Consider the following 72,089-nt stretch of genomic DNA (forward strand, 5'->3'; position numbering starts at 1 on the left):
TGAGTATGTGACAGCATAACATTATGATACATGCCCATACGCATCATCTGCATGTTTGTTATGAGATGTGGTTGATCATTGCATATGTCATTGAGCATGTTGTTATGAGAGTCCCTGATAGGCGGAGGTTTTCTCACATGAGCGCACGGTATACGCAGGATTAATGCATGACTAGATTGTATGACTCATGCATCATGCATTATGATTACTGTCGCCCTAGCAACGTCAGAGCTGTAGCCTCCACAGGCATCTCGTGGATGGCCAGACGGGATACCGAAAATTTATTTTAGCATCAGGCTGCCATAGATGGCCCTGGGTGAAAATTCTTAAACCCTCTTGGTACTAGAGGATGCCCCAACATCGAGACCGAGTGGATACATGAGCGCCCGAGTGCCGAATACTAGGAGGCCGCGTCTCCCACTGTGTCAAGGTCGGTTAGGAGGGGGTGTGGCCTTACCCGCCCGAGGGTAGGGAGCATAGCTAGGCTGAGTTTGACTAGCTCATAAATGAGTCCACTATCGATATGCCTGATAGATATTGACAGACTATTGGCCAGGTGGATAGTGAGATTTCTTATGCTCACTTGGACTGTGTTGCTGGGAGAGGGGTAGTGTCATTTGAAGTGTACTAAACTCCGGTGATGATCCCAGAGGTGAACAGTACTAATATGTGGACTTATTGAGTAGGAATTGTATACTCATTCATTCACTATCCACTCGGGCTGATAGTGCGCAACTATTTCTTACGTGTACCTTCACAATGGCCAGGATTTCGTTTGGGGCCCGCGACTAACCTGAGATTAGGAGTTTACCATATTAAGTCTGACTATCCAAATTTAGGTATGGGACTGGTTTGGATAGAAGTCCCTTATGATGGACCCCATAGCCTACGATACTACGTACTATCATCCCGACTTCACACTCTAACATGGTCATTCTATTCACACTGCATATTGTATTACATCCATGGCATATGGCATTTTAAGTTACCTATGTTTCTGTATTTATATAGTTTAGAAGCGCCATCTGATAATTGGCTTTTTATGACTCCTCATTTGTATAGTTGATCTGTATCATGTATTCTGATATTGTTCCTCATTTGTATAGTTGATCTGTATTACGTATTCTGATATTGTTTGACTTATGGACTTGTCAGTATTTTCATATGATTCATGATCTTGTACCTATTTCGACATTATATGATTATGGCATTGCGTTGAATGCTTAACACTTACCTTATGCACACACTTACACTACCCTCTAAGCTTTATATAAGCTTATGCACGATAGATGCGTGCAAGTGATGTTAGGTTGCAGCAGCGTGGAGCTTGGAGTATGTAGCTGACTTCTGTAATTTTTACATATATATTTCTCTTTCAACATTGTATTCAAATGTTTATATTAGTGGATATGTGATGATGTTGCCTTTGTGATTTGGGTATACTTGTGGTTATGCCTATTAAGAGTTAAATGTACATTAGAAAAAAAAATCCTCCTTGTAGGATCCCAGGATCGGAATCTGGCGTATATATGCTAGGAGCCGAGAATGGGATACTACAGAGGCTGTGGGCACCTGATTTGGCGATTGAAATTCCTATGAATCCGATTTCTGGATTTGGGGCGTGACAATATAGGTGGTATGGATTTCACCCAAAAAGGTATATCTATAAATAGAGTTTTTATCCATTCAGCCTCTTCACCAGTTGTTGCCAAAGCAACTAGTTCAAATTCCATCGTGGAATGAGCTATACAAGTTTTTTTTTTTAGATTTCCATGAAACAGCTCTACCTACCATGGTAAAGACATAATCACTGGTAAATTTACAATCTTATGGCCCTGAATTCCAATTAGCATTACTGCATCGTTCCACTATGGGGGGAAATTGTTGGTGGTGAAGCCCAAGATCCCAAGTCTTTTTAAGATACCTCAAAACTCTATATATTGCATTCCAATGTATCTCACTCTGGTTGCTAGAATATCTACTTAGTTTGTTGACTACGAAGGCAATGTCGGGCCTATTTCAAATTATATAGCATAGGCCAGACTACTGATTACACTAGCATAATCAATCCGAGATATTCCTTTACCAGTATTGCATTCTAGTTTAACGCTAGGGTCAAAAGGAGTAGATACAAGTTTACAATTGAAGTAGTTATATTTTATTAAAATCTTCTTTACATAATGAGATTAAATTAGAGTTATACTATTTTCACTCGTAATTATTTTAATCCCTAAAATGACATCTGTCACTCCAAGGTCTTTCATGCCAAAGTGAGAAGACATAAAAGATTTTGTTTTGTTAATCACTTTAATATATGTACCAAATATAAAAAGATCGTCTACATACAGGCATACCATAATTTCATATTTATCGGGCATCTTACAATACAGACATCTCTCACATTCATTGAACGTAAACCTATTAGACATATCACCTGATCAAATTTTTTGTGCCATTGTCTAGGAGCATGTTTCAGTCCATATAAGAACTTAAAACTTTGCACACTTTATATTCATGTATTGATTCAATAAACCCTTTAGGTTGCTCCATATATATTTTCTCTTCAATTCACCATTTAAGAATTCAGTTTTAGTATCCATTTGGTGAATTAAAAGATTATTCACCGATGCAATGACAATTAAAATTTAAATAGATGTCATCTTTGAAATAGGGGAATAGGTATCAAAGCGGTCTACACATTCCTTTTGTTTAAACCCCTTGGTTACTAATCTAGCCTTATATTTTTCAATTGAACCATCAACCCTTCTTTTCTTTTTTAATATTCATTTACAGCCTAAGATTTTTGTCCCAGGAGGTAAGTCGACTAATTTCCAAGTGTTATTACTAATAGAATTTATTTAATCTTTAATTGATTCCTTCCAAAATGTAGCATCATGAGAGGGTATCGCCTCTCCGAATGTTACTGGATCACCTTCTAGTTGATTTTAGAGCACTTTGAAATTAGGACCAAAGTCCTTAGCAATCCTTGGCCATTTACTTCTCATTATCTCAGGTTCAAACTCAAGATATTCTAAGTCTTTAGGGTGATAGATAAAAGGTTCATCTATGTTTACATAAGAGGGACCCCCATTGGTTTGACCCCCACTGTTCTTTAGTTTATATGGAAAAACACTTTCATGAAATTCTTTATCTCTAGATTCAATAATGATATTTTCACCAATATCTAAGAATCTATAAGCTTTACTATGAGATGCATGCCCAAAATATATATACTTGGAATTTCTACGTCATAATTTAAGTCTTTTAGGATCAGTAAGCCTAACATACGCAGGACAACCCCAAACTCTAAGATAGTTTAGATTTGGTTTTTAGCTATTCCATAACTAATATGGTATTATTTTAAATTTAGTTATAGGCACTCTATTTAGAATATAACAAGCTGAACATAAGGCTTCTTCCCAAAGACTTGACAAAAAACCTGAACTCAACAGTATAATGTTCACCATATTAATAAGAGTCTTATTTTTACATTCTGATACCCCATTCTGTTGCAAAGAGTAAGGAGTAGTAATCTCATGAATCATGCCACTAGATTCATAGAAATGATCAAAATCTCTTGCGGTGTATTCGTCACCCATATCACTCTTAAGAGTTTTGATTTTTCTGTTCAATTGATTCTCTACTTCATTTTTTTAAACAATAAATTTGAAAAATGCTTCATCCTTCGATCTTAATAGATATACATAAGTGCATTTGGAATGATAATCTATAAAGGTAACAACTTATTTCTTACCTCCTCTAGTAAGATTATCTTTAAGATTACAAATATCATAGTGAATCAAACCTAACAAATTTAAATTTCTTGAAACACAATGGAATGATTTCATAGTTACCTTCGATTGAGAACATGATTCACAATTTTCAAATTCACTATTTTCTAAGTGAGGTATTATATTATTAGCAGACATATTTCTAATAGACTCAACATTCACATGACCTAGTCTATCATGCCGTAATGAAATAGTGTACAACATGTAAGCAGAAGAAATATAAACTTTATTCGATTCAATATTCAATTTAAACATACCATGACCATGACCAGCTAAGGAGTTTACTTCTTGTGGCAACTCCTAATTTTCTTGTCAACCTGATAAGCACCACATGCTTTATTTTCTTTCTTTCTTAGTTTAGGTAAGCCCCACAAGTGATCTCTTTTGCTCAATTTGTAAAGATCTTTATAATTTACATGTCTAAGAATTGGTGCCATAATTCAGTCTCATCTGTTTAAACCATGTAACATGAAAGGTTTGCTAAGCAAGTGTCATCAATAATATAATAATTTTCAGAAGCTCTGCAATCATTTAATATTATATTTCCTTCTTTATTTATTCTCTTACATCTACGATCAGAAAATTTTACACTATGATTATTATCACAGATTTAAGATATACTAAGAAGGTTATGTTTCAATCCTTCAATATATAAAACATTTTCAAATATAGGTAAGTTTGGAAGATGTACATTACCTTTACCAATGATTTTGCAGTTACTACCATCTCCGAATGTAACTGAGCCCCCATCAATTTGGTTAATATTTGAGAGAATGGCTTTGCACTTGTCATATGTCTAGAACATTCACTGTCCAGCTATCATCTTGAATGACTACTTACTTTGAAAGTCGTGTGGATAACAATACACTTTACCTTTGGAACCCACTTCATGATGGTTTTCAATTTTGGAGGGTCTCTTTCCTTTTGTTGTCTTTGGGAGTTAGAATTTCTCATATTCATGTTTACTCATTTCTTGCTTGAGTTGGATTTCAACAAATCTTTGTGCAAGCCTACAATTTAATCAACAAGAGGAGGATTATTATTTTCTCTTCTTGGATATTTATGGTTGTTTGCAAATGTTTTCTCTTAAAAAAAATTCTTGGAAGGGTTTTTTATTTTTGAAGATATTCTTCTTGTAATCAAACTCATTCCTTTTTTGAGTTCCTACTTTAGAGTTCGAGGATTCTCCTTTCACGAAAGTAGGGGTAGAAGTCTTTGGCTTTATATTGTTATATCTGTTATAGTCAAGGCTAGGCTTATCACCATATCGGCAAGATGAAGTTAGTAATTTTTTAAGTTTTTGGTCTCCTTGGGTGTACTTTCAAGTATCCTTTGAACTTTGAAGTGAAAAAACTTTTATTTTCAATTTCTCATAATTAAATTTAATGTTTTGTAATTATATTTTTCAAACTTAAATCTATTTTTGATTTTTCAAAACATTCAGAAAAATGAGATTTTTCCAAGACAGCTTTTTCAAGTTCTAATTTCTATTCATCACATTTTTTCTTTTGTGTTTTCAATTTTGCTGCAATTTTACAACTTTCTCAGAAAAGAGCATCGTAAGCTTCTTGAAGGTCTTCTTCATTTTTAGAGTCACTTTTAGGAGTTTCATATTCAGATGTTTCACTATTTTTTAAAGTAGTGACTCTGGCTATTGTCATAAAGGCATTATTTTCTTTTACATCTTCTTAACATGATTCATTAGTTTCTGAATCAGTTTCAGATTCTGATGATTCATCCCAAGTAGCAATCATGTCTTTTCTTTTCAATTTCTCATTTTAAAGATATTTTGAAGCAAGATGCCCAAACTCAGAGCAGTTTTAGCATTGGGTGTCTTTGGATTTTGATTTCCAATATCTTGAATTTCCATTTCTCTTGTTAAAAGATTTTAAAAATCAATTTTTTTTATTTTTGAAAATTTTATAAAATTTCTTTGCCAACAATACCATATCATCATCATTTTCCTCATTATCTGAATTTTCAGTCATTACTTTTAATTTAGACTTAGAGGATTTGAGGATGATGGACTTGTGTTTTAGAGCTTTGAAATTCAACTCATATGTTTGAAGAGATCCAACCAATTCCTCAACCTTCATTTTTCGCTATCCCTCAATTCTTGTATAACAATAACCTTGGAATTAAACCTTTCAAGAAGTGATCTTAGTATTCTTGCACAAACCTTACTTTCAGATATACTTTCACCAAGGCCCCACATAGAATTAATGATGTCATTTAATTTTGTATAGAAATCAATAATTGTCTTATTTTTTTCCATATGAATTTCTTCAAATTTGACTGTGAGGATTTGGATCTTAAACTTTTTCACATTATTAGTTCCCTCATGAGTCATTTCAAGTATATCCCAAGCTTGTTTTATTGTATCACACGAAATGATTCTTTTGAACTCATCCGGTGATAAGGCGCAAGTTATAACATTCAAGGCTTTTGCATTGGCACTACTTTCACCTTTCTAATTACTTGCCTATAAATTATAGGCTATTCCTTTTATGGACGTGGTTCTATCCTCGTCTACTTCCATTGTAGGAGGGGACCATTGAGTCATAGTGGCTTGCCACATACTTTCATCTATGGATTTGAGGAAGATCCTTATCCGGGCTTTCCAATAAGAATGGTTTGAGCCATCAAAGGGAGGTGGCCTAGATATGGATAAGCTTTCAAAATTTGACATCTTATAGCTCTGAATCTAGCTCTAAGATGCGAATCCAAACAAGAGCAACCTGACTCTGATACCACTTGTAAGATGAGTTATAGATGTCCTGGAGGGAGGATGAATATGACTAAACCAATTTATGATAATCAATCGCAAAAAATAAATTCACATCGGCAATAGATATTGAAATCTTGTTATCAATTGAGTCATAATACAACCTTCACCTAAAATCTTAAGTAAGACAACCTTATTTCATGACATCCTTGATATTAATATTTCAAGATGATAAAAGCGGAGAATAAGATTATTATCAATTACCACAATACATAAAGTTATAGTCGTTCGGTGTTTAACACATACATACTCCACTCCCAAAATTACTACTCCACATAATTTTGGATTTCCACTATTTTCAAGGTTTTCACATGATTACCTCAACAAACTCTTATAGTTCTTGTGATTTTAATAGGCTTACCATAATAAAATCTCAAGTGATATTCACGGGCTTATTACTTCACAACTCAATGAGATATTCGGCCAATTTCGATAAACCCAAACTGAAAGTAATATACTAAAAGTAAACATTTATCTTCTTATAGACGAATGTCGAAGCGAAGATATCGATGAAGCCTTTGAAGTTGATGCTTCAGTAGATGCAATGATTCTTTTTCTTAGATGATGATGAACCAATGTATGCTCAACCAAGAAGGATATAGGGATATAAAATTTCTCGAAGAATAAAACCTTGAAAGCTGCAGATTCAATCCTCTAATCTCAAGTTGAGTATAAAGTACTCTTTAATTAAATTTAAATATACTTGAGAAGAAAATCGAATAAGCTATAAAAGAAATATAAGAATAAATAAGCAAATAGCTGGAAAAAGACTAGAATTTCTCTCTTTTATTTCTGAAATATTTCTCTCTGATTTTCATGCTTTAAAACAATGAGAAATTGTTTCTATTTATAGCCAAATATTTGGATCTTCGGTCAGCTTAAGAATCCATTCGGCTGGCCAACGTTTCTCGATGTTGTTCTAATGGTTATTAGATTTCGCAAGATTTGATTTTATCCAAGCTTAGGCTAGTCGGAGATAGGGTTCGGCTGACCTAAGAATCCGAAAATTGAAAATATTGCATTTTTGTAAACTTAACCTGGATCACTCTCGGGCTGACTCGAGCTGGGTCCAGCTAGGCAAAAGTAGGGTCGGGCTGGCCGAAGTTCCAGGAGAAATAAGGACTTTTATTGCTAGAAGCTTGACCTAGGCTGATCTCAGGCTTACCTAAGATGGTTCGGATGGTTGAAGGTATGGTTGGGTTGGCCAAAAACCCTTGATTTTTCTAGTAAAATTAGTTGGAAAACTATAATGATGCACATTATCCTAGGTCTTTTCTAAGGTCATTTTAACCTGAAGGTTGGCATACAAATGATCATTCTCTTGAAAACGTTCTGATCCTTCTACTCTTGAGATGTTGAGTCATGCTCTAGTCTTGAAATGTCGAAGAGAGCTGAAGTATGTGTTAAGGGACCGCAGAAGCACACATAGATGAATCAAGCAAAGTATTTCAATCGCACAATCAAGCCTAATCATAGAGACTCCGAATTTAACGTGAAAAAAATCTTTTAGGAAAAAACCACGGCACAAAGTGACATATATCACTGTGAAAGCATAAATTACAGGAGATAGAGAATACCCGATTCGAACAAGCCTCAAATCTTCCCTTACAGGCCCTTGAAAATTCTGAAAAGGCTGAGCTAAGACTCCTAGAGGGGGGATGGGGGGGTGAATAGGACTATGCCAAATTAAAATTTAAATGCCGAAAAATAACTAAAGATAGCACTTAACAATCCCATAAAGCAGAAATGAATAGCAACCTCAAATGTACAAGTATTGAAAGGTTGGTACAGATGTTGTTCTAAGGACAACCTTACACCAAAAACCAATGGCTTATGGTAAGACAACCTGATTTCTAGAACGGTCTGTGTATCAAAATCCAAAACCAATACTAAGCTATTACAGTATTCCCACGCTTGCATAAAACAAATTACAACATTCTCCACAAAGGCTTAAAAAGAATTTACAACATTCACACAAAGTCACAATCAACCAACGACCACTACACCAGATATTATAGTGGTTCACTAGTGTGTACATCAACTGTTTAGAAAAATAGCTACAAAACTACTCCACTCCCAATATCCTCTCCCTCGGGATATTGGCTTTCACTATGAAATAGGTTTTTGAAGGTTCACCTAAAATCTTCACAATTGTGTCTTTCAAGTGGGCTTACACAATTCAAAAACCCCACACTCTGAGATTGTCTGGATCATCTCAGACAAACCAAAAAGAGATTTTTCCTGGCACAACCTCAAAAATCAAAAAGAGATTTACGAAAATGTAAATATACTTATCTGGATATTCCCCTTTGATGAAGCCCGGTAGAACTAATTCGAAGTAGATGTTCAACGTAGATGTTCAATGTCCACACTCACTTATGAAAGGATTCTAAATGATTTTTAGATTAAATCACCTTGGGTTAGCTTGATTTGATTTTGATCTCAAGAAAGAGGAAAACCTTCAATCCCTTCTTCAAATAAGATTGGAATAGAGAACTCAAAATCAAATACAAAAAGCTAATTAAAAGAGAATATTAAATGAGCACTAAATAGCTTAAGAATATCACAAACTTATCTCTCAGAGTGGTGTCTTGATTTTGGATGAATGACTTATCAAACTCTAAAAATCGTGCTTTATTTATAGGTGAAAAAACTGTTCACTCGACTGGTCGAAAGACCAACAAGAATTCAAAATTTCGGGCGCGATAGTATAAGATATATCCACGACTGGTTGAGTACCGTGCTCGACTGGTCGAGTGGAACCCTGAAAGGTTGCTGGACTTTGAGTCGAGCACTGTTCACTCGACTGGTCAAGCAGTCTCCAGGACTGGTCGAGGAAATTCTTAGACTGGTCGAGCCAGTACATGGCTAGTCGAACATCAGCTAGGACTAATCGAGAAAAAGCCTATAAAATTATATCATAACCCAAAATAAGAATGTAATCAATATGACCTAACCTATGGTCAATCTAGGGTCATTCATACCATATAGGTGAAAATTGAACATTGAAACATCGTTCGCTTTGGTCGATAGTTTAGCTTGAAGTACTTGAAGCTTGTCATTGTATATTCGAAGATGAGCTTGAAGTAGTGACCTCGTAACTTTGAGTTCCAACTTAAGAAGATTACCTGATCTTGAATTCTTTAAGTAAAGCACATTGTCTTGATATAGTTAAAACTTGAAAACTTGATCTATCATTTGATGTTGTACTTGAATTTCTTATTCTTGTACTTGTACTTCTTGATGTAGAGTCTCTTGTTCTTTTACTTGAAGGTAGGTAAGGATGATATAAAATTGAGCTACACAAGATACAAATTCTAAGAGGTTTTGGTACTACAAAATTTGACAAATCTAGAAGCTAGATAAGATAGCATTCTTAAACCCTAGGAACGAATTAGAAAACTCTCAGATACACCCTAATCCCGATTACACCCATATTTATAGCCACTAGGAGAATCACAATCAAAAATAAATCCTACAGATATGCAACTCTGCGTAAATCAGCGCAATCATTCGATGACACCTTCAATGGGACTTCGATGACATCGAACAGCCTCTGATGTCATCGAACAGTCTTCGATTGCATTAAATTAAACACCAAAATGTTCTAGTGATAAATCATGGATTTTCTGAATTTTTCTGATGGCATCGAGTAGGCCTTCGATGTCATCAAACAACCTTCGATGGCATCAAACCTCTTTCGATGGCATCGAGTAGGATACTTAAAGTGTTCAGCAACCAACATGAGAAATTCTGGATTTTTATGATGGCATTGAGCAGGACTTCGATGGCATCGAACCTGTCATCGACAGACCTATTGATTTACATATTTAAGACATTAATCAACAATCTCCACCATGTCTTCAATCGCCAATCTTCATAGTTTTTTCCTCATCTCTAACTCCGCCTTGCATCATAGCTCCACCATTGCTTCTTGTGCATCAATCGTCTTCCTTTTACGCCTACGCTAAGCCTAGAGAATTTGGACAGAATTTGAATTTTTTTGTGGGAACCACCTTAGTGAGCATGTTAATTGCTTGTCTCCAAGTGCAAAGGTTCGTAAGTAATATCCTGTGAATACAGGGTCGATCCCACATGGAGATAATTTATGATAATTAAAAAAATCACATGCAAAACTAACTAAGTAATGGAAACTAAATGGATTATTTGATTTTGAAGGTTTTGAATGTATGAAATTCAATTAATTTGAAAACAACACCCAAGCTTCCAAGTTCCACACATAGATTAATGTTTCATAAGTCATGATGACTTTGATAACACAATTAGGATCTGAGCACTATGGTCAGCCTAATCCGAAAATAAAACAGTTTAAATATTTTTAATAAATGATATAAAAGAAATGTCCATGAGAATCATAGATTAACATCATTGATTTATATTCTCAAACGCCAGTGATTTTAAGCATTCAATATCCATGAGATAATGAATCAAAGAAATGTAGTAGGTTGAGAACATCTCCCATCTAGGAAATCTAACTAGTCCAGGTTAAGCCTATCCATCAATATGGTTCTCATATGATGGAAACATAGGATCTCACATGAGGATCGAAAACCTAAACCTAGATAATTGATAACATGCATACACCATTCATCTCATCATTAAAAATAATCAATTATCATAAATTATAAAATCATTAAACCAATGTGCTTCCCTTCTAGCTTGGGCTAGAGGGAACTAGAAAGACATAACTAAATTTCAGAATGAAAAGTAACAGGAAAGCAAGAAGAAAAAAACTTGTAAAGAAAAAGAAAAACTATGAAACTTGAAAGTTCTTTAAAAACCTTAGATCTTGCCCTTGAATGCTTTGAATGATGCTTAGGAATGCCCTGGGAAGCCCTATTTATAAGTGGGGAACTCCTTTCAAACTAATTTGAAAATTTTGAAAGCCGCATCAAATTTTCTCACTCCTCGTAAGCTCCATGTAAACCTTTCGATGACATCGAGTAGCCTTCGATGTTATCTAAGACTGGCTTCGATGACCATCGAAGACTGCATCCAATCTGTCCAACAACCAAACTTAATTTTCCTATAATTCTTCGATGTCATTGAAGACTGGCTTCGATGATAGCTTCGATGTCATCTAAGCTCAAATCCTGCAAATTTTTGCACTTCCTTCCTTTTCCACTTAGTTTTCTTGACTCTTGGGGTCTTGAGATCTTCAATCTTGGTCTCTAAATATCCATTCTTTGCCTTGGTGATTCTTAAGCATCAAATCCATGCTTTTAACATTCTTTTTTAATCCAAGCTCTTAAACTCACCTTGCAACACAAACATGTATAAAATATACTATTAAGCAGTATCATGTTCATAAAATCAAGATATAAATAGGGGAAAATATGCAATATTTGAGTCTCAACACATGTCCGCCAGATTCACGCTCGTGTGAATCTTATCTAGAGTAATGCCTCATTCCTTAAGCATATGTTGGATAAAATGGTGATGAACCTAAATGTATTTAGTATGTATAACGTCTCGAAAAAATCGTACAAAGACTCGAGTACTACCTCAAGCAAAAATTACTAAGGACCAAATCCTTTAGAAATTAGACGAAAATAAATTAAGTACTAAACTAAATTAATTAGTAGATTAGTTTGAACTGCTTTTTATATGAACTGCAAGACCCGAAATCAGTAGAATCGCTAACTCTACATTACCTAAAAACCTAGGATCAATCTCAAAACCCAGTTGCTCTCGGGAGCACATTGAAACTCCGTATCGGACCTGGACCGCGCGTCGAAAGTCCGATTACCGCAAAACTATACGGTTATGACTGCCTTACTATGCTTGACAACCATCTCGAAAATTAAGTCCCAAAAGTAACTAAAAACGCACAACTTGAGCCCGGAGCGAAGTGTGTGAGAAACGCGAATATCTTTAGAAAATGAACTCAAACTTAAGTGAATTGGGCCGTTCACTTGCAGGCCAAATTTAAGGTTTTAGACCGTCAAATTTTGAACCAACTACACCCTTAGATTAGGAAAAAATTTTAACACATGTCAATGCACTTCTGGCCCTGATCGAGTGACGACGACCATTGAACTGAAACTGGTCCTCCGCAGTCGATCCATAAATCTGATCGGACCGAAAACTTAACCTAACTTAGATCCAATGTCAAGAAACTTTTCCCAGACCATATGCAGGAAATGGGCCTCCAGATGGGCTCCGTTGGACCGAAACAACCACTCTTTGGCTATAACCCAAGTATACCATGGCCCTGGGGCCATTTACACCAGTTTTGGGCCTATATAAGGGCCTTTACCCACCCCTCTCTCATTCCATACGAATTTACAAAACCCTAAGAGAGAGAAGAGAGTAAAGAGAAGGAAAAAGTGAGGAGAAGAGAGAGAAGTGAGAGATCGTTGCTGGGATCCGATCCCACCACTCCACGTGCCGAATCACCCTACCTGTATCACTACACCGGTGATTCCGAATTCATTCTTAGGTAAGAAATCCTAACCCTAATCTGTTTTAGGTATCCAAATAGAGTAAATGGCGAAATAGCTAACCTATTTCATGATTCAGGTAGCCGTTGTGCCGTAATCAAATGCGTAAGATTCAAACTGAGTTCGATTCTAGTTTATCGACGAAAGGTGTGGACTATAAACATTTAGGTTATGGTTTTCAAGGCTTTCAATATCAGTTAATGATTTATGACTGACTTGATTGCTATCACATGTGCTTAGATACGATTTTTTCCTGTATATTACATATATATGTGTGTTATGTTGTATTTAATGCATTCTATGTGTTTGTTGAAATGTTTGATTGAATATGAAATTATGATTTATGCTTGTTGTGATTGATGTTTGAGAATATATTATTGTTGTACGTGTGGCAACTCCCTTGTGAAAGGATTTGCTATAGTATACGTTATAACTAATTTATTACATATATGTTGATATGTGTAGTTTAAGTGTTTGATAAAATGCCTAAATGAGAAATTGCTTGTTGGAATGTATTTAACGAGGGTGTTGAGATAGGATTCTCAATTTCCTTATCTATAGTTACAGTTTCCTTTATGTAACCTATCTTACTATCATGTGATTTATGGATGAAATGCCTATGTATGATAACTTGTGTACTATTGGTTTGTTATAATACTTAAATGAGATTTATACTTAAATTGGTTGTCACATGCTGTCTTTAACTATCACATGTGAATGCCATTGTTTTGGAGTGTGATTGGGGCTACGATGTAGTCTAGGCAATCGGTAATGATTCCCGAATCAGTGGTCGAGGTCGATTCACCACACAAGATACGTTTGATAAATCTGAGTCGTACGCTGTTTGTCGACAGTGGTTAGGCAACGCAGAGTGCTTACGCACTCTATGTCGATTAAGTCAACGTGCGCTCGTACTAGTCAAGCTTGTCAAGTAACCCGATTGACCTTATGTATGTTCACCATGTATGAACGCTACTGCTTGAATCTAAGGTACCAACTTACCAGTGAAAATCCTGTTTAACCTTGGTACTACGATCCGCTAAGACTCATGAGCTGGGCATGGTGGTGTATGGGACACCGTGGTCAAGCTGTCGGCCTACGCTGGGGTGACGAGCCTCCCCATAGTGACCAGTGAGTAACCCAAACTCATGAGCCAAATATCGTGGTGTATGGGAGACTATATCCGAGCTGTCAGTCTACGAACAGGTGACGAGCCTCTCGTAGTGACCTCGAGTATACCTTAGGACTACGCTAAGGTGACGAGCCTTTCCGTAGTGACTTCGAGTATAAAATAGGCCTGCGCTGAGGTGACGAGCCTCTCCGTATCGACCTGAAACTTGCCTATCGTATGTGACGAACTAGGATTGATGACCCTAAATGGATCATTGTTTGGGTAAATGATATAAAGGTAGGTACCTTAGTTTCCTGAACCTGCTGTATGAATAAACCTAAATAAGAACTTGGCTAACACGAGCATGCACCGCATTGCATGTGCTTTGGCGAGGAAGCGCATATTTATTGGGAGTGTTGCATGCGCAATCGTGAGATGATATCGCTGAGGGACTGCAGGCGAGGGCATACATCATTAATACATATCATCCTTGCATTAACCAAGTACTTAGGAATGCTTGTTGTATTACTTCATCATTACTGCTTAACTGAATTGATAACATGTTAACCTTTGCCTTTTAGCTTCACTGAGTTGATCACTCACTCCCACTCTGGGACGATGTTTTAAAACACCAACCAGACTCTGTTGTAGTTTCAAGTGATATCGAGGCTTATGAGTTGGAGCCTGACTTCTAAGATGACGACGAGGAGTTCTCCTACTTACAACTCTCTGACGGGTCTATGTAGACCTGGAGTTGCGTCACCGGGGATATAGCTTAGATGACATTACACTGCGTCATTTTGTATATTTTTGAAACTTTATTTAACTTGGTATTATGTTCATACTTTGGGGACCTACCACCACTTATATGCTTTATATACTTATCACAGTCTTCCGCTTGTAAAATCCAATTGTCTCTGAAGTATGATATGCTGATTTAGTATAATCTCACTCATATTTAATGCACTAATACGGACAATATTTAATCATCATTATCTATGTTACATAAGTGATGCGTTGGAACTCAGGAGTTGAGCTTCTGCTCGACCCCCGATTTTCGGGTCGTTACAGTATGTGAGTGATAAACAAAATTTTTAGTCAAATTAATCATGCTTTCGCTATCATAATTAACCGACACGACCTCCTACTGAAACCCTAATTGATTTATCATCCCCTTCAACCAAGCATCTTCCTTGAATGCCTCCATCACTATCATATACTCAACTTTAGTCGTGGAAAGAGCCACCATGGACTGAGACATCCAACTGATCTCTCGACCTGCTAGCATAAACGAGTAATTGAAAGTTGACCTTCTACTGTCCACACTACCCACGTAATCAGAATCCACATACCCTACTAACTTGGCCCCTGATTTCTCAAAAGATAAGATGTAGTCCTACGTACCTCGAATGTATCAAAGTAGCCATTTCATTGCTTCCCAATGTTACTTTCTGAGGTTAGACATATATCAACTAACAACACCAACCGCCTATGAAATATCCAGTCTCGTACATACCATGGCATACATCAAACTCCCAGCTGCATTCGAATAAGGCACACGAGACATCTCATGCTTTTCTTCATCACTTTTTGGACATTGTTTAGAAGAAAGCATAAAATGAACCGTGTAAGGAACACTGACAGTCTTTGCCCTATCTATCCCATACTTTATCATGCCTTCTCAAGGTACTCCTTCTAAGATAACCAAAGCCTCCTCTATTTCTTATCTCTGTATATCAATGCCGAGAACCCTCTTTGTAGCCCACAGATCTTCCATCTCAAATGTCCCTGATAACTGAGTCTTTAGTACATTGATTTCAAATATGCTATGACTAACAATCAACATATCATCAACATACAATACCAAGATCATGAATTTTTATCACTCGGTATCTTATAATAGACACAATGATCATATTCACTCATAGTAAATCTCTGACTCATCATGAAATGATCAAACTTTTTATACCAATGCTTATGCGACTGTTTTAGGCTGTACAACAACCTCTTTAACCTGCAAACCTTATTCTCTACCTCTTTTATTTCGAAGCTTTTTGGTTTCTTCATGTAGATCTGTTCTTCCAATTCCCCATGCAAGAAGGCAGTCTCCACATCCATTTGTTTCAGATCCAGATCATATTGGGCAACAAACGCCAACACGAATCTGATAGATACTTGCTTCACAACTGGTATGAATATTTTAATGAAGTCGATGCCTTCTCTCTGAGCGTATCCCTTCACTACCAAGATTTCCTTATACCTATCGTATTTCTTCTTGAAGATTTACTTGCACCCGACCACTTTTCAGCCAACGGAAGCTCCACCAGCTCCCACTTCTCGTTCTTGTCCAAGGAGTTCACCTTATCATTCATCACAACTTTTCACTTTTTGACATCCACCTCATCAAGAGCCTTTTGAAGAGTAGACGCATCCCCTTCATCCATAATGAGGGTATATGCAATATTAGAGTCATCCCTGTATATCATTAGTAATCGACAATCCTGTGGCAGATTCCTTCTTACAAGTGGCTACTCCAGCGGCTCCTATACCTCTATCTGCATATTTGTATCAAGCTGAGCATCATTTGTGTCAACCAAAACGTCCACAACTAACTTTTCCGGTTCCTCTTGCTCACCCTTACGGAATAGGGATCCTTCATCAAATTTGCCGTCATGGCTAATGATGATTTCTGTGTGACCCGGTTATACAGCCTGTACCCCTTCACACCTCCATCATAGCTTGCAAAGATGTACTTTTTGGCTCTTTGGTTTAGCTGATATATCTCAACTGATGATACATGAAAGTAAGCTTCACAACTAAACACACGCAATCCCGAGTAGTCTACCTGCTACCCACTACATACTTTCTCTGAAATTTTACAATCAATGGTTGTAGAAGGGGACCGATTTACCAAATAATAAACTATAAGACCTGACCTGAGTTCTTGTGTGTGCATGTGTGTGTAGGTGTGTATTTCATTTCTCTTGATCCTGCGGTCTTACCGGTCAAATCCTGATGATCCGTGACCCTCGGATAGTGTTTGCGGTCATCCTTAAGTCAGGTCACGTTGACCCAACTCAGATCGGCCCGAGACCTATGCCATTTTATTCACATCGTCGTTGCGGTTTCGATGACATGTCTTATGCATCCATCCGATATATAGATCAAAAGTTATGAACATTTCATTGTATGACCCTTAATCATGTGGCCCACTTGTGTGTGATGCATATGACCCCCACTCTTGGCACAAGTTCTAAAGCACACTACACACCACACAAAAATTCCATAGCAAACACTGCCCAACCCCACACACCACCAAGGCCTACCCTAAACCTATCACTTTGGTCTCTCCTCCCATAGGCAATCATTGCCTTTTCTTACAACTCATTATTACATTGCTAAAAAATCCCTCCCTCTCTCCCTACTTCTCATTTTCTCTCCATGCTAGCAAACCTCCTCTCCCAACGTCCCAGAATCCCCCATTTCTCCAGCCCTCAAAGCTCGAAAATCCATCCAATCTCACCATTAAAAACTTATCTCAACCATTAAAACCTCTTCATTGGTCTAAGATTTACATGGTGTGGAAGTTTGACAGCTTGGTTTGCATGTGGGTGACTATATTTTTGCTGATTTCTTTTCTATCCCTTAATCTTCTTATTTCTTCATGAATGGATCATATGGGACCCACCAATCTATGGTGGGGATCCCATTTGATCCCATGGATGTGGCCCTTTGGCCCATCCTACATGCATGTCATGTTCCATGATGGGTCATCCTTTATGAACCTCGTCATGATGTATCTCATGATCTACAAAATTCTAAGGTCATCTAGACCTTAACATCATGTTGGGATGGCATCTCAACCATCCATTGTAAATATAGACCATGCATTTGTTAGTTTTGTGGTTGCTAGTGTAAATTAATGTAGATGTATGAGTGTGATTGTTCTTAGGAGGGCCCATTAATGGTGGGGCCCTATCCTCATGGCCGGATTGTCCCTATTTCTCTCTTTTCTCTAATGTTGGATGATGATGTGTGTGGCCCACTTTGTGGACCGACAAGATTCTAACTATCCATAGAGAGGGAACGTTTTCACAGTCCCTCCCATTGAACGTGTGGCCCCTAAATGCACAAAAAGGGGTGCATGCAAGCTTGTTTTTGGTGATGGGATGGTTTGGATATTGGTGGGGCCCACTTGGGTGGACCATATCATGAATTCCAGGGGTTAAATCCCCATTTAAATTATGTTTGCAATTTGTTTTTTGTGAAGCATATGTTGCTGTCCAGTCTATCTGGACAGATTTTGGACCATTTTGGGGCTTGATTTTTAGTCTTTTGGTGGGGAATTGGATGTCATCTAATACATGATTCTTAAAGACCTATGTCCTACCTGTAAACCTACCAAATTTCATCCCCACCTGACCCTTATTGAGGTCCTAAAGGTGTGACCCAAGTGAGATGGTTAGTCTAAAATTTCCGCACTGTTCCAGCAACATATCAGTGTGGAATTCTTTAAATATAAAAAATTTTCCCATTGGTGGGCCACATCCATGGACCCCACCTTGTAGTACATATATGAGGGGACCTAAAACATATTTTTTTCCATTTTTTTGAGGCCATCGATCCACCTCATTGGAGGCTCAGATCAAGGTCTATCAAAATTCTGCACTTAGCAGATTTGCTGGACAATTTGGATTCCTTAAATTAATTAAAATACTTATGCTAATTCAAAAATTATGAAATTTTATAGAGAGGTGTCTCACCCATGTTAGGACCTACTTACCAATTTTTGGGGCCAATGGACCCCTGTGCACACCGCAGCAAGGGCTGGACCACCCCACCAGGCTGGGACGTCTTTGAGGCCATCGATCCACCTCATTGGAGGCTCAGATCAAGGTCTATCAAAATTCTGCACTTAGCAGATTTGCTGGACAATTTGGATTCCTTAAATTAATTAAAATACTTATGCTAATTCAAAAATTATGAAATTTTACAGAGAGGTGTCTCACCCATGTTAGGACCTACTTACCAATTTTTGGGGCCAACGGACCCCTGTGCACACCGCAGCAAGGGCTGGACCAGCCCACCAGGCTGGGACGTCCAGCCATGGTTGGCCGTCCATCCTCCTTATGGGCCCACCTTGATGTGTTGTGTATCCTCACCTTGTGATTTTTGTGCAATTTCTTTTTAGGTAAGACCCTTTGTATCATGTATGGGCTACCCTAGAATATTTATTTCATCCAGTAAGCCTATTTGCTGGACCTCAGAAGGCCCAGGAAGTTGGATGGGCTGAAATTCCAGCAAGGCTCAGTTTTCACTATACATTGTTAGGTGGTTTTGAATTGTAATTTTCCACCAGATTGGGGGTGCTATGTGTACACCCTATGCATGAATTTTTCCTGAGATATTGGGCCCCCATTTATGCCTAAAGTCCCTTAAAAATTTGGGCTTGATAAATGCACTTTTGAGGCCTGCCACAGTTGGAATTTTATTTGGTTCATGAACAAGGCTAATTATTGGATTCTTTAGGCTCAGTTGGGCTGGAACTTTTAGATAGGCCCATTGGACCTTTGGACCTATATTTATCATGCTATTGTGATGGGTTTTATGGGCCAAAATACTCAAGTAGTTGAGCCTTTGGCTGCCCACTAAATTAACCCCATATTTGGGCCAAGAAGTGAGGCCCAACTCACTTGTTTCAAACATAAGAATTTGCCCATATGGTTGGAATACCAGGCTACCCATTAGGCCCATCATAATGTATGGGTTTATGATCTTTATGGTTGGGCCCAAACCTTGGTTAGGAGCCCACTATGTTGCTTATTAAATTAGGCCATGTACATTGCCCCTAGGCCTTGGGCCTCGTTTCATATTCGTATAGAAGTGGGCTACCTTTTGGGACCCAGTTGAGGTTGGATGTCCTCCTTGGTGGCCCTAAGGTAGGTCCATAGGGTTGTTATAGGTGGTTGAAGGCCCACCTTGGACCCTTGTTAGGACTACCTCTTCCTTAGGATTTTATGGCCATCTTAGCTTGTGGCTACCCCAAAGTATTGGGCCCCCACTAGAAGATTTCTCCTTAGAGTACCTGTCCATGTATCTAGACTTTATCCCTCCTTAGGAAGGAGGAGTATGTTCCACGTCATCATCGCCGAGTAGTGTACTTACACCCTTATAACCCATGTGCATCATTTAGTGAATGGATTGCATTGGTGTGGTCATTGGGTTGATATGATAGAGGGATGGAGTTTTTTCCCTTATGCATGTCGAGTGCTTGAAGCTAGTGCATGATCTGTATGCGTGACTCATACATTGGCATCGCATTTCATGATAATATTGTCATTGCTTCATCAGGGCCTTGCCGCCACAGGGACATTCATGGATGGTCGTATGTGTGGACACCGAAAATGTTACTTGAGCATATAGGGTGCATAGGGTGCCCATGGATAAAATTTTCAAAACCTCCATGATACCAAGGATCTACCCCAACGCCGTGACCGAGTGAAATCTATGAGCGCACAAGGGCCTTATACCATTAGGTCACGACTCCCACTGCCATGTAGTCGGTTTGGTAAGGGTGTGGCCTTACCTGCCTGGTGTAAGAAGGCATTGCTGGCTAAGTCTGACCAGCTGGTAAATGGGTCCATTGCCGTCGAGCCTTGTTGGTGATTGGCTGTCCATAGGCGGGTAGTGAGGTCTCTTACGCTCGTTTGACTGTGTGGGTCTGGAGAGCGGTAGTCATCCAGGAATGTACTGGACCTCGGTGATTTCCTCATGATTGGAAATGTACTTGATATGTGATTTGGATATGAGCACTGGCATCATTTCGCATCACATTCACATCGGTTGTATAAGCCCCTTTATGCATCGCCTTGGTATGGTGCCCAGTACTCATTGCATTGCATTCATGACAAGCCTCGGTAAGGCTAGTAATATTGTCATTGATCATGTTTCCCTTCTTATATTTCCTGTTATTCTTCTGCGCACCATTAGCACACACCCTCACCACCCTCTAACCTTCTATAAGAATATGCACGATTGATGTGTGCAGGCGATCCTATGTCAGCATCGTAGTAGCAGAGCTTGGATTAGAGTTGAGCCGAGGACCCCAGTATTGCAGATCCTCTTCCTTCTTTTGTTATCAGATGTATTTCTTTTCAGCTATGTACTTGTAAAAGTTCAAATTTATAGTGGATTTTGTGATGTGTCCCTTTGTTATTTTCGATATTTACTTGCTGTGATCTTGGGTATGCTCATATTGGAAATGGTTATACGGTTATGAAAATCCTCATTGTGGGATCCTAGGATCGGAACCTACCTCATGAGCCGAGAATAGGGTACTACGGAGGCTATCGCGGTCAGAAATGGCTATCGGGTTCCTTGTGAGTCCGTTTATCGAGTCTGGGGCTTGATACAAGCCGTATTAACAGCCTCAATCCATAATTCCTCACCTAAGCCAGCATTACTGATCATGCATCGGGCCCTCTCCACGAGAGTTTGATTCATCCACCTGGCCACACCGTTTTGTTTTGGTACATGGCGCACTGTGTTGTGCCTCGCAATCCCTTCATTCTTACATTATTAATTAAAGTCGCCTGAAGTAAATTGTCCACCATTGTTTGTCCTTACTACCTTCACCTTTTGCCCTAACTATTTTTCAACCATCGCCTTCCACTGCTTGAAATTGGTGAAAACATCATATTTATTTTTAATAAAATTAACCCACAATTTCCTGGAGTAGTCATTAATGAATGTGACGAACCATGACAACCATCCGGTGGACACCATGACCGTTGACCCCCATACATCAGAATGCACATAATCAAGAACACCCTTACATACATTTTTTCTAGATTTGAAAGATAATCTTGAATGTTTACTACATGTACAGTGCTCGCATATACTTAAATCAAAACTTTTAAAAGCTGGAATTAAACAACGGTTAGAAAATACCATCATGCCCCCGCTCGCTCATGTGGCCCAGACATGCATACTACATATATGCAGACATGAAATCCGCTTTAGACATTGCAGCTCCACCCAAGTGCTCCCGATCAACCTGTAAAGGTTCTCGCTCCTCTATGCTTTTATAACAACGTGTGCCCCTTTTGAAACTTTAAGGACATGATCAAAACCAGTGAACTTACACCCAAATGCCTCGAGTGCTTCAAGAGATATTAAGCTCTTCCTCATGTCAGGAACGTGTCTCACCTCAGTCAAGATACGCTCCATGTCATCAAACATCTTGATGCGCACTATTCCAACACCTACTATATTACAGACATTGTCATTGCCCATAAATACCTGGCCACCATCGCACTCTCTGTAACTGGTGAACCAACTCTGATGAGGATTCATGTGATATGGTGCCCCATTATCCAAAATCCACTCATCCTTATGATCATCGTATTAGTGTCTGGCCATAGATACTGACAACTCGTCACTTCCACTTGTACCTTCATCAGATTTGGTAGTATTGACTTCCCTGGAAGAAGCCTCTGAGTTCTCTTTTCTTATAATTTGTATAATCCTTCTTTATGTGCCCAGACATCTCATAGTTCCAGCACTTCAACTTTCCCTTGCCCGAGCCCTTGGATTTAGATCTCGATCAAGAAGATTCACTGTCCCACTCAGAATTCCGCCCCCTCCTAACCAATGCATCAGTAGAGGCTCTCATGTCAACATTTTTCTTTCTCATTATCTTTCCTTGAAGGGCTAAGATAATGGTATCGACAGCGAGGGTCGATCTACTGGTGCACAACAAGTCCTTGAATGACTTATATGAAGTCGAGAGAGAATTCAATAGGATGCATGCTTGATCATCATCTTTAATAGCTTCCTCCATATCTAACAATTTGCAAATCATCTTATTAAAGTTACTAATGTGGGCCTCAACATCACTCCCTTCACCATCTTCAGATTGAATAACTGGAGCTTTGAGTATATGAGATTTTAAAGAGATTTCTTCGCATAGATGTCCTCTAACTTCGCCCATAAACTTGCTACAATTTTCTCTCTCATGACATTGTAAAGGACCTCATCTGTTAAGCACAATTGGATAAAGGTTCTCGCTTTCTTATCCATCTTGTTCCATTCATCATCTATCATAGATTCTGGTCGTTTCTCAAGGAGTGCATCATCCAATCCTTGCTAAATTGGGAAACCGGTCATCTTAACCTTCCAAAGTTTAAAATTATTTTTCTTGGAGTAGTTCTCAACATCGAACTTAGGATTAGATGCCATTGATACTCTACTTTCGAATTCAACATGCGTCCCAACGTTTAGCTCTGATACCACTTGTTGGGGGATCGTGGAAGTACACAGAGATTAATCAAGTAAAGTATTCCAATCGCATTATCAAGCCCAATCATAAAAACTCCAAATTTAACGTGGAAAAACCCTTTTGGGAAGAAACCATGGCACAAAGAGATAGATATCACTATGAAAGTAGTAATTACAAGAGAGAGAGAGAGAGGGAGAGAGAGAATACCCGATTTGAACAAGCCTAAAATCTCCCCTCATAAGCCCTTGAAAACCCTAGGAACGAATTAGAAAGCTTTTAGATACACCTTAATCCCGATTACACCCATATTTATAGCCTCTAAGAGAATCACAATCGGAAACAAATCCCACAGATATACAACTCTGCGTAAATCTGCGCGATCGTTCGATGACACCTTTAATGGGACTTCGATGACATCAAATAGCCTTTGATGTCATTGAACAGTCTTCGATTACATCAAACTAAACACCAAAATATTCTAGTGATAAATCATGAATTTTTTGGATGGCATCGAGCAGGCCTTCGATGTCATCAAACAGCCTTTGATGGCATCGAAACTCTTTCAATGGCATCGAGCAAGACACATAAAGTCTCCAGCAACCAACATAAGAAATTCTGGATTTTTACAATGACATCGAGTAAGACTTCGATGGCATCGAAGTTTGCTAGATGACATAGAACCTATCATCGACAGTCTTGTTAATTTATAGATTTAAGACATCAATCAACAGTGTGTTGAAGCTCCGTACACTAAACAATTTGTCTACGAAATTTGATAACTACTTGTGTGCTTAAAACATTAACACTTACACCTTCAAATATAATTTTATGGGCTATGAGGTTAAACTCATTTGCACAATGCACCACTAATTTATCATCAACCATCTGCAACTTAAAGTATCAACTAATAGTGTATTTTTTATACCCATCACTTTAGTCTTATACTTCTTTACTAAAGCCTTCCAAATCTCAGTAGAGGTATCGTAGTCATAATATATATCATAGCTGCTCTGACATATCACTAAAATATAGTTTTTGCAGAGATAATCATCCTCATCCCATTTCTGACAGACCACAGATAGTTCTGGCTTAAGTAGATCCGATAGTAGTGGCTTATTTATAACATATGTCACTTTAAGGGTGGTTGGTAGAAGAACATTTTTTATTTTCACCATTTAAAGTATTAGCTGTCAAAACACTCAGGTCGGGCAGATTTATCATTCGAAGCCATGGGACTCTTTATATCTCAAGATCTTTTTAACATAATGTGATTGAGGTAAAGTGATTTCATTAGAATCCTTAATAATTTTGATTCCAAGAATCACATCAACCTCTCTTAGGTCCATGTCAAATTGTGAACTCACAAAAGACTTAGTTTCATTTACCACATATATATTAGAACTAAAGATTAACATATTATCCACATACAAACATATGATAATGTATGGATTTTCAAACCTGTTATACACACATTTACATATTTATTTATTTAAAAATTATTTGACAATAGCACCTTGTTAAATTTCTTATGCTATTGCTTTGGAGCTTACTTGAGCTCATAAAGAGATTTAATTAATTTGTATACCTTACTTTCGTGACATGTTCTCACAAACCTCTAAGGTTATTCCGTAAAAATCTCTTCCTCTAATTTTTCATTCAGGAAGGTAGTTTTCATATCCATTTGATAGATCACCAGATTGTGATAGAAGTAATAAATATCAATACTCGTATGGTTGTGATTGTTGTAATAGGTGAATATGTGTCAAAGAAATCAATTCCTTCATTTTACTTGCATCCCTTAGCCATACGCCTAGCTTTGAATTTCTAAATAAACTCATTTAGTCTAAGTTTAGTCTTAAAAAGCCATTTACAATCTATAAGTTTACTACCCGAAGGTAGGTATACCAATTCTCAAGTGTTATTATCCAAAATAGAGTCTGTTTCACTATTAATAGCTTCCTTCCAAAAAGTTGTATTATGAGAGGTCATAGCTTCAGCATACGAGGATGGATCCTCCTCTACTAAGACGGTGTAGAAGTCAGGTCCAAAGCTAGTCTTAATTTTGGCTTCCAAGGGCACATCTATTTTGTCATTTTCTATATCAATCCTTACAACCAAATCTACTACTACAAAAAAAGTAACTTTAAATTCAGCTAAAAATATATTTTCAAATAAATCGACATTTAAGGATTCAATGATAGAATTTACATCAATATGATTATGAGACCTTATTATCAAGAATATATAGGCTTTACTATTTTTTAGATACCTTATGAATACACAATCAAGGATTTTATCCCCTAATTTTGTTTTTCTTGGGTAAATATAGTCCTGTCCTGGCTAGGCACCCCCACACTTTAAGATTGTTCTTTTATAATTTATAAGGGATTTTATCACGTAATAAGAAAGGTTGTCTCCCATAAATTAAAGGATAAACCAAAACTAGAAAGCATAGCATTTACCATACTCATCATAATTCTATTTTTTCTTTCAATAATTGTATTTTGCTGAGACAAATATGGTGCAGTCACTTTATGTATAATCCCTTTTAATTCACAATATGATGCGAAGTCATGAGAAAGATATTCTCGGCCTTGATTAGAACTAAGAACCCATCACCTTTCTTTCTAATTAATTGTCTATCTCATTCACAAAAGCTACAAATCTATCTTTTACCCCATCTTTACTCCTTATTAAATATACCTTCGTATATCTAGAGTAATCATCTATAAGTTTTATAAAATATTTTTTTTTTCTCCAGAAGTTACAATATTTTTCAGGTCATATATATCATGAGGTTCGGGACTTAATTGTTCCTTTCAACACATTTGAATGGTTTTCTAGAATGTTTAGATTGTACACATATTTCATGACATTTATTTTGATTTTTTCTTTCAACTTTAGGAATAAGCTTCATATTAGTCATACTTTCAAAAGAATGATAATTCACATGACTTAATTTAGCATACTATATATCAAGAAACACAATTAAGTAAGCGGAAGAACTAGTATCATTATCATTCATAACTGAAAGTTTGAACAAACAATCGATACATAATCATTTCCAACAAAAGTCTCATTTTTGGAGATGAAATATTTTTCAAATTAAAAAACTAACTTAAACCCATTCTTGTCAAGTGTAGAGCTAGAAACAAGATTCTTTTAAAGGTCCAGTACATGTAGTATGTCCAAAAGAGTTAACAAATTGTCGGAGGTCAGCTTCAAACTCACATTTTCCCTGCTAGCGACCTTTACCTTGACGAATTTTCCATTAATATTCCCTTGCATCCTCTACCTTATCGTATGAGGAAAAGGCATCATGGTGGAAGCAAAGGTGCTTGGTGGCTCTCGAGTTAATTGATCATTCACTCGAGTTATAAGTGATGAGAGCTTCGGTAATGACCCCACAAATTCCTCGGCAACAAGAGCATGATCTCTTTCTTTCTTATCACTTTTGTAGAATCTACATTCCTTCATAAAGAGATCCTTTGTCTCACATACATAATATCATTTATTATTCTTATTATTCTTGTATATTTTCTTTTTTTTTTGGATTATGGGTGTTTTTTCTTTGGTGGTTAAGGTCTTCAATTGTCTTGACCCTTTCAGTTACTCTCAACAAGATGGGCCTCTATTATGGATTATATTTTCAGAGAATGTTTATCACAATTCCGAGCCTCTTCTTTAATCCATCTATGAAGGATGAGGTCATTCAAGTTCATATTGTTTCTTTTGTGCTTCAGAGGATTTTTATACTCCTTTTACGATGGTGGAAGTTTTTCGATTATTACAGCAGCTTGAAAAGCCTCATCGATCATCATATCTTCATATGAGATTTCATGGATTCACTTCTATAAATCATGTACCTAATTTAATATAGACTTATCATCAAAACATCTTAAAATCAATATAACGGCTGACTACATATTTCTTAGCTCCAGTATTCTCTATTCTAAATTTCTTTTCGAGGTGATCCCACAAATCCATGGCGGATGAATGATGACAGTAAATATCATAATTAAAATTAGTCATTACATTCATAATGTAGTTTTCGCACATGTAGTCATCATTCTTACCTTTAAGTAGCTTGAAGGATGTTGCTAATTCATTCCCCTCAAGTGAGGGGGCAGATTCTTTGATGACATAGATTAACTTGAGGTTTGTGACATAAAACTCCATCTTTTACCACTATTTCTTAAAATTCTTCTTGTCAAAGATCTCAATTCGAGGATTCTTAGACACAATCGTCATAATAATCAAGATTTTGAAGGGGAGACATGTCTTTAAATTGTTGGTTATAATAAAGAGATGCGGGAAAAAAAAAATCCAAATATTAAAAATGAGGAAGAAAAAAGAAGTTATCTCGAGAGTCGAGGCATGTTACAAATGGTATCTTAAAGACAAATTTGCCCCCCACAAGAAAGATCATCGATGCATTAGGTTTCAGCAACTTTGCCCCTAGGATATAATAGCTCTTCTCCAGTAGATGAACGACTAGGATCCAGTACACACTTGATCTCAGCCTTACAAACCCAAGCTTGCTCGTACAAATTTGCCCAAATAAAGATTGCAGAGGAAAACTAGAAAGAAATCTAGAGAAGAAATGAATATATAGGATTTTTCATGTATTTTTTTAGGAGAAAATGAATTGTACTTGTATAACTCAAGAGATAGCTGTTAAGCTTTAGGAACATCCGGGCAGTGCATTGAATGTATGCCGGCGCATGCCAACTTATTAATGATTGTATCAGTGTATGGTGACTTTCACTCCACATGCACATAAGAGTGCTATTGCTGATGCAAGAAAAAATAAAACAATATCTAATCAAATACACAGCACGCCATGCTCATGCGAGATTGCACCCAAGGCACACTCTTAGTTCCCAATACAAATAGTAAGTGAAGGATTCTATTAGAAAGCATTAGATTTCTTTACTCTTTTTCAATAAAGGACTACACCCACTGGAAACAAAGGAAAAAGCACAAAGCTAGGAAACCAATTTCCATAATTATTTAAATTCATTGTTTCCTAACAAATGATCACCTCACTAAGGCAGAGGTACGTCTGACATGTACGTGCATTTCATCATGCACTCCTCTTATTGTTCACACCACTAATTAACCAAACCAATAATCATGTGTATAAATCACCCACAAACTCAAATGAACATCAAGACATGTAAATGTGTCCAACAGGTCTGATAGGCTGCCCTTGATCTAACACCATGTGACCAGTTTAAGGCCTCTCAGTGCACATTATGAAATTCGGGTCTGATAGGCCGCACATAGTCTAACACCATGTTGCCAGTCCAAGGTCTTGGGTGATTATGACAAAGGTGTAATACAGTGCTGGTATATAGGGCTGACTGAGTTATCCAAGCTGTTTGTATGATGGGCCCAGAGGATATCCCAAGTGACAAAAAACTAACTGATTAGAAGATCCTAGCTGTTCAAGCTTTTGGCTTCTTTCAGCAGAATGTGAGACATGTATTTTCTTCTTTAATGATCTATTTCCCGACCATCAATTGAAGGGTCAGGATTTGCCCACCTTTGAGATTTCTGGTGAATGTCCATGAATACTGGCACCCATCCTATCAATGGTTTGGACCATCGAAATCTTCCTTTTTTGGTCTGCATTCCTTGCTAGAGTTCTTGTCCTTCATTTCATGAAAGGTGTAAAATAGTCACTTCATGGGGGGAAATTTGCAAACATTTTCATTGACCCACGTGTAGGGTTACAGGAGACCTAGTTACATTGTGTATTTGTGGATTTGGAGTAGCCATAACAGATTCGTTATCACAGTCCGCACTGAGCCTTCTCCTTTCTGCTAGCACCAGAAAGGAGTAGGCTACCCTATCCGTCTTATGCTCTTTCTTGCTTCTTTCTTTTTTTTCTTTTTTTTCTTTTTCTGCTGCGAAAATCAATTCCATCTAACTACTGCGACCAATATTACTGTGATTTTTAAAAATCTTGCCATATTTTACAGAAAAATACATTAAATGATATTATCACAAGATTTTCAAGATATTGGCAGATATAAAAATATCCCATTTTATCAGGATATTATTGCTAAAAATACTCAAAGAAATTTGTCATATTAGCATGTATTTAGAAAATATATTTAATAATTGACAATAAACATTTTAAGATATTTTTATTTTTTGGTGAGATTTTCCTAATAATATGCCAAGAAAAACCCCAAATTTTGAAAATCTCCAACGAAATTTTGAGTCCAAGAAATTGCAAACAAGGCGATTTTATACCATGCATCCATTTACCATTTCAGATACCCAATCAAAATTTTTAAAAATGGATTACCCAAAAAAAAAAAAAAAACATCTCCACTGCGGAATGAGAACACAAAAGGCCTATAACCATCATTTTGGCTTTCTCAAAATTTCCTGATCCACATACAAACTCCCTCTGCATATGTTGTATGCTGAATTGGGGAGTTCTATGGCCACTATTGTACAAAAACAAGGTCACCCAACTTAGCAAAAATGAAATAAAACAAAAATAAATTAGCTAAAGGAACGAACTTGGTTCCGTCTTTTGTTATTCTTTGCCCCAGAACTAAATTTCAAATTCTTATTTCCTTTCCGGTCACCGAATTTCGCTCCTCTTCTTTTCACTTTTCCTTTTTGCTTCTTGTTTTGCCCTGACATCTCAAGCTCAGTATGACTTGCCACGGCAGAGTTATTAATGTCACAATCCGGTGATTCAAGCTCTTCGAAGGAACCATCGACACCCATAAGCTTATCAAACTCGCTTTCATCAATGGCCCCTCTCTTCAGTTTTTTCAATAATCGGTACTCCCGCTCCAGCTCCTCTGCATCTTCAACGTTCTGAGCTGCTCGGCGCTGCCTGCCTGTTTTTTTCCTAGTTTTGGTACCAACACCACTTGGATTTGGCTTCGGCTTTTCAGGTTTAGGTTCCTTGCGGTCAGCTGTTTTGCTTGCCTGCAAGTTCTTCTGTCGCTGTTTCTCCCGAGATTTATCTCTACAAATACAGACAATAAATTTGTGATTAGAACCCTCCTAAGACTCCAGGATTTCCTAATCAAACCACGGCACGTGTGCAAGGAGGTCCAGGCCAATCATCAGGTGGGTCCTGTCATGTATGTGTTGTTGCACGAAAATCAGGCTGCTAAATATCAGTAGGCAGGCTACATGCATGTTGCGAGTGAACCATAGGTCTGTTTTCTTTTCTAGGCATCCATTTTCTGCCAAGCTGAACGTGGTCATCAGGTTGGCCTTAAAGAAAAGCTGGTGAATATTTTCTTCATATGAATGTGGCCCAACTAATTACGGGACTGGCCTGATTTACGACTGCATCACATACACAATGGGTGCAGGTTTCCCAAGTAGCCTTAATTTATTTTAAAACTATTACCTGGATGGCACATGCCAGATCGGCTAGGAAAATAGACTTAGTATGAGTTAGAAAGTGTGCTTACTTGTACTTGACCAGCATCACATCAACACCATCTACAGGTGTAAAACCATCAGTTGAGAGGGCGTGATGCTTTACCTCGGGCATTGAAGGGAGCTGTAGTAGGCCATGTCCCATGGCCAACTTCCCAATCTCCAATTCTTTCCACCTGAAAGATCTGATCTAAGTGCATTGAAACAATTTAAGCTGATTTGAAAAATAATGGTGGTGGATGGAAGAACCTGAAAATGTAAGAGCAATGATGCTCCTTATATGCACGTATGTATGAGACGAACGCCTTAAGTCCCTTCTCCATGACATCACGGTCCTTTTTAGCAACAGAGCGTATCTGCAGAAGGTGATTTTAGCATTGAGATTATCACAGAACTTTTCTTTTCATGTATATTGCAGAACAAATAGTTTTCACAGAAAGTAGCAAACCAAATTCCAAGGAGCTATAGGCACTTAATACATTAGGACTTGCACAGTGCTCAGATGTCCCCAGTACATAAAAGCAGGTCCCATGGATGATTAGTCTCGGCCGCTGACCTTCATGGGACCTGCCATGACGGAGGATGGCTTAAATAAGTTCTACATTATGACCCTACCATCCAACTAATACTTTTCCAGGCAGTTGCTTTGTTTTATCTTAACCATCTATGTGTGAGCAACAGATCAAAGGGTTAGGACTTTCAGTCTGGGGGACTTTTAGGGATCCGCCATCCATGGTATGAACACATCAGACCATCTGGATAACCAAACACCTGCACAAATTGGGCAAATAAAGAAATGTAGACATCCCAATGCACCAAGACCCCTATAATTCTCATCTAATTAAGGAAATGTGTGTTTTCATCATAAAAATCACATTCAGGTCAAAAGTGCAAGTTGTTTTGGCACAACTGTTCGGAGAATGCATGTTCTTCTGCTTTTCTTTAATGGATAACAAAATTTTATTCAGAAAGAGAATAAGGGCACAAGATCAAAAACTGGACAATGAGACCCTAACTAGTAAGAGTCTCCACAATGTCATTGGCTTCTCTAAAACATTGCATGAAATTTTAAGGGTATGTTTGGTTACACCAATTATAATGAAATTTCATGACATTTTGCACCAAATTAAACTGATTAATCATGAAATATCATAATATTTGGTGCAACCAAACATACCCTAATCCTGATGCTAAATTGCATTTGTTCTTCTGGTCTCACCTAGGTTTAGAATGCTTAATCAAGTAGGGAACATAGACACACAGAAGGAACTTATCGGCGACATGGTGTATGATTATATTGCTGTAGGTTGATTTATATGCTATCAGTAACATGTAGGTGGTATGTCAGTAATACCTGTGGAGGAGCTTCAGCATACCGTGATAAACAATAATATAGTATATACATCGACCAGATACTGGCAATACATAAGAATATCAAATGGCACGCACTTTTAATGTTCTAAACAAACAAACAAAAAAGGATCCTGAACTTGCACATTCACATTCTGAAAAGAGAAGGAAACAAATGAAATGCATTTCGCCCTTCAAAAAAATTGCAATGCATTTCCATTATGGAATAACTTCTAGCACTTCCATCATTCAAAGTGTAAAACACTTCTAGAAAATGCATCCTAATATCGCCTGTATATTTTATTAATAATGAATCAGAAAGATTGAAGAAACAATTCAACTGGAGGATCTACATCATAAAATTTTAGTTGTTACGTGTGTGTGTGAACGGGGTGACCTATCGTCGATCTAAACCATTCATCCATACAACTAGAAGCAAGCCATGTTACAAAAATCACGCCAATCAGATGATCCTAACCCTTTGAATAGGTACAATTTGTTACAACCGTCCGTTGTTTACAAGCCATCATCACATGGTTAGAATCATCAAACCAAAGTTGTACTTTGGAATCAATGTTTTAAATAGATACGCTACGGTGTGTAGCATATGTGCCTTCATGCTGTGCAGCTCATGAATAGCTTAAGTCACATGTAGCCTATGTTACATGATAATTTGCATATGCTACACTCTACATAAACTACGCTATACGCTATGTAGCTCACATTAGTACATTACAAGTTACTTTTCACTACAACATTAAAATCAATTAATGTTTTCAATGCTTTGTTACATTTTTCTATTTTGAATCAATATTATTTAATCTTTTCAATGCTTTTAGTAAAATAATATATGGGGGCATTTGGCATCTCTACAAATAAGAGCTTATTGGCTTATTTCTGAAGAAAAAAAAGAAAAAGTTTTAATTAGGGGGTTTATTTGTTTATAAAGTAGCAATTAAGCTCTAATTTTATAAGTTGGGAAGGGGTTAACTTTTGAAAAAAAGCTTATATGGCTTAAGCGGGTAGACATTTTTTGGCTAATCTTTGGACAAGTTTGTCCTTAAACTTTTCAAATAATTCACATATTGCCCTCTTGTCTTCTCTTTACAATCTCTTCAAGGTAGGTCAACATGATGAACGACCCACATCAAAGGTGGGATCCACATGATGGATGGTGGACATTGAATGTGGGACCACGTGATGGAAGGTTGACATTAAAAGTGGGCCCACATGATGAATGACCCATATTGAAGGTTGGGCCCCACATGATGGATGATCCATAACAAAGGTGGGACCTACATGATGGATGGTGGACATCAAGGGTGGGTCCCACGTGATGGATGACTTGCATCAAAATGTGGCCCCACATGATGGACTATCCACATCAAGTGGGCCCACATGATAGATGGTCCACAACAAAGGTGGGACCCACACGATGCTCGGTGGACATCAAGGGTGGGCCCACAAGATGAACAACCAATAAAGGTAGGGGCCCACACAATGAACGGTCCACAACAAGGTGGACCCACATAATGGACAGAGTGGGCTTCATATATGGAAGCCCACATCAAAGTGAGGACCCTCATAATGGACAATCCACATTATGTAGGCCCCACCTAATGGATGGTCCACATGCAAGGTCTCGCATGATGGATGGCCCATATCCAAAGTGGGCCACATGATGGATTATCCACACAGAAGGCGTGTCCCACACGATAAATGGTGGATATCAAAAGTGGACCCCACATGATGGACAATCCACTTCAAAGGTAGGGCCCACATTATGGACACATCAAATGTGGACTCCACATAATGGGTTATGGGTAGTGGGCATTGAGGGGGCCTACATAAAAGATAATTAGCATTGATGGTGGGCCTCACATGATGGATGACCTACATCAAGGAGGGCCCTAATGATGAATGGTCCACATCCAAGACGGTCTTGCATGATGGACAACCCACTTTGAAGGTTTCACTCACGCGATGGACAGTCCACATCAAAGGCGGGCTCCATATGATGAACGATCCACATCTAACGTACGACATTATGGATGGCACACATGTTTTAAAATATGAAGATTGTAGCCACCCATTCTTCTGTCATTTGGAGCATGGTTCTTCTATAGTGAGATCCACCAAAACAACCATCTAGATTGCTCTTATAATAGAGTTGTTGTAATCTTTAAAAATGACATTAACTACCCTATGAAAAAGCTCTTATTTGAAAGTTTTACCAAACGTGCTTATTTCAAATAGGAGCTTTTTTCGACTTGAAAAAGTGATTTCACCAAATGAACTTATTTAAAACAAGAGCTAGAACAAAATGAGCTTATTGGAGTAGGCTCTTATTGAATTAGAGTAGAGATGCCACACGAGCACTAAGTTACAATATTAAATCAACTTTGTTGCTCTTTCTTTACCTTTATACCTAATCAATGCCCTTTCTTATTACTTTAGATTGCGTTTGATTGCACCAAATATCATGAAATTTTATTAAATTTCATTATTAATCAGCCTAATTTGGTGGAGAATATCATGAAATGATGCAACCAAGTGCAACCTTGATTAAAAATCCAGAAGAAGTGTGTAGCTACACACTATGTAGCTTACGCCTCATGCTTCAGGGGGGTGAACGCTATGCTTCATGCTATCGCTATTTAAAACATTGTTTGGAATCATAAACGATACAAATTGGGATCTATCTAGTAGATGTTTCAAGATGATGACTGGAGCTATTTTGTTTCTCTACTCAATCTTGGATCTTGGTTGTTTGTTTTCCATGAAATTGATTGGATGCTTAGGATCATCCGAATGAACGGTTCAAACGGACAATAGGTCAACCCCATGTGCCATGTAAAAGCTTCGGGGACATTGCAATGTCCCCATGAGTGTGGGGATGTTAGCAACCCATGAGTTGCTAACATCCCCAAATGTCTCTGAAGCTTTTAAATGGCACATGGGGTGACCTATCGTCCATCCAACATTAGCAACGTCCTCGAAGCTTTTACATAGCACATGAAGTGACCTATTGTCCATCTGAACCATCCATTCATACATGTAACTAGGAGCAAGCCATGGTGTAAATATCACGCCAATCAGATAACCTAAGCGTCCAATCAAAATCATGGAAAACAAACAACTAACATTGAGTAGAGAAACAAAATAGCTCCAAACACATTTAAAAACATCTACTAGATAGATCCCAAGAAACAAAAAAGCTCCCATCATCATCTTGAAACATTTACTAGGTAGATCCCACTCTGTGTTGCTTACGATTCAAAAGCAAAACTTTGGTTTGATAATTCGAACCATGTGATCTATTTTTTATTTTTAAAGTGACGAAGTTATATTGAAAAGATCAAAATACAAGAGAAAGAAGGAAAACTCCCGCTGAGATAGCGAGAGAAGCAACCTCCAAAGCAAAACAAAACAAAATACAGTCTATAGATTGGGTAAAACGAGTCCCCAATTTGCTAAGAAATGTTGGGCTCTCAGAATTGTTGAACCCGATGATTTAGAGGTCCCTGAAAAACATCTCCTGTTTCTTTCTTCCCAAACCGACCACCAGACTGCCAACAGACACATTCTCCACATTATTGTTCTCCGTTTCCCTAATTTTGGCCCAAGCCAAGCTTTAATCAGACCGTCAAAAGAGGAAGGGAAACACCACGCAATATTGAAAGAAATGAGAATAGTCGACCACACTTGAACAATGAATGGACAGTGAACAAACAGGTGATCCACCGACTCCTCATCAGCCATGCAACAGAGGCAAATGTTGGTTATTATCATGCCCCTCTTCCTTAAGTTGTCAACAGTCAGGACTTTCTTCTTCCCTACTAACCAACCAAAAACCGATTTCTTTGGAGGAACATTGAATTTCCAGATTTTTCCCATCATGTAGTTGTCCTCCCCTAAAGAGTTTGAAATTGTGCAAGAATAAAGAGATTTGACCAAAAACAATTTAGAGCTGTTGTGCCTCCACACGAGCTTATCTTCTAGCGAATTTTCAGGATGACAGCTGGAGATACGGCTGAGAAAACCCATAAATTCTTCGATCTCCCAATCTCGTAAATTTCTTCTACAATTGATATGGCTTGTAAACAACAAACGGTTGTAACAAATTGCCCGTGTTTTTTGCACCATAGCTTGCTTCCATTAGTACTATTGAATGAATCATCCTGACTGATCATTGGACGTCCCACACGTCATTCAAAGGTTTGGGAACAATGCCAACATCCCCAAGCAAAACCACACATACGTATGTGTTTGTGTGTGTATGTATAATTGTTTTTTTATGTCAGAAATGAAAGATGGCTTTCAAGGCAACGAAGCAACAAGATGGGACTTGATATGAATTTCGAGGCTTGCAAGCATCCATCTAGAAATGCTAAACACGAGCACCCCACACAGGGTGATATGCACATGTGTGCAATATCCAGGCTGTTTGTTAGGCATGTCCAATGAAGAATGTCCCTTGGCCCAAAAATCAATCTGGTGTACTCATCAGTTCTGGTCCACCACCCGTTTGCTTAATTAGACTATTGCCCAAGATTCACACATGTGACAAGTTCGGGTTGCTTTTATATGGTGTTCGCATTCCTTACAAACTTCTTTGCGGAGGAAAATTGATTAAATATATGTAGCATAATCAAAGGATAACTACTTGCCTGAGGGACAATGTCCAAAGCATTATCAGAACTTTTCCTCTCTTGGAGAGGGACCCTTCTTAGCCGCAAGAATTCTACATATGAGTCCTCCTATATGTAGAAATCATAATAAGCAAAAAAAAATATTACACAGTGATCATTGGGAAGTAATAGCAGGAAAGCCAAATGACTAGCAATGAATTAAATATCATATAGGCAGATGAGAAGCAAACCTTTGGTAAAAGAAAAACAATAGCACTTCCTGGTCTGCCCATCCGTGCAGTCCGGCCAACTCTATGTACGAAAACATTTGGATCTTGTGGGGGGTCATACTGCATAGGCACCACAAAATCAGATTTCCTTCTTTTTTTATTTTTCAAATAGTAAAGTTGTGCATAGATGACCAATTACATTAACTTGCGATCAGCATCATCAATATCACCATGATGGAAGTAGATTGCATCCTGCCCCCACCTAGATGATAATCTGTCCAGGCAGGGATCTGTGGGGCCCACCGTGATGTCTAGGTTTTATCCATGCTGTCCATCCATTTTTCCAGATCATTTTAGGGTACAAACCCAAAAATGAGGTAGATCCAAGGCTCAAGTGGACCAAACAGTGGGGATTGAATGCCCGCCATTAAATACTACTTTGGAGCCGAAGAAGTTTTGGATCAAGTTGATATTTGTGTTGTCCCTTCATCCAGGTCCATTTGACCTTATGAACAGGTTGGATGGCAAATAAACATCACAGTGGCCCTTAGGAAGGTTTCAACAGTGGGTGTCACTACCACTGCTACTTCCTGTGTTGGGGTCCTGGATCTACCTCATTTTTGGGTTCGAACCCTAAAATGATCTGGCAAAATAGATGGACGGCATGGATAAAACCCCTACTTCACAGTAAGCCCCATAGAGCCCTGCCTGGATGGATTATCGTCCACGCGGGGGCAGGACGCAATCCGCTTCCCACCATGATAGCCTTGTCCCAGCTATTTGAATTGAATTGCAATAATTAGTTTAATATAGAGGCAATGAACAGAGAGTATTATCTTCCCAGAATTCATAATACAAATTTAGTTGTTTAAATTCCTTTCAAGGACCCCTTAAACATGGCGTATTTGCAATTTGGAGCTTAGCCTTGCAATAAGAATACAAGGTAATTGCAACCTGGTCATCTAGCCTTTATTGAACTAATTTTTGCTATTTTATTCAGCAGTGCATCTAGACATCACCTAGAAGTTAGACAAAATCCATAAGCTGAATATGATTATCAAAAGAGTTAAGCTTCAAGACCCAAGAAAATATCAAAAGCATAAACATGAAATATTGAAAAAAAAAATGCAATTTTTTGATAATGAAGATCCAAAAGGTAGAAGCAAAGAAGTATCTCAACCACTATGGATCACAAAATCATCATTGCCATCATCACCACAATCATCTTAGCCTTCTCCAAGCGATTTGGTTCAGCATTAAATAGTAGATTAGCAAGAGATTTACGATTGGCTGACTGTAATAGGCAAGTTTTCATGTATAAAGGATTTTGACCAAAATGATTGATCGTTCTTAAGCCGGGATGTAGTTTGCTTTTGTAGCTTTGAGCCTTACGAAACGGCTTATTAAAGTCACCATTGCCTTTCAAGAAAAATAGAGCTTTACGATTGGCTGATCACTAGACATCAAGTTTCCTCCTTCACTGGAGCTCTGGAACCGGCAATGACATAGGCTCACATAAGGGTCAGTATGTATTGGGTTTTGCAAATGTCCCCACCTTCATCTGTTCAATCTTGATTGTCCATTTTCCATGCTACTGATGTCTTGGGATCATCCGATTGCGTGATTTTTGCATCGTGCCTTGCTCCCAGTTATCGAATGAATGAACCATTCAAATCGGGAATTGGACATCCCTCTCGTCACTCAAAAGGTTTGGGGACACTGCTAATGTCCCTGTGAAGGTGGAGACATTAGCAAAACCTGTACATATTGTGTGCATGTGCGTGCTAGATCAATAGTAGTGAGTGTGAATGCACTGTGATCATCATCGAAGGCTTAAGATCGATGGTAATCCCACAGGCATCCAGAGATCAGCCCCTCCACAAGCCACCAAATGTGTCAGCATGCACACATGCAAGATCCAAGCCATCAATGAGACTTTCGTGCACATCAAATATGAATACATAATGACTTGGGTATTCAGACTAAAAATAACAGAAAAGCTTATAAACCAACTGCTAAATAATCTACCATCTACCTGAATTATCCAATCAACACCTGGAATATCAAGTCCTCGTGCTGCTACATCAGTACATAGAAGAACACCACTTGAAAGCTTTGTAAATGATGCCAATGCTCTCTCCCTTGCAATCTAAAGAAACATATAGAAGATATGCCAATTTTAGAATGTTTTTTACACACATAATACATAACTGGCCAGTTAAGGGCCCTTTTTGCATTGCAACATCCGTCTAGATCTCAATTGCACACAATATCTGAACATGTGGGGCCCATGGCATGTAATCTTGTGAGGAGCCTCGTTTTTGCAAAAAGGCCCTCTAATTGGCTAAATGGCATAGATACAAGTTACTAAAACGATATCGTGGGGCTTTTTTTGGATGACAACGACAAACCACTCCCAACTCATTTCTGCAAATGTGCATGACAGACATGTCAGTACCTGATGGGAAGTCGACTTACGGTTTAGATTACCCAACTATAGTGGCCCGCAAGAAGAACATATGGGCGCAATTTTTCCAATGAGGGTATGATCAAGTGATGGCACACCTTTTGAACTGTTTGGATCCCTCACATGTGCAACACATTGGCATGTACCGGTTGGCAGTAAAACACTGCCTCCCCAACTCATTTCTGTGGAAAGGATCCCGGAGCTAATTTTCAGATAGTCACTGCTGCATGGGCAGAAATGATAATATCTTGCTATCACATAGGCCCTTAGATTTACCTGCTTCATCCTCCCATGAAGAGGAATTAGGGGACAACCTTTAAGAGCAGCAAGCTGTGGAAGAACGACTCCCCAGTAATCAACACAAGCACATGTCATGAAGTAGCTGCAATAGTTTAGGAAACCAGAGGAACCAAATTATGGCACATCATCAGACAACAGCTATATAATATTTCTCCTTACACAAGTATGAAACATCAATAAAAGGAATGAGATGGTAACACATAACAGTACATGATAATCTTTTTTGATAAGTTCTTTGAGAGGAAGTCAACAAGCTGTGACGGCTTCTTCTCTTCATCACATACCAGATACTGCATGATCAGAGATAAAATTAAGTTACAGCCAAAAGAAGGATATACAAAATCCCAGTGTCTTTTAACAACTTTTCCTTGTTAATCTTGCTACTCGCTACCCTTAAAATTTGTCTTAGCTTCGCAGCTAAAAGGGGTGTTAGGGAAGATTATTTCTCACAATCAGAGTGCATTCATACCGGGAAGACAGATTATTGACAGTGCTCTAATCGCCTTAGAATGTGTGGACTCGAGCCATAGATCTAAGCGTAAAGGTATTATTTGCAAAGTGGATATCGAAAAGGCTTATGACCATGTAGACTGGGGTTTCTTACAGTATATGCTTCATCGGATGGGCTTTGGTGAGAGGTGGAGGAAATGGATGAGGGACTGTGTGGGGTCTGCTTTTTTTTCGATTCTTATTAACGGCTCTCCTAAAGGCTTTTTCAAAAGCAATAGGGGACTGAGGCATGGGGATCCGATGTCCCCATTTCTGTCCTTGATAGTGGTGGAAGCTCTCTCGAAAATGCTGGATAATAGTCAGGAACAAGGTATCAATGGCGGTATTAAAGTCGAAGGTATGGATAAGTCGATTTCGCATGTGTAGTTTGCCGACGATATTCTGTTATTTAGCAAAGCAGAGGAAGAAAAAGTCATCAACCTCCGTACGATTATTCGGTGTTTTGAGGTGGTCTTGGGGCTTAAAGTGAATATGGCTAAATCAAAGATGTTTGGCATAAACATGGAGAAAGAAGGGCTATTGAAATTTGCTGATTTATTTGATTGTGCAGTGGGTTCCCTCCCGACTATGTTCGTGGGTTTACCTCTCTGTTTTGGAAATCCTCCGGTTCATATGTGGGAAAAGGCTATCTCTAGATTCGACTCTTATCTCGCTAGATAGAAATGCATATATCTTTCTCTAGGCGGAAGAATCATTCTTATAAAGGCAGCCCTCTCAAACCTTCCCCTATACTTTATGTCCCTGTTTTTGTGCCCGGGTGTGATCTTACAAAAATTGGAGAAGCTAAGGAGAAACTTCTCATGGCATGGAAAGGAAGATAAAAATAAGTTTCACCTGTTGAACTGGAATGGGGTCTGCAAGCATGTTCAAGATGGAGGGGCTGGAATAAAAGATCTCATAACAATGAATAGGGCTCTCCTAGGAGAGTGGTCTTGGAGGCTGGGATCTGAGGAAGGTAATTTGTGGAATTCTTTAATTGAGTGTAAATATGGGTGCTCAAAAGGGGTCTGGTGGACTAAATCTTCGTCCTTATATAGATCTTCAGCTGTGTGGAAAGGAGTGCTAAAGATTAAGGAAGAAGTTCTCAAAGAGACCAGCTTTTCAGCAGGAAAAGGAGACAGGATCAGCTTCTGGTCAGATTCATGGGTAGGGGCGGGAATTTTAAAAGAAAAATTCCCGCGCATTTTCCGCATTGTGGCTAAGCAGGATACTTCAGTAGCAGCATCTTATTCTGTGAATGGGGGTACTGTAGTATGGAATATAGAGTGCAGAAGAAATCTCGGGGACAACGAGGTTGAAGAGTACATGGCTCTTCTAAAATGTATTCAAGAAGTCAAGGTAGATGCGGATAGCGAAGATAAGTTAGTTTGGAACAAGCATAAATCAGGAAAGTTTACTGTTAAATCGTGTTACAGATGCATTGACAAAGGAGTGGATAAGGAAGAAGAGATCTACACCAATAAAATATGGAAGTACAAAGCTCCTCCAAAGATTGTTGCTTTCTCTTGGTTAGTAGGCAAGAACAGAGTTCTTACGATTGATAATCTAAGAAAAAGAGGGATGATACTCCCTAACATCTGCCTTTGCTGTATTTCAAATGAGGAAATGCTGAATCATCTATTCATTCACTGCCCCCTTCATCAGCCACATCTGGAAGGATATTCTTTCTCGTTTTGAAATGAATTGGGCAGCCCCAAGAACAGCAGGTAGTTTCTTAAAGGCTTGGCATGGGATTCCTTTTGAGAAGAACAAGTTGCCTCTTTGGAGAATGGTGTTGCTTGCGGCCTGGTGGGCAGTTTGGGAAGAAAGAAATGACAGATGTTTTAACAGGATATCTAAACTAGCCGATTACATTGCGTCTAGAGCTAGATTGTTAATTGTTGAATGGGCTGTTAATGTAGAAAAATTAAAGCGCTGTAATCTGTTTTTCTTAGGCTTATAATAGGCTGTGTAGCTCCCTCAGTGGTGCAGCCTATTTCCTTTGTATTTTCATTTTCTTTTCCTTAATCTAATATGTGACTTTTCAAAAAAAAAAAAAAATCGAGGCACAATGAACATTCAAGCATTCAAAGAAAAGAAACAGTCTCCAGCAAAAAGTTTCACTTCTTGGTCTATTGAAATCTGAGCACAAAGAAGATTTTATGCATACCCTCAAAATCACAACACCGAAATAAGATCCCAAATGTAAAATCCCCATAATACGGCAGACAAAGAACACTGCAAATCAAGAGGCAAACGCTCAACCATGCCCCAACGTTATTTGTGTCCCAGCTGCCCCAATCCAATATGTTGCCGTCGAAGAGTCAAAACACAATTCAGATTCCAATAATGCTATGGACCAGATCTTTGTATGCAGTTCTGATAAAACAATCATACCTCGATATGAAGCCCCAATGGTGTTTTGGAAGAGGCTAGTTTTTGTGAGCAAGCTTGCTCATCTTGTACTTTAGTTTCAGTTCTAACTTCGACCCTCACAGGATTTCTCAATCCTGCCTTGGAAAGCTCTTCAACTGCCTCAGTTTGAGTAGCTGAGAAAAGACCGGTTCTTCGAAGCTTTGGCAAACGGGATATAATTGAATTTATCTGATTTTGAAATCCCATATCCAGGAGTCTATCAGCCTCATCTAGGATCAAAATCTGTTACAGCCCAAAAGGATCAAAATGAATTATGGACCCAATCAATAATACTGCATAATAAAGATGTGATCGAGGAAAGCTCCAAGCAGGCAAAACAGTAGATTATTGCATGAATATTAAAGAGTTAAGGAAAATGCCTCTTAAATTGGCACACATGACAAGGCCTATCAACTTTGGTTCTAATTTGAAGGCCTCTCTATGATTTTATCAATTATTTTGCATGGCTTATCCTGAATGCGTTTCTCCATAATTTTTGCATGCCAAGCTAAAAATAAATAAAACTCATTTTTTAATGGCAAGCAAAAATCATAGAAGGTGTTTTTTGCTAATTGATACAAATTTTATGACAACTTCCCTGTTGAGCAATGCAAGTATAACTTATGATGCCCATGATCAAGAAACAAAGGTTAGTACAAGTACCTCAAGGTTCCGAAAATCTAAGATGTCCACGCGCTCCATTATGTCGTAAAGCCTCCCAGGTGTGCCTATCAGTAAGTTGACACCTTCTTCCTCTATTTTATCCACATCTGCTTTTATGTTTGATCCTCCAACAAGAAGCATTGCCTTAATATTGGATAATGTTGAAATGAACGGCAGTGCAACATGGTATATTTGTGATGACAGCTCTCTTGTTGGTGAGATTATTATCCCCATGACCTGAACATAGCATAGATAATTAGTTTACAGCAAAGCCCATATCAAATTTCTAAGCCTCATCCCAATTAATTAGGGATGGCAACATTGAATCATGTTCCGCCATTCCACTCTATCAAACCATTCCTTCAATTAGCCCATAGGTCATCAAGTCTTTTTCTTATTGGGCAAACCTTTAAATATGGGAGAAGTTACGAAACAAAGGTTATTACTCTCCAGGCAGGTTAATTCCTCATCAGAGGGTAAAGCTTCAAAACGTCAAATTTAGAAAAAGTTTCAAAACAAAGGACAAGGTTCCCTACAACAATTAATTGGTAGTCATACGAAAAGTTTCAAAAACTTCAAATTTAGGACTAGCTTTTCAAAACAAGGACACAGCTCTCTGAGCTAGTTAATTGTAGTCATAGGGAAAAAAGTTTCAAAACCTCTGTTGTAAGAGAAGTTTCAAAGTGAAGGATAAGGCTCCCTAAAGCAGTTAATTGATATTCAAAAGGAGAAGCTCCAAAACCTCAAATTTAGAAGTTTCAGAAAAAGGATGAGGTTCCCTGAGCCAATGAATTGGTAGAAACAGCGAAAAGCTCAAAAACCTCAGATTTAGAAGAAGTTTCCGAACGAAAGAAATTGGCCCTCTGAGCCAGTTAATTGGTAATGATAATGAAAAAAAAAAGTTTCACAACAAAATTTGAAGAAGTTTCGAGACAAAGGATAATGCTCCTTAAGCTGGTTGATCAGTAGCCATAGGGAAAGCTTCAAAACCTCAAATATAGGAGAAGTTTCAAAACAAACGATATCGCTGAACACCTTGGTCTAAGCAGCTTAAGCCTGTTTTAGAGCATGGTCCTGATTTTTGGTCTCCACAGATTTAAGAGACCAAGTTTAGATGGTCCCCCAACTTTGTTACAAGGGGCAAGACGGACCCATATGATAGGCCAGTCAAGATTTACAAAAGAAGTAGGGCTTCAACCCCTCGTCATTTGAATTAGAGTCGGAAACCACATCCAATAAGTCATTTGTGCAGCCAAAATCTAAGATGGTTTAAAGTCACCGAACTAGATTGGGATGGCGACTGACAAGACTTCGCTTTCTTCTTTTATGAGGTCAATGACCCCCCCACAGATCAATTCCTTAACTTTTCCCTTAGAGATAAAATAGTCTTTGGTGTTAGGACGGAGAATAAGAGAGTATTTTAGATAGCCCAATTTTCTTTCTTCTACCAGTCATTTGCAAGGTGGGACTTGGGAGTTCAATCATGTCTCTCGCCAGCAGTTGGCAGCAGACATTTTCCGTTTTCTCAACATCAAAGAAGTACTATTTCACCAGGCATTCTCTCAGGGGCACCTTTGTTATTGTTTATTAGCTTCATGCTCCAACTTTTGTTGTTTAAAAGAGGATACCTCTTAACCCAAGTAATGTGGATTTCTGTGATTGGAGATTCCCACATATAGTTGCATCTTGCATGAAGCATGAAGCAAAGAGACAACAGATTCAAGTGCAAGAGCAGGGAAGCATATATTTGAAAACATTCCTAATTATAAATAGTTAGGAAGCAAGGACATGAGCTTGAGTCCGAGGTGATATTGGAAGCAAGAGCGGCGCCTATTTAGAAGGATTGTACAACTATGTTGCCACAAACTGTTTGATCGATTTTTGTCTTTTGTTAAGTTTTGGGTCCTTTGGCCCAGGAGGTGCTGCTTTGTTGGAGAATCTTTCCCATCATACATTTGCAGAGATGGGTATTTGAATCTGGGTGGGTAAGGCACCTGGTCCATCTAGCTTGGGTAGGGCCGATCGGTGCTTTTGCACTTTTTCTTAGTCCAACACTTAATTTATGACAGCATCTCTTTGAGAAACTTCTTGGTCACCAACACATCCTTGTCATTGGAGAGATCGGCCTTTATTTGTTTACAGAAAGCCACTTCAATTATGCATCTTGTTGGCATTGAGGGGTGGCTAAAGCATTCTACAACACTTTCGGGTGGAAAGTATCAATCATAGATATCAGCTTATCAAACTCCTAGTTCATTTCTCACATGGACATAAACATTGGGGTGCTCTCAGAGGAATCATCTACATTTAAGTCTTCCCCTATTGCCAAAGCATTCAACACCCTTTCTCCATCAGACGATGCGCTTCTTCTTCTATGCTGAGATGGTGAAGAGTCCAGAGATGACACTGCGTCAGTTTCTTGGTCGACGAGAGGACTAACGTTCTCATCTACTTCGTTTGGGGTGCATGTCCTCTACAACACTTGTTGGACCAGGATGTCAGTGGCAATCATGCTTTTAGGCTGTCATCGGTCTGATTCAGTTCACCTAGATGGTCATAACATGATCCCTTTCGCCGATTTTCCAACCATATTGACTATTATGATCAATTCTTTGTGTTCTTTAGGGGACCCATTTAGATACAGTTTGAAGTTTCAAAGATCAAGAAGCCATAGCTTGGGAGGAACAATGGCTGCTCCTTTTCTCCTCAGCACTTTTCTTTGTACACTCATGGTGGTAACTCCTTTATTGCCCTCTGAATTGGAATTGTGGGGTCATAGAGAATGGCTTTGACATGACGGCCCGCAGCATGTTTTAGATGCATAGAAGAGTGTTTGAAGCAGTATCCTTGTCTTGGGAGGCACCTTTTGCTTACATGCAAGGACACTCCTTTCTTTTCCTTGTTTCTTATTTAACTTAATTTTGACCCTCAACAAGGCTAAAGTACATGTCCATTTCCTTGTCTTAGGATTGTTCAATCCCTCATTTTCAACATTTTGATTGTATCTTGTGAGGTGTAACTAAATTTCTCAACATACAAATTCTGGGTGCTTCACAGAGGAGCTTTGACATCCAGAGTGATCTTAACTTTATTTTGACCATTGGCAGCATGTCGCTCGAATTTCACCGATTGAAACAATGCTTACGAACCATATTGAATCCAACATGGCAAGTATTGAATGGTTCATATTGATTATTCAATTTTTTTTATGCTATAAACAATCTGACACGTCAATTTTAGATGCTGTTCGAAATAGATAACGTTCATTTTATGCAGGACACTGATCGAATGGACAGGATCCTCTGATCAGTGTCTAAATGCAACTCAATGCATTGTGTAACTTACACATATATACATAGAAAGAGAGAACGGTGATGATGGTAGGGACGAACGTACCTGGTGGGGTTTTGGAGTGTCGGGAGATCGACGGAGGATCTCGACAACGGGGACAACGAAGGCTAGGGTTTTTCCAGAACCTGTGGCAGCATCTACGGAGACATCTTTGAAGGAGCAGAGGAGTGGGATGGTGGCCGCCTGGACTGGAGTGCAGAAATGGAAGCTTGCTAGGGTTAGGGCATCGAGAACGGGCGGAGAGAGGGCCGGTTGAAGATCGGAGAATCGGACAGTGGTTAGGGCGCTGTTTGTTGCGGGGCCCGCTGTCACTGCTGTTGCCGCCATTACCTCAAACTACCCTTTTTTTCTTCAGCTCTGTTTCGTTCGTCTGCCTCCCTATGAAGACCTGGAGTTCTCTTATGGTGATAGATTCACCGCCCGTTTTCAAATGGTGGTTACTCAGGAAGCGGATTGGCTGGTGTACCACACACCAGCTATATAGCTGATGCATTGACGTCAGCAAGTTATGTGGGTCCCATCATGAGTTATGTGTTATATCCAAACCGTCCATCCATTTTTAGAGTTCGTCATGATTCTTGAGACAAAAAATAAAACAGATCTAACAATCAAGTGGACCACATGAAAAAAGCAGAGGGGGATTGAACATCTGCCATTGAAACCCTTTTGGGGTCCACAAAAGTTTTGAATCAATATGAAATTTGTTTTTCCTCTTCCATGTCTTTGTGACGTTACAAACAGATTGGATGGAAAATAATCGTTACGGTGGGCCTTATGAAAATTTTAAGGGTGAGAATCATTATTCATCTGATTGATCTTTGATATGATTTCTTTTTTGAAAGTACTCTAAAATTATCTTGAAAAATGGGTGAAGGGTATTGATATAATAAATACTTCAAAATTCATAGGGGCAAAGATAATGATTTTCTCCCTCTAAAATTTCAAATGAAGAGGAAAAACAAATTTCACATTGATCGTGTCACTCCAGAAGGGTTTGGATGGTTGATGGTCAACCCCCAGGGCTCTTTACACTATGGTCCACTTGGTAGTTAGATCTGTCTTAATTTTAGTCTCAAGCAGCAAAGGGCTGTTTGATTTTTAATTTTCTTGATAAATACAGAGAAATACATCCATTTTACTTGCTCCACTTGTTTGAAATTAGCAGAAAATTATGCTTTGAAAAGCTGTCCATATAATACTTTTATTACTAATTTAAATATGTGGCCCCACCAAGATATATGTGAGTTATCCACACCATCCATCTTTTTTAAAAATATATTTTAAGGCATCAAACTAAAAATGAGAAAAATCAAAAGCTCAAGAGAACCACACCTCAGGAAACAATGATTATTAAGACATTAATGGTTGAAAGTTGTTTTCTCCCTAAGGCCCACATTGATGTTTATTTGTCATCCAACCTGTTCATAAGATTACACAGCCAAGGATAAAGGGAAAACAAAAATATCAATTAGATCCAAAACTTTTGAAGTCCTCGAGAAGCTTTCAATGATAGGAGTTCAATTTCCATTGTTTCCTATATCGTGGTCCACTTAATCTTTATATCTGCCTCAATTTTTAGCGCATGCCATAAAATAAGTTGGCTAAAGGGATGGCCGGTGTGGATAAGACATATACATTATAGTGAGCCTCATAATTTAATATTTTTCTCCTCAGTCACGCAAGGAGTGCTACGAATGAAAGCTGGCGATCAACGTCACCTTGGAAATCCAGCCATAGATATATGGGTAAATAAATATTACTCATTCAGAGTTACCTATGTAATTAGAAAATCAAACAAGCCCTAAAATAGCAGCTATATAACTGGTGTGATGTACACCAGCCAATCCCCTACCCTTTTTTCTCCTTTAAATCGTTAGTACGGCTCGGAGATCGAGGAGCGTCAGCGCTCGTCTTCACGGACACCACTGCACCACCCCGTCCGCTTCCGTTACTCATCTACGTACAGGTGTCATTCACGTACGGGGAGCATCTCCTAAAATTACATTGTTCGGATAATCTTATCTGATTTTGACCGTTGACTTAGAATGTTTACCACAACATTTCGGCCTGTCCATTTGTGGTTACTGATTTGATGGTTAGGATTGCAGGAAAAGTGTGAATTTCAAGATGCGGTTCATCCAGACGGGGACCCACATATGGGACGGTTCGGATTACCCCTGGAGAGGACGCGGACTGTGCGCTGACGCTGCCAGTAACAACTGATGTATTAACGCTAGTAAGTTATGCGGGTCCCATCATGAGGTATGTGTTATATCCAAACTGTTCATCCATCTGGTGAGCTCATCATAATGCTTGATACTAATAATAAGATAGATTTAAAGATCAATTGGACCACACTGCAGAAAGCAGTGGTAAATTGAACGTCTACCATTGAAACCCATCTTAGAGTCACAGAAATTTTGGATGAATATGATATTTGTTTTTCTCTTCGTCAGGTCTTCGTGACATCATGGATAAATTGAATGTAAAATAAACGTTACGGTATAACATAGGAATGCTTTAAGGGTGAAAATCATTACGTGAAATTTACAACTGTACGACCCATTTAAGGCCCATTTACGTTTCAAAGCCCACTTCATTTAACCTTTCAAGAATAAGCCCCATATGTACCGACGGCTTCCCAAAAGTCGAAAATGCCCCTCCTAGAAAATGCCCCTCCTATGTCAAACGCACCTTATTCACACTGCCAGTCGCTTCTCCACCCAAAAAACCTGATTTTTTCTTCTTTCCTCTCCCTGATCCTTCATCGCAGCCGTAGATTATCATTTCTTAATTACTTCTCCCCCTCTATGACTGTCGACCCTAGCAGTAAAACTCTCATTTTACCGCTTTCTTCTTTCCCTTTATCTGGTCGAGAATACACACCCCACACATGTCATTTTCAACTTTTTTGAGCTCAAGATAGGACGAAAAATGGTCCCCCAGACTAAAAAGCTTCAAATGGCAGGTATATTCAAATCCCTGCTTTCGTTTTATAAACCCAACTGTATATTATACTATATATGCGCACGGTCCACAATCCATTTTCATTTTTTAAAAATATTGAGCTTTATTTGTGTGGACCCCACTGTATATTATACTATATATGCCTACGGTCCCCAATCCATTTTCATTTTTTAAAAATACTGAATGGTATATCATGTCCTAATCAATGAGCAAAATCAAGACTCAAATGGCCCACATTGAAGGTTTTTTAAACAAAAAATGAAACGAGATGTGAAACTAAACGAAGAGCGTGAAAGAGACTAAGCACCGACTGAGTTAACAGACCGAGGACCCACTGAGCTATTGATGAGGACCGTGAACTGAGCAAAATTGACCATGAACTGAGCAAAATTAACTGTGAACTGAGCAAAAGTGACCGTGAACTGAGCTAAAATCACCGTGAACTGAGTTAAATTGACTGTGAACTGACTTAATTCCGGCCATTCTTCGTCATTTGATGGTCAATTCCCTTCACTTCACGGTCGTTTCCAATCATTTCATGGTCATTTTCGGCCATTCCCCTTCACTTCATGGTCAATTCCATGCATTTCACAGTCAATTCCCTTCACTTCACGGACAATTCCATGCATTTCACGGTCAATTCCCTTCATTTCACGGTCAATTCCGACAATTCCGCTTCACTTCACGGTCATTTCCATGCATTTCACGGTAAATTCCCTTCACTTCACGGACAATTCCATACATTTCATGGTCAATTCCCTTCACTTCACGGTCATTTCCATGCATTTCACGATCGATGACGGCGAATCCACTTACTTCACGGTCATTTCCATGCATTTCACGGTCAATTCCCTTCACTTCATGGACAATTCTATGCATTTCACGATCAATTCCCTTCACTTCATGATCATTTCCATGCATTTCACGGTCGATGAAGGCGATTCCACTTCACTTCACGGTCATTTCCATGCATTTCACGGTCAATTCCCTTCACTTCACGGACAAATCTATGCATTTCACGGTCAATTCACTTCACTTCACCGTGAAAGAGACTAAGCACCGACTGAGTTAACAGACCGAGGACCCACTGAGTTATTGATGAGGACCGTGAACTGAGCTAAAATGACTGTGAACTAAGTAAAATTGACTGTGAAGTGAGCTAAAATCACCATGAACTGAGTTAAATTGACCGTGAACTGACTTAATTCCAGCCATTTCCCGTCATTTAATGGTCAATTCCCTTCACTTCACGGTCGTTTCCAATTATTTCATGGTCATTTTCGGCCATTACCCTTCACTTCACGGTCAATTCCATGCATTTCACGGTCAATTCTCTTCACTTCACAGACAATTCCATGCATTTCACGGTCAATTCCCTTCATTTCGCGATCATTTTCATGCATTTCACAGTCAATTCCGACAATTCCGCTTCACTTCACGGTCATTTCCATGCATTTCACGGTAAATTCCCTTCACTTCACGGACAATTCCATGCATTTCACCGTCAATTCCCTTCACTTCACGGTCATTTCCATGCATTTCACGGTCGATGAAGGCGATTCCACTTACTTCATGGTCATTTCCATGCATTTCACGGTCAATTCCCTTCACTTCATGGACAATTCCATGCATTTCACGGTCAATTCCCTTCACTTCATGATCATTTCCATGCATTTCACGATCGATGAAGGCGATTCCGCTTCACTTCGCGGTCATTTCCATGCATTTCACGGTCAATTCCCTTCACTTTACAGACAATTCCATGCCTTTCACGGTCAATTCCCTTAAGTTCACGATCATTTCCATGCATTTCACGGTCAATGAAGGCGATTCCGCTTTACTTCACGGTCATTTCCATGCATTTCACGGTCAATTCCCTTCACTTCACGGTCAATTCTATGCATTTCACGGTCAATTCCGACAATTCCACTTCACTTCACGGTCAATGCCATGCATTTCACAGTCAATTCCCTTAAGGGCCCGTTTGATTTTCTAATTACATAGGTAATTTAAGGTAAATGGGTAATAATTATTTACCTATGTATTTCCAGTTAGATTTCCAAGTGATGTTGACCGCCACCTTTCATTTGTAGCACTCCTCACATCACCCGAGGAGAAAATTGTTAAATCGTGGGGCCCACCAAGATGTGTGTGTCTTATCCACACTGTCCATCCCTTTAGCCAACTCATTTTAGGGCATGAGCAAAAAAATGAGGCAGATCCAAAGATCCAGTGGACCACAACATAGGAAAAAATGGGAATTGAACTCCTACCATTGAAAGCTTCTTTAAGACCCCAAAAGTTTTGGATCAAACTAATATTTTTGTTTCCCCTTTATCTATGAGTGTGTGACCTTATGAACATGTCGGATGACAAATAAACATCAATGTGGGCCCTAGGGAGAAAACAACTTTCAACCGTTAACGTCTTAATGATCATTGTTCCCTAAGGTGTGGTCCACTTGAGCTTTTGATTTTCCTCTTTTTTTTATTTCATGCCTTAAAATGTATTTCTTAAAAGGATGAATGGTGTGGATAACTCACATATATCATAGTGGGGCCTACATATTTAAATCAGTAATAACAAGTATTGTATGGACCGCTTTTCGAAATGTAATTCCCAAGTAATTTCAAACAGGTGGCGTAAGTAATAATTACTTATTTCCCTATATTTACCCGGGAAATTAAAAATCGAATAGCCCCTAAGTTCACGATCATTTCCATGCATTTCACGGTCATTGAAGGCGATTCCGCTTCACTTCACGGTCATTTCCATTCATTTCACGGTCAATTCCCTTCACTTCACGGACAATTCCATGCATTTCACGGTCAATTCCCTTCATTTCATGGTCATTTCCATGCAATGTATGGTCAATTCCGACGATTCTGCTTCACTTCACGGTCATTTTCATGCATTTCATGGTCAATTCCCTTCACTTCACGGACAATTCCATGCATTTCACGGTCAATTCCCTTAAGTTCACGATCATTTCTATGCATTTCACGGTCAATGAAGGCGATTCCGCTTCACTTCACGGTCATTTCCATGCATTTCACAGTCAATTCCCTTCACTTTACGGACAATTCCATGCATTTCACGGTCAATTCCCTTAAGTTCACGATCATTTCCATGCATTTCACAGTCAATTCCCTTAAGTTCACGATCATTTCCATGCATTTCACGGTCGATGAAGGCGATTCCACTTCACTTCACAGTCATTTCCATGCATTTCACGGTCAATTCCCTTCACTTCACGGACAATTCCATGCATTTCACTGTCAATTCCCTTAAGTTTACGATCATTTCCATGCATTTCATGGTCAATGAAGGCGATTCCGCTTTACTTCACGGTCATTTCCATGCATTTCATGTTCAATTCCCTTCACTTCACGGACAATTCCATGCATTTCACCATCAATTCCCTTCACTTCACAGTCATTTCCATGCATTTCATGGTCAATGAAGGCGATTCCGCTTCACTACACGGTCATTTCCATTCATTTCACGGTCAATTCCCTTTACTTCACGGACAATTCCATGCATTTCACGGTCAATTCCCTTAAGTTCACGATCATTTCCATGCATTTCACGGTCGATGAAGGCGATTCCGCTTCACTTCACAGTCAATTCCCTTCACTTCACGGACAATTCCATGCATTTCACAATTAATTCCCTTAAGTTCACGATCATTTCCATGCATTTCACGGTCAATAAAGGTGATTTCGCTTCACTTCACGGTCATTTCCATGCATTTCACGGTCAATTCCCTTCACTTCACAGACAATTCCATGCATTTCACAATCAATTCCCTTTAAGTTCACGATCATTTCCATGCATTTCACGGTCAATGAAGGCGATTCCGCTTCACTTCACGGTCATTTCAATGCATTTCACGGTCAATTCCCTTCACTTCACGGACAATTCCATGCATTTCACGGTCAATTCCCTTAAGTTCACGATCATTTCCATGCATTTCACGGTCGATGAAGGCAATTTTGCTTCACTTCATGGTCATTTCCATGCATTTCATGGTCAATTCTTTTCACTTCACGGACAATTCCATGCATTTCACAGTCAATTCCCTTAAGTTTATGATCATTTCCATGCATTTCATAGTCAATGAAGGTGATTCCGCTTCACTTCACGGTCATTCCCATGCATTTCACGGTCAATTCCCTTCACTTCAGGGACAATTCCATGCATTTCATGGTCAATTCCCTTCACTTCACGATCATTTCCATGCATTTCACGGTCGATGAAGGCGATTCCGCTTCACTTCACGGTCATTTCCATGCATTTCACGGTCAATTCCCTTCACTTCAAGGACAATTCTATGCATTTCACGTTCAATTTCCTTAAGTTCACGATCATTTCCATGCATTTCACGGTCGATGAAGGCGATTCCGCTTCACTTCATGGTCATTTCCATGCATTTCACGGTCAATTCCCTTCACTTCACGGACAATTCCATGCATTTCACGATCAATTCCCTTAAGTTCACGATCATTTCCATGCATTTCACAGTCAATGAAGGCGATTTTGCTTTACTTCACAGTCATTTCCATGCATTTCACAGTCAATTCCCTTCACGGACAATTCTATGCATTTCATGGTCAATTCCCTTCACGGTCAATTCCATGCATTTCACGGTCAATTCCCTTAAGTTCATGATCATTTCCATGCATTTCACAGTCGATGAAGGTGATTCTGCTTCACTTTACGGTCATTTCAATGCATTTCACGGTCAATTCCCTTCACTTCATAATCAATTCCATGCATTTCACGGTCAATTCCCTTAAGTTCACGATCATTTCTATGCATTTCACGGTCAATGAAGGTGATTCCGCTTCACTTCATGGTCATTACAATGCATTTCACGGTCAATTCCCTTAAGTTCACGGTCATTTCCATGCATTTCACGGTCGATGAAGGCGATTCCGCTTCACTTCATAGTCAATTCCCTTCACTTCATGGACAATTCCATGCATTTCACAGTTAATTCCCTTAAGTTCACGATCATTTCCAAGCATTTCACCGTCAATAAAGGCGATTTCGCTTCACTTCACGGTCATTTCCATGCATTTCACGGTCATTTCCCTTCACTTCACAGACAATTCCATGCATTTCACGATCAATTCCCTTAAGTTCACGATCATTTCCATGCATTTCACGGTCAATGAAGGCGATTCCGCTTCACTTCACGGTCATTTCAATGCATTTCACGGTCAATTCCCTTCACTTCACGGACAATTCCATGCATTTCACGGTCAATTCCCTTAAGTTCACGATCATTTCCATGCATTTCACGGTCGATGAAGGCAATTTTGCTTCACTTCACGGTCATTTCCATGCATTTCATGGTCAATTCCCTTCACTTCATGGACAATTCCATGCATTTCACAGTCAAGTCCCTTAAGTTTATGATCATTTCCATGCATTTCATAGTCAATGAAGGTGATTCCGCTTCACTTCACGGTCATTCCCATGCATTTCACAGTCAATTCCCTTCACTTCAGGGACAATTCCATGCATTTCATGGTCAATTCCCTTCACTTCACGATCATTTCCATGCATTTCACGGTCGATGAAGGCGATTCCGCTTCACTTCACGGTCATTTCCATGCATTTCATGGTCAATTCCCTTCACTTCACGGACAATTCTATGCATTTCACGTTCAATTTCCTTAAGTTCACGATCATTTCCATGCATTTCACGGTCGATGAAGGCGATTCCGCTTCACTTTATGGTCATTTCCATGCATTTCACGGTCAATTCCCTTCACTTCACGGACAATTCCATACATTTCACGATCAATTCCCTTAAGTTCACGATCATTTCCATGCATTTCACAGTCAATGAAGGCGATTTTGCTTTACTTCACGGTCATTTCCATGCATTTCACGGTCAATTCCCTTCACGGACAATTCTATGCATTTCATGGTCAATTCCCTTCACGGTCAATTCCATGCATTTCACGGTCAATTCCCTTAAGTTCACGATCATTTCCATGCATTTCACAGTCGATGAAGGTGATTCTGCTTCACTTTACGGTCATTTCCATGCATTTCACGGTCAATTCCCTTCACTTCATAGTCAATTCCATGCATTTCACGGTCAATTCCCTTAAGTTCACGATCATTTCCATGCATTTCACGGTCAATGAAGGTGATTCCGCTTCACTTCACGGTCATTACCATGCATTTCACGGTCAATTCCCTTCACTTCACGGACAATTCCATGCATTTCATAGTCAATTCCCTTTACTTCACGGACAATTCCATGCATTTCACGGTCAATTCCCTTCACTTCACGGACAACCCCTGAACTCGAGACCAACAGCAAATGTGATCATCTCGTCACCCTGCCCTAAAAAATACTAAAACAAAAGGATGCAATAGCCCCAAAAGGAAGGAAAAATTAAGGGCTCATTTGGCACCATGTATTTGAACCCATATGGGATCAACTGAATTTTATCCTATACATAATCAAGTGGATTTGGAATTATTTGGATTTCTCTCATCGGGGAGATCCCAGAGAGCTTGAGCAAATTTAAAATGAATTATAGATCATATTGAAGTATATTCGCTGTTATCCCAGAGATCCCAGAGAGCTCGATTAAGGTCCACAAGTCTTCAGAGAATTTATGTTCATTTTCAACAAATTTGCGATGATAGCTATTAGCATTCGACATATCGACGGACTATTCGATATGTATCGACGTATCCACGATTACAAAGATTGACATCGAAGGTAAGAGTAAAAATTACTCTTCGATATATCGAACTGTACATGATATATCGAAACTTGCTGCATTTCGATATATCGAACGGTATACGATATATCGAAACGGGTCCAAAACTGTCCAGAGACTAAATGTTGTTTTAAGACGATTTTTCGATTATATCGAGTGAGTTACGATATATCAAAGTAATTTCAATATCAATCGAAAGACACCCGATTACAAAAATAAAAGGAAAAGTACAAGTACACTTCGATGTTATCGAACTCTAATCGATGGGATCGGGGTTAAGTTGTTGATACCATCGAATAGTATTCGATGTTATCTAACTAAGTCATCATTGCTATGATTCGATATATCGATTAGACTTCGATATTTCATGTGTCGATAAATCGATTAGATATAGATATATCGAAAATGATCAAAAAATGTCCAGAGACAAAATGCTCTTTTAAAAGTAATTATCGATAAAATCGATACAACTTCGATATATCGAAGGTGACTAAATGTAGATATATCGACTAACTGTCGATATATCGAAAATGATCCAACAATGTCCAGAGATAAGCTGCTCTTTTTAACGATTTATCGATAATATCGATAAGAATTCGATATATCGACTAATTGTCGATATATCAAAAATGATCCAAAAAGTCCAGAGATAAGCTGTTCTTTTAAACGATTTATCGATAATACCAATACTATTTTGAATATCGAAGGAGATTAAATGGAGATATATCGACTAACTGTCAATATATCGAAAATGATCCAAAAAATGTCCAAAGACAAGCTGTTCTTTTAAACGAATTATCGATAATATCGATACTATTTCAATATATCGAAGGAGATTTCGATGGCACTCGAAATGTACTTGATTACAAAAGCCGAGAAATTTTTTCTTAATTGGAAGACTACCCAAAACTGTCCAGGGATAAATGCTTGTTTAAAACGAAATTTTGAGGTTATCGATTAATATTCGATATATCGAAGAACTGTCCGATATATATCGAAGTGGACTCAATTGAAAAAAATTTGAAAAACCCCTAAACCCAACGGACTTCTTTCGAAATATCTATTGACATTCGATATATCAAATATATGCGTCTATTTAAACCACGCCGCGTCCATTCCATTCCATTCCATTCCATTCCATTCCATTCCATTCCATTCCATTCCATTCCTCTGCGACGCATCCTCTCCCAGAAGTCGGTGGCGGTGAATTTGAGACATTTTCCAGAGTTATTAAGGTTGGTAAATCACTTTTATTAGTCAATCATTCAAAATCTTTGATTTTCTTATATTTTCCTTTTGTTGTTCATCCCTACTTGCTCTCCTCACGGTCAATCTCCTTGATTTCCATTTCTTTTCTTTCAAAATATCCTCTGAAAGTTTTCAACTGCACGATTAACGATTGTCGTAGATCGAGAAGATCACAGTTGCGACGAAAGAAGTTGTCGAGCGAGTAGAGAAGAAGTTGCAGGACCTGATGTTGGCGATCATATGCAGACAAGATGACACCATGCCACACGGTGCCGGTCCTTCAACCCAACCTGATGCGTAGTTACAAAATATTGTTAATTGTAAATTTTTGGATATTATATGGCCATAAAGGGCTTCTTATTCTCTTTTTGGATGATGATTATACTACCCAAACTTGGGGTAGTAATTTTGATGATTCCATGGTGAATCTATGAATGAAGCTTGATAATTTTGGTTTTCAACTATTTGAGATTTTTAAGATTCACTCTTAATTTGCCTGCATTGCCTGGACCCCACCTATGATATGGGTTGTCCATTGTGTACGGCCCACATTGAATATGGGCCTGCGTATCATCCGTCACACATAAGCAATGCTTATCATGAGATAAATGGTTAGGATTATCCTTGTCCGAAAGGGAACGGTAAAGAAGCATGAGCTGCACTATGTTGTTCTATACCTTGTAGTGTTGTTCTATACCTTGTAATGTTGATATTTCACTTGCAGTGAGCACGTAAAATTGTTGGTTGGACCAAGCAATGGATTGGGTCTCCGTAGTAGACGCATTTAGTAGACGCATTGCGTTTATCTGTCACTGCAATGCAGTGGATGCCTTCTCGTAAGACAATCATTTTTTCATGATGATGTGAGGAACTTCACCGAATTGGGAGGTAGTGTCACTGGTTGTCGAGGGTTTCACTCTAGTTTCGGCACCACCCGAGGTGGTTTGTCAATGAATATGGGAATGACTTTTCTCTGTAACAGTTTTATAGTCTTTATTTGTCGTTCATTTAGGCAGCGATCTATAATTTTCACCATGCTCGTGAATTGTAGATGACAATTCTAGCAGTTCTTTCTGCAAATGTCTCGACTACGATAATCCTAACCCATGGTCCAGTTATAGACTTTTTAACTGCCAACCAGAATCTCATTGCCTGGGCAAGGGTTTCAAGTGGAGGAGGTGGGCTACCATTCGCTGATCGAGAAGCTCGATTTAAATGAAGAAGGGGGAGGAGATGGTGATAGGATGGAGGGCGTATTGTTGTATGGGTCAATTGAGAATGACTGTCCATCATCATCTGGTAAAGAATCTCTATTGATCGAAAGGCTCAAAGAAGGATATGATAATGGATTGGAGGATGTGATATTGCATCGGTCAATAGAGAAAGGGTCTCTATCATCATCAGGTGAAGGATTTGAAGTGGAGGTGGACCACCATCCACCATCATCCACCGTTCGAAAGGCTTAATCTGCATGAACAAGGGGTAGAAGATGATGACAGATGCGAGGATATGTCATTTGATGAGTCAATAGAGAGAGGGCCGGTTTCATCATTTGGTGGAGGATCTGAAGTGCAGGAGGTGGGCCACCATCTTAAAATTGAGAATATCTATTTGCATGAAGGGGGAGAAGGAGATGGTAGTGATTTAGAGGGTGTGTTATTCTATGGGTCGATAGAGAACAAACCGTTATCATCATCTCGAAAAGTATTTGAAGTTGAGGTGGGCCACCATCCACTAATCAAGGGTATTGATTTACATGAAGGGGCAGAAGGAAATGGTAATGCACTGGAGGTATGTTACTCCATGGATTCACAGATAAAGGGCCGCCATCATCTTCTGGTGAAGGATTCCCCACCATTTGCCTAGCAAGGTGTCACGCCCCAAACTCAGAAATCGGATTCACAGGAATCCCGATCACCGAATCTGGTGCCGACAGCCTCCGTAGTACCCCATTGTCGGCTCCTAGTGTCCATGCACCAGATTCCGATCGTGGGATCCTACAAGGAGGATTTTATATATATATATATATATATATATATATATATATATATATATATATATATATATATATATATATACATTTAACTCGTAATAAGCATAACCACAAGATCACCCAATTCACAAAGTCAACATAAAAAACACATATCCACTGATATTATCATTTGAGTACAATGCTGAAAGGAAAATACATAAATCGAAAATCAAGCTCCAGAAGACCGTTGCACGCTTCAAGCTCAACAATGCTGCAACCTAACATCTCCTGCACGCATCTATCGTACATAAGCTTATAGAAAGCTTAGAGGGTGGTGTAAGTGTGTGCACAAGATAAGTGCCAAGTATTCAATACAATGCCATCATCATACAATACCGAAAATACTGGTGATCCATAAATCGTACAATATCAGAATAAAAAGATATACGAACAAGATCATGAATTATCAGAGTAAGCAGAAATACTGACAAAGTCATAAATCACACGATAATAAAGTAAGCGGAAATATTAATAAGTGCATAAATCATACAATATTAAAATACACAATACAAATCAGTTATGCAAATGAAGAGTCGTAGAGAGCCAAATATCAGATGCAGACGATGCAATGCAATATACATTCCTGATAAGTAAAATAAACAGCGTCAATCATACCATATGCCACGGATGTAATGCAACATGTAGTGCAATTGGAATGACCATGCTGGAGTGTGAAGTTGGGATGGTAGTACGTAGTATCACAGGCTATGGGGTCCATCACAATGGACTTCTATCCAAACTAGTCCCATACCTAATTTGGATAGTCAGACCCAATGTGGTAAACTCCTGATCTCAGGTTAGTCGCGTGCCCTAATAGAAATTCTGGCCATTGCGAAGGTACACGTAACAAATAGTTGCGCACCACCAGCCCGAGTGGATAGTGAATGATGAATGAATGAATGAGTATGCAACTCCTACTCACTAAGTCCACATATCAGTACGGTTCATCTCTAGGATCATCACCGGGGTCTATTACACTCCAAACCAGATTGTCGTCCCATTGCGCGCAACAAGGTGAGTGGAAGAGACCTCACTATTCGCCTGCCAATATCGGGCCCGGCTCGTCGATAGCGGACCCATTCCTCGAGCTGGTCAGACTCAGCCTAGCATTGCCCCCTCCTCTCAGGCAGGTAAGGCCGCACCCCCTTACAACCGACCACGACACAGTGGGAGACGCGGCTTAATGGTATACGGCCCTCATGCGCTCATGCATCCACTCGGTCTAGACGTTGGAGCAACTTCTGGAACCATGAGGGTTTAAGGACTTTCACCTAGGGATATCTATAGCACCCCATATAAAACAAATTTTCAGTATCCCATCTGGCCATCCACGATATGTCTATGGAGGCTACGACCCTGATGCCACTGGGGCGTACAGTAATCATAATGCAAGATGTATGAGTCATACAATCCAGTCATGCATCAATCTTACGCATACCGTGCGCTCATGTGAAATAACCTCCGCCTATCAGGGAGTCTCATAATAACATGCTCAATGACATATGCAAAGATCAACCACACCTCATAACAAACATGCAGATGATGCATATGGGTAGGTATCATGATGCTATGTTGTCACATACTTATAATCGATATCAATAACTGGTATTGACAATCGACCTCGACAATGTGGACATTTAACCAACATTGCCCCTGAGGAATGACGCTCACAGATCCTAACATATAGTGGACCCATGACCTCACACGAGGGCCAAATATACAACACCATGGGCCTCACTCAAGAGCTTAATACACATCACGATGGACCTTTCACATGGGCCTAACATACATCACAATAGGCTCCATCGCCTGACCCTCAATTGCACACAATGAGCCCTATCACATAGACCTCATATTCATCACATTAGGCTTAAAACACGAGTCGAATATGCATCGCAATGGCTCTCAACTACGAGTTGCATTTACATCATATAGGTCTCGACAAACGGCCTCGACAATCGGAGTCGGCCTCAATACTTGGCCTCGACAATCGGGATCGATCGATAATCAGAATCGGCAAATCGGTCACGTCAATCGGAATCGGCAATCGGCCACAACAATTGGGATCGATCGATAATCAGAATCGGTAAATCGGTCACGACAATCGGGATCAATCGATAATCAGAGTCGGTAAATCGGTCACGTCAATCGACAAATCGGCCACAACAATCGGGATCGATCGATAATTAGAATCGGTAAATTGGACACGACAATCGGCCTCGACAAGAATGGACTTAACAAGGCCTAAGGGAAAGTCATAATGAGGACATCTAACTGTCATTACCCATCAATGTGGCCATCTAACCAACATTGCTCCCAAGGAGTGGCCTACATAAGGAATTCATAAACAACGTAACGGCCACACATACATCACATTGGGCCTCATTCATGGGCCACAACTCATGGGCTTTAAATACACAATAAGTGGGCCCTATACATGGGCCTCAAATATATACAACAGGTGGGCCTCAATGGACAGGCCACAAATACATCAAGATGGGCCTTACACAAGGGTCTCATATATCACAATAGACCTCATATCTGGGCCTCAAATACATCATAATGGGCCTTATATACATCACATTGAGGTGGGCCCTGCACATTTCAAATGGGCCCCAACGGATGGACAGTGTACTTGGTGTTCACACATTAAGGTGGGTCGCATGAGTGGACGGCATAGATGAAACACATACAACATGGTGGGCCCTGTGATTACACAGTAGAAGGGCCCACCGTTCAACAAGCTAAATGGTGCAGAATTATACAACACATACATAGCGATGGCCCCACATCTCTCGTGGTCAGACGAAATAGATATAACACATACATCACATCGGGCCCACGTCCCATGGACGATGCAGATAAAACATGTACATCATATTGGGCCCATATGTACATCACATTGGGCCATATTTCATGGGCCCCAAACACATCAAGTGGGCCGCATCAATGGGTTGCATCACTTGGCCCTCAAATACACAACAGGTGGGCCCTACACCTGGGCCTCAAATACATCACATGGGCCACGCGTCATGAACCTAATACACGTCACAATGGGTCGCACGATAAGGGCCTAATATACACATAATGGGCCTCATGTACATCAAGTCGGGCCTCATCATATGGGCCTCATATACGCCAAGTGGGCCGCATCAACGGGCCGCACCAATGGGCCTCATATACAGTCAAGTGGGCTGCATCAATGAGTTGCACTAATGGGTCAATATACATTAAACGGGCCTTACCAAATGGGCCTCAACAATGGGCTTCATATACATTAAGTGGGCCCACCAGAATGTTTATTTTCCATCCAATCTGTTCATAAGGTCATATGGACCTGACTTAAGAGGAAAAACAAATTTCATACCAATCCAAAACTTCTGTGACCCCAAAATCGGGTTTCAACGGTAGTCATTCAATCCCCACTGATTTGTAATGTGTCCACCTGATAAACGGTGTGGATATACAACATATTCATCAAAGGTGGACCCCCCTGTCTAGCAGCTGCTGGACAGTGTGGAGTATGATCATCAAGGTGGGCCTGGAAGATGAACAGCGTGGAACATACATCTCGTGGGACCCATAGAGCTTACCGACTCCATTCTCAGTAGCGCCTAGCTGCGTGAGGTGCAATGGCCAAAACGTCCAGCAGGTGGGTCCTACATGGGCCCACATATATATATATATATATATATATATATATATATATATATAGCAGGTGTGAGGTATAAGACATATACGTTCAGTGGAATCCCACCTGTGAAGTGTACCAGCCAATCTACGTCGCTGGACGGTGGACAGAATACACACATCAAGTGCGTCCCACACAGATGGATGTTGTGGATATAAGACACGTGCATCAAGTGGGCCCCACCTTCCCACACGTGTCTCACGTGTGGGACAGGCCCCACGTCCACAACAGGTGGATAGCAGGAGAAACGCATACATCGTGGCAGCCCACAGAACTTTGCTGCCGTGATCCTGTGGCGAGGCTGCAGGGACCATCGTCCTTGTTTCAAATAGACGGACGGTTGGGAGTGTAGGACACATATATCAAAGGTGGGTCTCACGGCAACCCAAAGATGGACGGACAGTTGGATGGCAAATACATCACTGTGTGCACCACCGTCCAGCATCTGGACGATGGATACAATACATATATTGTGTGGACCCCATGGGTGCTGACGTCAATACAGCAGCTATATATAGCTGTGTGCGGTACACTATCCAATTTATTTCCACGCAAGTGGGTCCCTCGTGGGGCCCACCACAACATTTATCTTCCATCCAAGCTGTTAATAAGGTCACAGAGACCAGAATAAAGGGGGAAAAACAAATTTCATAACGATCCAATACTTCTGAGACAACCTGAAAAAAATTTCAATGGCAGCCGTCAATCACCACTATTTCCTATTGTGTGGGTCACCTGAGTTATGTATGAAGCTGATTTTTGGGGTGGTCCACTGCACTCAAGGGGGCTACCTAATGGACAGTGTGGACATTCAATGCACATCACGATGGGGCTGACACATGGGACCCCTGTTTCCAGCGCCTAGGACGCTGCTGGGCGTCCTTTCTTGTCAGCAGCAGCTAGAGGTGGGCATTTTTTAACCGATCCGGTGAATCCGACCCGATCAGACCCGATCAGACCCGTTCCGAACAGAACCGACGGCCTGGATCGGGTAGGATCGGGTAAGATCATTTAGATCCGACTAGTTTTCGGATCGAGATCGGATAGTGGTTAATCCGGACCGTTCCGATCCGAAAACCCGATCCGAATAGATCCGGACCGTTCCGATCCGGCCAGATCCGGGGTAAAAAATAATATTTTTACTTTTTCTTATGGTGTGGTCCACTTGAGCTTTGAATATTCATCAATTTTGGGTTCAACAGCTAAAATAATTTGAAAAAACAAATGGACGGCATGGATACACCACATGCATTCATGGTGGGCCCCAACAGAGTTCACTCAGATATGAAAATGGGTTACTTGCACGGCACGTCAACAGGCGGGAGTAAGCTAGTCCGTTTCTGTGCAAGGACGAGACCGGCGCTCCTCGTGCTCCAAGTTGTACGAACGGTTCAAAGGAGATTAAAGGTATATGGGCCTCACAGTGATGTATTTATTATATCTACACCGTTCATATGTTTTTAGAGATCATCTTAGTATATTATTTAAAAAATTATTAATATCCAAAGATCATGTGGACCACACCACAAGTAGCAGCCTCAAATGATTTTCACCATTAAATATTTCGTGTGGTCCACTTGATAGTTATATCTGTCTTATTTTTCATTGTAAGCCTTATAACGAGCTTACCAAATAGATGAACGGTTTAGATATAACACATACCCCATGATAAGACCCACATAACTTGCTAAGTTCATTATAGCAAGTCCCACTCACTGTACATATATAAAAAAGAAGCTGGGTGTTTTCGCGCAGTGCACGTTATTTTATACGTTCGGTAAAAACATAAACACAAAAACGGATAGTTTTTGTATAGCTATGTGGGGCCCACCTTGATGTATATGTTTTATCTAAACCGTTTATCCATTTTGACATATCAATTAAGGCATTGAGAAAAAAAATAACATATATTAAAGGTTGAAGTGGGCCACATTATATGAAAAATTAAATTAAATTCATACGAATCCGAATCGTACCCAACTCGATCAGACTCGGTTTCTCTGACCGAGTTGGACTCTGTTCGGGTCAGACGAATTATGTATCGGATCTGTTCGGGTCAAGTGACCCGGATTTGATTCCGGATCTGATCGAGTCCGGGTCCATCCATGGCCATTTCGGATCTGATCGGGTTGAACCCAATCCGCTCCGATCAGGACCGATGCCCACCTCTAGCAGCAGCAGCAACGTCTGCTACTGTTTTATTTATTTATTTTTATTTTTATTTTAAAGAAACATGTATTTTCAAGGTTTTTCGTATGTGGGGCCTGCATCAGTGGAATCCACCTTGGCCATCGGATTCTATAGCTTGGGACCAACCCAATGAGTCCAATATTCAATGTGCTTTGATGTGTGGACAAGACATGTGGATTTCAACGGTATAAAACATCGTTTGCCATGTTACGGCCAACCAGAAATTCATATCCACTTCATTTTTGTCTCAACGCCTAAAAAGACTTGGAGAATGAAATGGATGGCGTGGAAGGAATCCACACGTCAAGGTGGGGCCTACACAAGCAGCCCTCCCCAAAGCTTGTTGAACCAAGCTTAATATTTATTTATTTATTTATTTCTCCATATCACGTCCAGACGCTGGACTGTTTATTTTTTGGCATAACAATTACGTTTAAGGTGAGCCCTGCACATGGGCCATACACATCACACAAAAAAAAATGAGAAGGAGAAAGAAAGGAGCACCTACCTTGATCTTGATCTCCCCCTTCCGCCAACATGATCTAGAGCTCCAAGGGGACAATTTCAACGGTCGAGATGTTCTTAGGATGGTGGAGATAGGGGGTGGGAAGTGGGCCACACATGGCTTCTCATGGGGAGGCTTGGACGATTCTTGCTTAGAGAATGAGAAAGAGAGAGAGAGGGAATCAGAGAGAAGTAATGGGAGAGGGATGGGTGAAAGGTGATGGGTGTACTTGTGGTAAGGGAAAGTTAACTTTGGAGAGGGGTGGTTGTACTTGGGGATGGTTGCTTGTACTTGATTTGATTTGATTGATTGATGTGACGTTTCATAGAGATTCTCTCGAAATTGCAACGCGTGGTTTTTTCCTTGAACTGAATGCGGGCACACATCTCCTGGCCCGGGATTCTCCTCGGCGCGCGAGACACGGCTTCGGAATCACGGCAACGACGCGGTCGCACTACTACAGGCTTTGGGTCGAACCGACTCAGGATTACAGGATACGACTCAGAGTCGCGCACAACTGCCGATTATAGGTCGCGAGCTGTCGGAATTCGACCGAGAGGACCGCGGAAGCCTACAGAACGGTACGAGCTAGGATACGGGTGTAACACAAGGAGCCTAGTTTACATAAAGATGGGGGTGTAGGAGATGTTAATGGATGAGAGAGTGCAACATTCAATACATCAACTGAGAAAGGATCCCAACCATTGCCTAGTACAGGAAGTGAAGTTGACAAGGTGGGCCATCATCAACAGATCGAAGAACTTGGGTTACATTTGGCGACCACAAACGGTATGGTAGCACAGCTAAGGAAATGTTCCCAATCTAGCCAACAAAGGTATTAGATGAAAAGGGGTAGTCAATCACGGACCATTTCGATTTGTTTCAAGTGTGGGAAGGTTGGACACTCGAAGTGCACGGAATTGTTGGAATTGACCGTGAAATGCATGGAATTGTCCGTGAAGTGAAGGGAATTGACCGTGAAATGCATGGAATTGTCCGTGAAGTGGAGGGAATTGACGGTGAAATGCATGGAATTGTCCGTGAAGTGAAGGGAATTGACCGTGAAATGCCTGAAAATGACCGTGAAGTGAAGCGGAAGGTCCTTCATTGACCATGAAAAGCATGGAATTGTCCGTGAAGTGAAGCTTATTGATCATGAAGTGAATGGAAATGACCGTGAAGTGAAGCGGAATTGTCGGAATTGACCGTGAAATGCATGGAAATGATTGTGAAGTGAAGCAGAATCGTCGAAATTGACCATACATTACATGAAAATGACCGTGAAATGAAGGGAATTGACCGTGAAATGCATGGAATTGTCTGTGAAGTGAAGGGAATTAACCATGAAATGCATGGAATTGTTCGTGAAGTGGAGGGAAATAACCATGAAGTAGAGCGGAATCACCTTCATTGACCGTGAAATGCATGGAAATGACTGTGAAGTGAAGGGAATTGACGGTGAAATGCATGGAATTGTGAAGTGAAGGGAATTGACCGTGAAATGCATGGAAATGACCGTGAAGTGATGCGGAATTGCCTTCATTGATCGTGAAATGCATGGAAATGACCGTGGAGTGAAGGGAATTGACCGTGAAATGCATGGAAATGACCGTGAAGTGAAGAGGAATTACCTTCATTGACCGTGAAATGCATGGAAATGATTGTGAACTTAAGGGAATTGATCGTGAAATGCATGGCATTGACCATGAAGTGAAGCGGAATTGTCGAAATTGACGATGAAATGCATGAAATTGTCCGTGAAGTGAAGGGAATTGATCGTGAAATGCATGGAAATGACTATGAAGTGAGGCGGAATCGTCGGAATTGACCATACATTGCATGGAAATGATTGTGAAATGAAGGGAATTGACCATGAAATGCATGGAATTGTTTGTGAAGTGACGGGAATTGACCGTGAAGTGCATGGAAATGACCGTGAAGTGAAGCCGAATTGACCATCGCAATTTCAAAGAAAACAACATATGTATTATAAGAAATGTATAACATTGACATATGTATTACAAGAAATGTATAACATTCATAGTCGTGTTACAAAAAATGTATAACATTCACAGTTGTATTACAAAAAATGTATAACATTCACAGTCGTATTACAAAAAATGTATAACATTCACAGTCGTATTACAAGAAATGTATAACATTTACAGTCGTATTATAAAAAATGTATAACATTCACAGTCGTATTACAAAAAATGCACTACAACAGACATTATTCCGGAGTTATTGGAAATTTGCAACTCCGATGATTATGCCCTGTTTGTTTGCAATGTCCACATATTTTTGTTGTTCGTTCCTCTCCACGGGAAAGGATCTGTGCCTTCTTCGGTCTTCCAGCTGACCTCGTCTGTAGCGGGGGCTTGATACTCGAACAATACTCCTTGAATCCATCAGAAATTTCCTATTAACTCTTATCCCGTACTGGGTACACGGACTCTGTGTATGTGATCTGGTAATTCCTGGATGTGTACAACGGGGAGCAATATGAATAATGAGGAAGATTATAGTTTATATATGCCGAAAGAACATGAAAACAAGGGTATCCCTTTACTTCAAACTCGTGACATGTACATGAAAGTTCGTTGAGCTTGACAGTGTCATTGTAGTCTCCCACAATATAGTATTTATCCCAAAAATTGCATGGCAACGAATATCTCGTGCCTTCGGTATGGGATCCTTTAATTGTTTTTCTGCCCATTGTGTCAACAGTCTGATGAATAATGATGCTGATTCTCTTCTCTGATAGAACATCTCCTGAATTTTTATTCTGACCGTCTCTATCAGCATAGTAACGGGATATTCTCATGCTTCGTTGAACAAAGCAATAACACACTCAGCTATATTTGTAGTGACTAAATTGAATCTTTTTCCTGAAAAGTATGAAGATGTCCACTTTTCATACCCTATTTCCCTCAGCCATGCATGTACCGGGGGGTTGGCATGTTCGATATCATGCATTAATTTTTCGAACTTAGCCTTCCTATAAGTCTTTGCAGCTTGCCAATAGTAGATTTCTAACGACTTGTCTTTAAACGTGTCCACCAAGTTTCGGTATATATGATACATACAGTACCTATGGATTGCTGTTTGGAAGACCTGTGGAACTTTTTTCATTAGACCTTTATGCCGGTCTGATATGATTACAAGACCAGGGCAATCCCCTAACGAATCGTTGATGTATGTAAGGAACCAGTTCCAACTGCTGTTGTTCTTTGATTCTCTGATACCAAAAGTGACTGGAAAGATATGATTGTCACCATCCAAAGCCGTAGTAACGAAAAGAACACCTTTGTACTTATCTTTTAGATGCGTCCCGTCAACGGTCAAGACCCTTTGCAGAGATGTTTGAAAACTTTTGACGCACTGTCCGAGCGCAACAAAACATCTCTCGAATCTCATTGTCTGTTTATTCACAAGCAGGGTAGTCACTTTCCCCGGGTTCGCCATCCTTAACTCATGCAAGTACATTGTGAGTTCTTTGTAAGAGTCTTCATAAGACCCCATTACGCAATCGATTGCAATCTCCTTGGTGCGCCATGCCTTCTGATAGCCAATAACAATATTATACTTCTCTTGTATTGCGAATATAATGTCCTTCGGCCTTAACCCCAAGCGCTGCTTAATGCGATTGACAACCAGTTCACTGGCCAGCTTACTGGTTGCTTGCCGATAGTCACTCTTCATCCATGACATTCCACATGTATGTATGGACTAATAAGTCTTAATCTTAAATATCCTTGCTTCATTCACTTTGGATGCATGTACCCTCCATTCACACTTATCTTCCATATACGCCACAGTGAATTTCTTGAATGTGGAATACAGGACCTTGTATTGAAAGTTGTTGCGAATTGCATATTGGCTCAAAACATACTAACACGGGCTCTTATCCTTAAACGTTTGGCCAACGACTATATCAATCGGGTCATCAAGTGGATATGAATACAGTGATAGGTCAGCATTGGTGCAAACAACATCCTCGAAAGGCACAATGGGAAGCCTGATGGTGAAGTCCGATGTTGGAGCCTGTTCGTGCAATGGAATGTCGTTTCCAAGTACGTTTCTGGCGTTGGATGTTGAGGGCAAGTCTACTCTTGTAAATGAAGGGTGGGCCATATATTCGCTTCTGAGATTCACGTCAGCCAGCACCCTCACTTGACTTGTCATGAGATTTGATGTCTGAGCCGGCTCAGGTATTGGAGTATTGCTTATAGGAACCTGTGAAGGTGATGTCATGTCTTCATATTTCCATCCATGTTCCTCACCCAAACTTACAACAGCTGGGGCATCATGTTCGAACGCACTGCAAGCCACTGGGTCTTCGAGTACTCCCTCATTAACGAGCTGCATTGTCTCGATGAATAGAGAGATATACTGATTCGGATGCTTTAGCTGTGCTGCCAAGAACATTCTCACATCTTCATCGTCTTCAATTATAGCTAGACGGGCTAATTCGTTTGTGCAAGGGTACAGTACTTTCAACCTTATATCGTAATGATCAGGTCTAATCTTCGCAACTTGGTGCATTTTTGATACAAGCTGTTCATATGTAGTCTCAACTCCCACCATTAAAGGTTTGGAGTAACCACCCTTATACATGTATTGATTATTTTCATAAATAAACTCCCCACCATATGAGGATATGATCATCACCAAAGCCATTTTTTAAAAACAAATACAATAATATAACTCGATTAATATTCACACGTATAAGGTGGATTTGACCCGTAGTATGCAATCCACTATTGTACTATCTCAAATATAATCGACTTAGCAGTCACATTTTCAAAGTTCTCAAATACACCACGCAATTTCCTATGATTTTCCCTCACTTCGCAGTCAATTTCACTCACTTCTAGGGCAACTTCAGTCACTTCGCATTGAAATTCACTCACTTCTTGGTCCTGAAGTGATTGGAAATGAGTGCAAAGTGAGTGTGTGTCTGATTTTTGGGCTCAATTATAATTTCCATGTAAATGGGTAACAATTATTCACCTAGGTAATTACCACATCTTTCCCAATGTAGATGTGACAACTTACCTTTTTAACACTTAAATTGAGAAATTTACAAAATCAATGTGAGGCCCACCGTGATGTATGTGATGTATCCATACCGCTCATTTGTTATGCTAGCTGAATTTACAGAATGAGCAAAAAAATGGGGCAGATCCAAAGCTCAAGTTGACCACACCATTGGAAACAGCCGGAATCGAACACCTACCATTAAAAACTTTTTTGGGGCCTTTCAAGGTTTTGCATATAGCTAATATTTGTACTTTCCCCTTATCCATGTCTATGTGACCCTATGAACAGGTTAGATGGTGAAAACAACTAAATGTGGGCCCAGTTAAGGAAATAACTTTCAACGGTATAAGAATTAAGGTCATTGTGTTCCTTTCGTGTGAGCCATTTGAGTGTTGGATCAGCCTCATTTTTGGTCTGATGCCTCAAAATGTTATAATAAAATAGATGGACGGGTGTGGATATATCATATACATTACAGTGGGGTCCGCATATTCAATTCCATGCATTTTTTTTATGAAGGGAATTGACCGTGAAATGCATGGAATTGTCCATGAAGTAAAGGGAATTGATCGTGAAATGCATTGAAATGACCGTGAAGTGAAGGGAATTGACTGTGAAATGCATGGAATTGACCATGAAGTGAAGGAGAATTACCGGAATTGACCGTGAAATGCATGGAATTGACCGTGAAATGAAGAGAATTGACAGTAAGATGCATGGAACTGACCGTGAAGTGAAAGGAATTGACCATGAAATGCATGGAATTGACCGTGAAGTGAAGGGGATTGATCGTGAAATGAATTGAATTGACCGTCAAGTGAAGGACATTCGCATGGAATTAACCGTAAAATACATGGAATTGACCGTAAAGTGAAGTGGATTGACTGTGAAATGTATAGAATTAATCGT

General features: G+C 39.5%; 2 protein-coding genes across 2 annotated transcripts; both read right to left on the reverse strand.

Annotated features, from left to right (window-relative positions):
* Positions 1-29,786: 29,786 nt before the first annotated feature.
* LOC131223682 (DEAD-box ATP-dependent RNA helicase 18) lies at positions 29,787-47,179 on the reverse strand. Its single transcript, XM_058219146.1, has 11 exons — positions 46,798-47,179; positions 43,402-43,638; positions 42,721-42,981; positions 40,045-40,124; positions 39,811-39,916; positions 39,103-39,216; positions 37,089-37,187; positions 36,877-36,966; positions 31,106-31,212; positions 30,889-31,032; positions 29,787-30,431 (listed from the first exon to the last, which is right to left on the reverse strand). Exons 1-11 carry the CDS (start codon positions 47,077-47,079, stop codon positions 29,954-29,956), a joined length of 1,998 nt encoding a protein of 665 aa, XP_058075129.1. The 5' UTR covers positions 47,080-47,179; the 3' UTR covers positions 29,787-29,953.
* A 21,778-nt stretch (positions 47,180-68,957) lies between these two features.
* LOC131224253 (uncharacterized) lies at positions 68,958-69,848 on the reverse strand. The gene has a single exon (XM_058219788.1). The coding sequence runs from the start codon at positions 69,846-69,848 to the stop codon at positions 68,958-68,960; it is 891 nt and encodes a 296-aa protein (XP_058075771.1).
* Between the last annotated feature and the right edge of the window lie 2,241 nt (positions 69,849-72,089).

This window comes from Magnolia sinica, chromosome 13 (assembly GCF_029962835.1).
Source record: "Magnolia sinica isolate HGM2019 chromosome 13, MsV1, whole genome shotgun sequence".
Taxonomy (NCBI): Eukaryota; Viridiplantae; Streptophyta; class Magnoliopsida; order Magnoliales; family Magnoliaceae; genus Magnolia; species Magnolia sinica.

Bases quoted from the DNA above. Each gene is read 5' to 3' on its own strand.
- LOC131223682 (XM_058219146.1), bottom strand. From the start codon at position 47,079: ATGGCGGCAACAGCAGTGACAGCGGGCCCCGCAACAAACAGCGCCCTA. The intron at 40,125-42,720 runs GTATGATTGTTT...CTGATCATGCAG, and splicing joins CATTGGGGCTTCATATCGAG to TATCTGGTATGTGATGAAGA. The intron at 37,188-39,102 runs GTAGATGGTAGA...GTGCCTATGCAG, and splicing joins GTGTTGATTGGATAATTCAG to TATGACCCCCCACAAGATCC.
- LOC131224253 (XM_058219788.1), bottom strand. From the start codon at position 69,848: ATGTCATGGATGAAGAGTGACTATCGGCAAGCAACCAGTAAGCTGGCC.